Source organism: Hibiscus syriacus, unplaced genomic scaffold, assembly GCF_006381635.1.
Source record: "Hibiscus syriacus cultivar Baekdansim isolate YM2019G1 unplaced genomic scaffold, ASM638163v2 tig00113301_pilon, whole genome shotgun sequence".
NCBI lineage: Eukaryota > Viridiplantae > Streptophyta > Magnoliopsida > Malvales > Malvaceae > Hibiscus > Hibiscus syriacus.
Window position 1 is genome coordinate 68,036 of NW_024063453.1, and position 72,089 is coordinate 140,124.

Sequence of the window (72,089 nt, forward strand, 5' to 3'; positions counted from 1 at the left end):
TTTAATAAAAGTATCGACATTTATATTTTTCCTTGAATATCTATTTCTACTGCAATCGGTCCCAAATGCTTCCTTACTCCAAAACCCCAAACAACACATAAAAACCCTATCGCGATTACTGTAATAATAAAAAATTAGGGTTTCGACAACATACTTTTCGATTCGACTGCAGCAACAAACAAACAAACTTCGCTTTAGAAACGCCTTCTGAAATGCAGCAACAATTACTCTTCGATTTCAAAAACTCGTCCGTTCTATCTATTTTCAGAGGATATTTAGCTTATATTTTCATCGGATATGTTATTTATATTTAATCGATACAAATACAAAAGTGTCGATACTTTTATGTCAGGTGTCGATACTTTCGAAAGGATAATTACCTATTTCTTTGAAAGTGTCGATAATTTATTACACGTACTTACGAAAGTATCGACACTTTCAATATATCCGGTATCATTTTACCGTTTTTATCATTTTGATACCGGTTTTATCATATTTTTACCTGTTATATCGTTGTGGATCGATATTTTTTTTTAAAGTATCGACACATTATAGGCGCTATAACTGCTTCTCTTTTAAATTCACAAAGTGTCGATCCTTTTATAACGTATCGACACTTTTAAATTTACCGGTTTTATCATTTTGTTACCGGTTTTATCATATTTTTACCTGGTATATCGTTTGGATCGATATATTTTTTAAAAGTATCGACACTTTTTAGGATTTAAAACTGCTTTTAAAGTTATGTAATTTATGTTTCAATTTATTTAATAGTGTTTCATGTTTTCCACCTACAATATTAATTTAATAATTTAATTTACACAAAATTTTATTTGATTGTTTTGATATTTTATAAAATATTATTTAGCATTTAAATTTAACAATATTAACCAAATATAATAATAAATATGTTTTCAACAGTGAAATAAGTATGGACACTTTTATAAAAATGATATATACTTTTTTGAAAGTTATGTAATTTATGTTTCAAATTTTTTAATAGTGTTTCATGTTTTCCACCTACAATATTAATTTAATAATTTCATTTACACAAAAAATTATTTGATTGTTTTGATATTTTATAAAATATTATTTAGATTTTAAATTTAACAATATTAACTAAAGATAATAATAAATATATTTTCACAGTGAAATAAGTATGGACACTTTTATAAAAAGGATAGATAATTTACAATATAACAAGTAAAAATATGACAAAACCAGATTCATTATGACAAAACCGGTAAAATTTACTTGATATGTTAAACGTATGGACACTTTTATAAAAAGGATAGATACTTACCGATAACCAAAGTTTACCGGTTACCAAATTTTTTAATAGTTTTTCATATTTTCTACCTAAAACATTATTAGTTGTCAACATAATAGGTACCGCTAAACCGAATTTATTAAATACATTTTAATGTATCCGGTAATGCTGTATATTAACCGTATATTAACCCGCCTTTCCTGAGACATTCCCGTATATTCGTACCAAACTCTGCTGCCAGTTTCCCGAATCGAACCGAGAACTTTTAAATGAAGTTGTTTAGTCAAATATTAAAAAATAAACATAAAAATTAAAGTGAATATTTAGTCAAATTTTAAAAGCATTTTTTAATATTTTACCCATACTCTATATATGAATTATTTTATAAACTAAATAAGATAAACTATATAAAACATAATATAATCTAGAAATTGACATGGACATACGTGAATGTGTAAAAATTTAAAAATATTGTTAATATCTAAATTATTATAATAATTTAAACATAAAAAATAAACACCTCATTAACAATAAAACTTATATAAAAATAAACACACGTTCTGTTTATTTTAGGTACTTGAAATATATATATATATATATTGTTAAGAATTATCCGGCTAGCTCGATAACTTGACTCGATAATTACTAAGCCGAATACAAGTTTTTTTCTCGAGGTGAAAAAAATATAATTTGCAAACACAAATGTTTCGTATAGACCCCTGCATGGCACTCATTTAGAGTGCTCATATTTTCTATTTTCATATTCTGTTAAATACACAACAGGTTCAAGTGACAATCATTTACAAAGATTTAAGGTAAACCGAAACAAAATCTTCTGGTGCTGTTTAGGGATAAAGATAATACTACGGCAGCCTAAAAGCTCATCAAGTGTATTAACCATATACTGCCAATGCCTATATCGAACCCTAAAGTCGGACCGGTCAGTCTTACGCTCTGTGCAGGCTTGTTTTATGATCCATAAACCGCGCTGTTTACGGACGTTCGCACTTATTTTGTGGACTAACTCTTAATTTGACTACCCGGCTCAGACAAGTATTAGTTGAAATTTAATGCCATGGTAAAAGGTATGAAGCCTTACCATGGCTCAGAGTTATTGCCAAGAAAACTTCTGACATATGAGGATGAACGAGTCCAACCTTCCTCTGCTGCAATGAGATTGAGACGTACGATCAATTTCTCTACGGCGTCTTCTTCTCGGTTGCTAACTGAATCTGTTAAAGGATTTTGTGGGGAAGAACTCTGCGAATGATTTACTGAACATGTTTATCCCAATTCTTAAAAACTGAATTTGAAGTCATATACATCGTACCGTAAAACATACCTTTGTGTCTTGATACAATCTGAGATATTTCAGAGCCTGTTCATACAATCCACAATGGTAGAGAAGAACGCTGTAATCTCTTATTTCCTTAGGATCTGTTTCTAGAAGAATTAGACGTTCGCATGCTGCAACAAAAGAACAATTTCATCAATATAAAAGTATGTTAACCTTGATATTATGCCCGAACCGAATCTGGTCATGAGTTCATGGGCAAAAGAAACTACTAGAGTAAGAAAATGAAGAAACTTTTGCTTAAGGAAGGTTTGAGAAAAGAAATTGAAAAACGGAGAAAAAGGACAACGAATGCAATCAAATGCTAACACTGGAAATAGTGAAAATGATTTGCTAACCCTTTCCATCACAAGGAATGAGAAGGAGAGAAGGAAAGTTAAGCTTAAACTATCCTTACTTTATCAATCTCTGATAACAATCGGTACAAATGTTAAAGCTATCGTTTATATATTTATTAGGTAAAATAAAAGGAAATCTACTGATGCAACGCCATATTCTAATCATACCAGATAAAGCGCACCTCATTATCCCCAAAACGAACACCGGTCCAAACACCCCGATCTACCCTATCTTGAGAAGCCTTTGCAGATTCAAGCCAATAGCCACTATATGGAAAGAAATGTGAAATCATAACCTAGAATTCCCAAAGAACATCTAAATACAAATTGAATTGTAAATAAAGATCAAATACCTCTTCTCAAAGCCATTAAATTTATCTACACGGTTAACAGCATCTGCTGCCCTTAAAAATAAACTATCACCATCATCACGTTGAAATGGCCAGAAAGCATCCTTTAAATTTCTTAAAATCTGCAATCATAAAACTATATGAGAAGATAGCAAAACCATAGGTAAAAAGATTATAAAAGGAGCAGAAATGCAATATTCATAACAGAAAGAGAATTTTTTTTTTTTTGGGGGGCGGGGGAGGGGAGGCAAAGTTGAATATGTTGAAGATAAATTTCCCGCAAGTGCCCCCAAGATTAGATTATCCACATGAAGAATGTCATGTTGTAACACTTCATATAGATTAAAAACAAAGTTTAAACCAAACTAGCACACCGGTCAAGACATCAGTTAAATAAATGTTGTTAAAATCTCAGAATGCCACCTCAGCATCCCATGAAACATGGGAGGAGAGCCTTGAAAAAGAGAAAGGAGAATATTAATCAAGTAGTTTGCAAACATTTCACATTTTAGTTTCTTCGTTTATTCTGTAAAAAGCACATGCAGACAGTAGAAAGCTGAGAACCAAGTTCAGGTACATGTTTCTACTTACGTTCCACTTGCCCATGTCTGATTATCTAATAGCAATTAAGAAAAGCGATAAAGCACAACACAAAGATGCAATAAAACCTTAATGAAAAGGTAAGTAACTAGCACTTGTTTTGTTTTTCACTTTATCCTGGATTTAAAATTAGAAGTAAAAAAATATTCAACAGTATAGAAGTTACCTCCCCCAATAGCATTTGTACAGTCATTATGTGGGGCTGATCAGACTCTTTGCTCGTTTGCTTATCATAGGCCCTAGGAAGACCTTGAAGATCATGTGGAAAAAAAAAATCTCAACATCGAAGTCCAGAAGGCCCCACAACCGAAGCATTTTCAGGATCTCTGAATGTATCAGCGAAAGCATTACAGCAGAACCCGAACGATGTGCCAAAACCTGCTAAAACAAAAGATTAATTAACAAAACAAACACCAAAAATTGATAAAACTTTCAGAAAAGAAAAAAAAATCAAATTCTAGAAGGCAAATTTCATACCGAGTGAATATAAAGGGCCTGTGGTTCTGCTTGATTCTCGACCACAGACCTCCAGAAGGCCTTAGTAGAAATGAATGGATTGACCAATTAGGAAAAAAAAAAATGATCAAGTAATAAGAAACCAAGTTACTGAAGTTTAAATAATTAGATCAAGTAGTACCTAAATGAGACGGAATGTTTTATTTCATATATGCAACTAACGGAACACAGAAGGCTACACTGTTCATTGCAACACATTCTGTAGATATGGGATCTACTGAAGAAAAAAATGCATTCCCTAAATGTTGCATAATTCCTTGACCTCAATTGAGTTAAACTAGACAGTCAATGGAAACGAAAAGAACTTGGTTTGTTGAAGTCAAAAGATTTGAAAATGGCAATAATAACATTAGCAAAATTCTCATAGGTACCTTTTTGACATAAAGATATTTTTCTATGCTCTCCAAAAACATCTCCCGTGATGACCTACTTGATGAGTTATAATGAGAGCTAGGGGTGTAAACGAGCCGAGTTGAGCTCGAGTATTGTTGAGCTCGAGTATTGTTTAGCTCGACTCGAAAACTCGCGAGTTTAAAATTTTTTAACTCGACTCGAACTCGAAATCCTGAACTAAAGCTCGTGAGCAGCTCGAAAAGACTCGAAATGAAAAAAAATTCTTAAACTTAACTCGATTAAAGCCTCAAACTCAAACATGAACCTTAAATATATGAAATTTTACCGTATTTTTTTTAAAAAAAATCAATACATAAATATTAATATTATTAATAATTTTTTTTAATTTAATATATTATATTTTCGAGCTGCTCACAAGCTTTTTGAGTCGAATATTGAGTAGTTCGTTTCGACTCGTTAAGAACTCGAGTCGAGCTCTAGCTCGAGTACATTCGATCCGAGTCTTGATCGAGTCGATCTCGAGTAACTCGCGCGTCTCATTTACAGCCCTAATGAGAGCAGTAGCCCATGGAGAGATCATCCAATCTTTCGAGGAAAGCATCCACCGGAAGAGGATCCGAAGAGTGCGAAACGAGAGAGACATCCTCTGCTGCTACGTAAAGAGCGGTTCTCGCTAGATCAACACACCTATTTATGCAAATACTTGTTTCTCTCTCGATAACAGATAATTTCTGAATTTGTGAAACAAAATTCTTCCTAGCCTCCTGCGTCAAAATCAATTAACATAAAAAAAAAAACAATGTTAGATTAACATACCACTAAAACTCCCATCAAACTTAAGCTCTCAGTTTTTATATTATTGTTTGGCGGGTAATAAAATCTCATTGGACTCAAATATAAAACCGGGAAATAATTCCTAAATACCATCTTCCTTAGGAAACGAACTTAATTTGAATTGGAAGTTTCAAGTTCTAATTGTTGTAGTGTCCCTTTCAGACCAGTACTTAAAACCACTACAAACGTTCCACCACGATTTTGCTTCAATTTTGCAAGCCTCTTTCTAAATTGAATAAACCAAAACTTAAGAGATTGATTTCTAAACTAAGCATATTGAAGCAACCATGTTCAAAAATCGCCAAACTACATTAATTCCTCTTCCATGATTATTTATAATTATATATCAAACAATCCACAAAAAGATTAAATTCCCAGAATTGAATATTCTTCAATCGTACTAAGATGCTCAGTTCACATCAAAATCTTTCCAATTTTGAATCAGAGAACACAATTCGATTAACATTTATTAGTAGCAGATACAAGCTGGAATCATATCGTTCCTAACTGATATTTAAAATCAAAGTAATTTTGATATAATTAAACACTCTTTACCAATGAGATCAAGTCCACAAAAAGGAAATTCAGATTTTTTTTCCCTAAAACAGCTAATGAAAATCACAGATTATGTAAGAAAAGAGACAGTAGCAATACTCTGGCGTGAGACGTATCGAATTCAAAGAATTCGAGAGCATCATGCAAGGCGAATCTGAGATCGGTGGACGGCGGAGGCTGAGGTGATCCGCTACGGCACACCACACGGAAACACGGCGGCGGAGACGACGGATTAAAGGAAGGAATAGATCGGAATCCGGAGAACTTAAAAGGAGCGACAAACACTGAAGAAACTGAACTCATCGCTGATTCTTCAATTGAAAATATTCGCTGATTATTTACTCTATTTTTTAAAAAAATATTTCCTTTTTCAACTATGGATCAACGAGACCATGAGTTTGTTCTTCAGTGATACAATGAAAAGCTTTGATCCAATGGCGGAAATATCTAATGGATTGAATGAAAAGCTTTGATTTTGATCTACGAGATTAAATGGATTTTGATTTTGATCTACGGATTAAAATCATTTCCGATCATTTCCGAACTTAAAAGGAGCGACATTTGGATATTAAAAAGGAGCGACATTAGATATTAATGATCTACGGATTAAACGACGGAAATGATCCAATGGCCGAAATATCTAATGGATTGAATCAGACTTCGATTATGACATTTGGATATTAATGATTTGGTGGAAATGAAAAGCATTTATCACGACAACATAATATAAATGGTAAAATTTATACATTTTTTAATTAATTTATTCTAATCTAGTTTGTTGCAATCAATTATTTGAATCTTAATTGTCTATTTATTATTTATTTTAGAGTAGAAGCATTTTTTTAAATTAATTATTACTTATTTCTTATTTACATTTGGCTTAAACTAGAAAAAAAACACTTAAACTATGCTATTCTTTTGATTTTGGTACCTAAACTATTTTTTTGTCAAACTAAGTATTATATTAATCGCTTTAAGTACCTTAACTATTTTTTTGTCAAAATAAGTTCCTAAACTATACCATTTTTTCTTTAATCCCCTAAAATATTTTTTTGATAAAAAAATACTTAATTTTGTATGATGTGTCAACATCTTATTGGTCAAAAAATAATTTTCTAACTGAAAAAAATGGCGATTTTCCCGATATATCACCGGTGACCGGTAATATTACCGATCTAACACCGGTCAGATTATATTTCTCGATCTAACACCCTTAGCAGTAAAGCGCGCCCCCTGCACCGCGCTATACGATGATTTGGCGCCACGTGAGGTATAACGCGCCTCCTGTACCGCGCTATACGGTGAGCTGGCGCCACGTGGGTATAGCGCGGCCCCTGCAGCGCGCTATACCTATATATCTGACATGTGGGGTATAGCGCTGTGCAGGGGGCGTGCTATACCCCTAACTACCGACCCCTCCTCCCTATAAATACCCCCATTCTCAATCAATTTTATCACACCAAATTCTCTTAAATTCTCTAAATTTCTCTCAAATACTCTCTTTTTAAGGTATATTTTATAATATTTTTACTATTATATTTTTACTTTATTTAATATTTTACTAATATAATTCTTTTGCAGATATATAATGGAAGGCAGTATACTTCGCTCGGATGAAAATCATATATCTCTACACTTTGCTGATACGGTAACATTTTAACGTTTTAATTTAATTTAAATTATTAGTAATATTTAGTTATTTAATTAATGCATGATTATTATATTAATAATTAAATATCTCGACACTTTGCTGATACGGTAACATTTTAACGTTTTAATTTAATTTAAATTATTATTAATAATTAGTTGATTCATTTAATGCATGATTATTAGATTAAGAATTAATTTTTGTAATTATTTATTTTTAGGAGAAGGACCGTGTATTAGATCCTTTTATTAGGAATCTTAAGTTAGTGATACTCAGTCGTGTCTTGCCGTATTTAGTAGAGGCTGGATTCAGTTACATAGGTAGATATCAGGGTCACTGTAAGATAGAGCCATACTTGATTTCTGCCTTAGTAGAGCGGTGGAGGCCGGAGACCCACACATTCCATCTTCCGTGCGGAGAGTGCACGATCACGCTTGAGGATGTTTCTATGCACCTGGGGCTTCCGGTGAATGGAGATGTGATATCGGGGATAGTTTCCAGTTCTTGGACTGGTTTGTGTCGGGATAGTCTAGGACGTGTCCCGGAAAATTTTATCGGAGGTAGGATACCGTTAAATTGGTTAGATGCCAATTTTTGGGAGTTGAGCGCAGACGCCTCTAAGGATGAGGTTAAGGTGTATGCACGGGCATGCATACTGCAGCTGATAGGAGGGTTGTTGATGCCGGACAAATCGCACAACCTAGTTCACTGCATGTGGTTGCGACATCTTAGCGACTTTCGTCTCGTCGGATCATTCAGTTGGGGCTCGGCAGTTTTGGCTTTGTTGTACAGAAAGATGTGTGGAGCCACTGACTACAGGTGTAATGCTATCGGCGGATGTCTCCTGCTGCTGCAGTCTTGGGCATGGTATCGATTGCCCTTTTTATGTCCCGTTGTGAAGAACCCATTCGTATTTCCACTACTTCTGAGGTAATTATAAAAATGATTTTGTATATTAATAATTTTCTACAGCGTATAACAAATTTTGTTTCCTTGAATAGGTGGTCTACTGATAGGAAAAATCATCAGGAGCTACCTGATAATTTAGAAAAGATTAGGGTGCTAATCGATCAGAAGGCTGGCACACAGGTATGAATTTTAATGTTTAAAAATCGATTTTAGATTATAGTTATATAATTAGATTATTATTTTGATAAAAATTATATATTATTTGTTTTAGTTTGAATGGGTGCCATATTTTACTGATGATGTGAGGGCGGTGATCCCACCTGAGTTGAGGGGTTCATTAGATGTTTGGATGGCGATGGTCCCTCTGATCTGTTATGCGACCGTCGAGTGGCACTCCACTGATCGCATGCTCCGGCAGTTTGGTTGTTCTCAACCAATTCCGGAAGCACCTCGCAATATGGATGAGTTGCATAGCTTAGATAGACGCGGCAAGACAGATACAGATTGGCTGGTGAGGCATCATGAGTGGTCGTGTTGTGGGAGGATCGACATCGGCGCCTTCCACGTAGAGAGCCCATTTTTACTGACTTCTTGATGTATCCTGAGGATTATTATGAGTGGTTCAACAGTAACGGGAAACCGTTTCTACTTCCCGAGTATGCACGAGGGCAGACATTTTCACGATGTCGACAGAGACGTTCACCGACACAGCACCATCGTCCCCCGACTCGTGGACGGAGAGTAGGTGCTTCCGGTTCATCCTCAGCTGCACCAGCAGGACCTTCCCAGCAGCCACCGCAGCTATATATGATGCCCCAGCCATATATGATGCCGCCATCACCTTTCCATTATCAGATGTCACCGCCTTCACCCGGTTTTATGACCCCACCACCGCCACCGTCACAGATGACCCCTCCTGGAGGCTATTATGGATCTATGTTTGCAGACTCGACTTGGGGTTCATATGCTGGATATTTGGCGGGTTCAGCCTCATTACCCATGGCCGCAGCACAGACACCGCCTCCTGTACAGTTTTCACACTCAGCGATGTCTGGGTTTTATGACTTTTCCCAGTTTTTGCAGGCCGGTGGGATAGTCAGTCATACACCTCCAGGGTCCTTATTCTACGGAGGTACTTCATCGTCATCAGCTCCTCATGTACCTGTGTAAGAAGACGACGACGACGACGATGACGACGACGACGACGACGATGATGACAATGGTGATGATGATGACAGCGAGGAGTCAGAACCAGTGATACGAACAAATCCTCCTCGAGACCGACAGCCACCGCCCTGCGGGACACATTCGCGTCGCAGGCATCGATAGATTTTGTTTTTTATTATATTTGTATTTATTTTATTTTGTTAAATTGTAATTTTTTTATTATTTCTCATTTAATACTTACTTTATTTTGTTTTTTAATGTATTTCAGTTCGTTTTTTTTATTACCATTTAATATCAGTTATTGTAATTTGGTTATCATTTACCATTTAATACTTATTGTTATTAGTTTGTTAAAATTTAATGATTGTGTTTGTTTTTTTAATCTTCATCGGTGATTATCAAATGACATTAACTTGAAGTAAATGCAAATTAAATTAGAAGAATTATTATTTGATAATAAAATACATCATTTCCTCATCAATTGTTACTTGATGACAACAAAAATGGACATGTTTTTCTAGTGTGTCATGGGTTTCTACAATGCCCACATCTTCTGTCTTGTCTATATCTTTCTCTAATATCCATATCGCAATGAATTCGATTGGATTTTGGACGACCACGCTCCCTCAATAAACTCAGATTTGGTACAATCGGAAGCCAATCTTGAACCTCATAAGGGTCTTTGTCATTACCTATGGGGGGGGAACTCAAATTCGTATACTTTAAAAACTTCAGATAGTAGGTATACGGGATCCACAAAATGGTTATAGTCTTGACGTGTATGCGAGCAAGCTGCTATCACATGAGAGCATGAATACTTCAGAGCTTGAAAAAACCCGCAGTCGCACGTTTTGTCCCTTAGATTTACTCTTAACGACACAGCTTCAATCCCTTGAAGAGGTCGCGGTAACTCTGTGACACGAAACATTTCATGCCTTCTAGAGAAGCTTGTTACAGACATTCCATTTGATGTAACAATTTTTTTCTGTAGATCTGCAACTAATCTAGGGTGATAGACATGACCGCCTTGCATCCAGGTTTGAGCTTGTCCCCTGAGTTTCGCAAAAAGCACCCCTAAACAAAAATATGTAGTCTTTACCAAAGCCGCTACAGGTAAGTGACGTAGACCCTTTAAGGTTGAATTGATTACCTCTGCCAAGTTGGTCGTCATGTGTCCATATCGATATCCACCTTCATATGCGTTCGTTCACATTTCTTTATCGATGAGGCTGATGTAATCATATCCTTCCTCGTTCTTCGCCTGCAACTCTTGAAACATTGATTCAAATGTTCGAGGAAGTAGTTCGTAACCTGATCAAAAAATATATAACTTACTAACTTGTTGTCTTTGCAAAATTAAAACGATCGAAAGATAACAAACTTGCTAAGTTTCACTTACCCATGCGTACAATTAATTGACGCTCATCATTCTTCTTGTACCTTCCATGGTAGTTCGCAGCAATGTGTCGAAGATAATACCTATGTTGGACAAAGGGTGGTTGCCACATTGGACCCAAAGACTCCATTGCTGCTTTGATCCCAGCTCTGCGATCTGAAATGACATATATATTTTCCCTTGTGATAACATGTGCACGTAAATTTCGGAGAAAAAAAGCCCAAGAAGTTGTATCTTCTCCTTCGACAAGAGCAAAAGCAACTGGAAGAATGTTGCGATTGTCATCTTGGACAACTGTCAATAATAAAACTTGCTTGTATTTTCCATACAAGAAAGTCCCGTCGATCTGGACCACAGGCTTGCAAAATTTGACAGCATTAACGCACTGTGGGTAACTCCAAAAAACCCGGTAGAATTGGCATCGATCGCGAAGAACTCGATCATTATGGTATGCATAGGAGGTTTTGAAGTCCACAATTGTCCCAGGATTCAACGTTCGCACCAACTTAAACCAACCTGGAAGTTCGTTGTAAGATGCATCCCATTCGCCATGAAGTTTGACAATGGTATTTTGTTTTGCCAACCAAGATTTTTTATAGGAGACAGTGTACCCATACTGCGATTTTATAGCTGAAATCAACACTGCAACAGCTATATGAGAGCTTGCTTTGACCATGGGCATGATGGCTTGGCATATCACTTCAGAGTCCAAGTTGGGATGATCTTGGTTGACCCCTCCAACACAACATGTGTGAGGACCGTTGTATACTGTTAGTTCCCATCTGTTGTTTTTCCTATTCCTCTTCGATACGCGAACCATCCAATTACATCCGTTTTCGCGCTGGGCACAGTAGCATACATATTTTTCGGTCGTGGAGCGGTCTACTCTGGACTGAACAGAATTACGAATATTGTAATTTTTGATAGCCATCATCGCTTCTTCTTTGCTTGAAAACTCCATGCCTAAAGATAACTCACCATTATTTATTGATGAGTAATACCCATAGTCACCGAAATGAGCCATATCCGCAAATTCTGGCCCGTACATTGCACCATAATCAGCTTCATACATGTGTGCAGGAGGGTCAGTTTGTGCCACATTTCCTGGAACTTCATCATCATCGGAGTTGAATTGCGGTGATTCTGGGTCAATGAACAGTCCAGTCTCAGCACCATCCACACCAGGCTCACGAAGCGGTTCTTCTGGTGGAGATGATGGTTCCTCCATGCTCTCCATATTTAGGTCAAAGAACCTACTACTTGCACGCCTTCCCCTTGAACTGTAATGCATATCGACATTGAGATCGAAAAAGCTCGCAGTCGAATGCCTCCCCCTAGAGCTTGAAGCCATCGCGTCAAATGGAAACTGCACAAATGGTTGCGTCGATGGCATCTCCATATTAAGGTCAAAGGGATTTGCAGATGAATGCCTTCCCCTTGAACTGGACGCGATGTTGCCATACGGATTGTTCGTCGACCTACCTTGGTACATATCGTAAGGAGTTGCGGATGAATGTCTCCACATTATGGCATTAAAATCATTACACATTACTGTCGTCGGGCTGTCAACTTGATCAACTTGTTCAGTCAGCCCATAGTGGGAGCTTAATGATTGACCCCGAACAACACGCAATTAAACAAAATGTGCATACATCTCAATAGCGGCATCTGAATAATTACTTTGAGCTTCAACCATCATTTCAACATCATCATTATTCGAAAGTTCGAACGCTGTATAAGTTAATGGAAACAATGATGTTGGAAATCTATACTACAACGACGACACTCTTCTACTACTTCTAACATGAATCTTCCTCGAAATCTTCGTTATAAGCTCCTCAAGAGTTATATTTCTCTTGAATGATATTTTAACACGCTCATTTGATACGAAAACAACGCCGGTTTCATCTTCTCGAATTTCACCATCATAATAAACAATAGCTGAAAGTCGCGCCATTATTTGAGTTTAAAAGTGCGGCACTATTATATCTGGAAAAAATGAAACAAACCTGATTTAATAAATTATATATGAACGAACATATAACACAATAAAATTTTTACACATCAACGTAAATAAATTAAATAATATAATTTAATATTATTACCTGCACCGCAAAACTATTTCGACGTATGCTCCCGCTTTCCAATTTTACAAACACAAAAATTAATTGAAAATAATTAGTATAATATTTTTTTCAAATAATCATAATAAACAATAAATAAAAAAATTATAACAAAATTACCTTATAACGAAAAATCGCACGAATTTCTAAATAAAATATGAGAAGATTGCCAGAATTATTGACTCGTTGACGGAATTGTATTAATTTATAAGTTGAGAGGAGAGATGTGAGAAATTAACCGGCGGAGAATGGTATTTATAGAGAGGAAAGTTATAGAAAACGCGGTACCTCCCCCGCGCTATATAAAATTATGTCAGGAGTAAAGGTATGTCGCGGTACCTGCCCCGCGCTATATAAAATTATTAGGAGTAAAGGTATAACATGGTACCTGATCCGCGCTATACCCCTATGTGGCGTATAGCGCGATGCAGGGGCCGCGCTATACCCACATGGCGCCAGCTCACCATATAGCGCGGTGCAGGGGGACGCTATACCCCACGTGGTGCCAAATCATCGTATAGCGCAGTGCAGGGGGCGCACTTTACTGCTAAGGGTGTTAGATCGGAAAATATAGTCTGACTGGTGTTAGATCGGTAATATTACCGGTCACCGGTGATATATCGGGAAAATCGCCGAAAAAAATTAGGACTTAAAATAATTAAATATACTAATTTAAGTACTTAATTTGACTAAAAAAATAGTTTAAATACCTAAAGCAAAAAAGAGCATAATTAGGTACTTACTTTTAATTTAAGCTTTTATTTTTAATCATTGTCTTTAAATTTTTAAACATTGAGAATACAATACTCTCTCTCTCTCTCTTTTAAGAAAGATGGTTAGATTTTCTTAAGAAAGTCATCAAAGATAACTAGCGTCTCCTTTAGAAAGTACTCTAGATAAACCCAAGGATGCAAGAACAACATCACGTACTATTGGGAAATCTCAGAAAATATATATTTTTGTCAGTCTTATTTTCTCTTTCTATCATGACCTTTAGAATTTTACCTTTATCAGTGTGCTTAACCCTTTTGCCTTTAGAGTAATTAGCGAAATTTGATTTCCCTTTTAAATTTGGTACATGTTTGTGTCACATAGACGTTTGACAACACCATCAAATATCTTCACTTAGGTTGTTCTTATCCTTGCGGTTCTTCACAAGACATTATAATGTTAGTAATGCTATAGAAAATCAAAAGGCATTTATCCTATATTGGGAAGGGATGTACTTTTGGTAAGGTATGTAAAAGACTGCCTTTTCCCTCTCACATTAAATAGGAAAAGATAACTCTCTCCTATACGCTCGTCACTATCGGTTCAATTCGATTCAGTTCGTGGTCATGATCATGGTCGTGGTAATTACGTGTCTTTCTTCTTGCAAAAATTATAAGTTTTACTTTGATTTGAAGATTTTGACATGACCTTGATTTTACGTCCATAATTGTGTTATGCTTTTCTTTCATGGTTGTTACTGGTCGATGCATACACTACGAGACCTTCTACTTGAGACTTTGATCTAACTGCAAAATCCTTCATTTTATCCTAAGAGTGCATTTTATCATACACTTTTCCAAGAGTAAATCGACTATACATGATAATGTCTCTAAAGGTTGAGAAAGAAAGATGCATTGAACATAGGAGTTTATGTATTATTGGTCGTACTTCACACTCGTGGTCTCCAGGTCAGAGATGATCTTGAATGTAGTCAGATGATTTTCAAGTAACGAATCTACTACCAACTTCTGTGAGTAGACATTATTTCAAGTACAACTTATTGGTATAACACCACAAATTCTAGGTAGTAGTTTTGAGTTTATCCGAGAGGCATGTGGAGTTGCAATTAAAGTCATTGGGTCAAGTTTGGGCTTAATTAAGTTGGAATTGAGTCCAAAAAGTTATAAAAAGAGGATTTTTGAATATAAGGAAAAATACGAATGACCAAAAGTGTAATTTCCCATTTGTGAAAAAATGAGAGCTTTATATCTTCCATCTTCTTCTCTTCCTTTCATTCTTTCTTATTTTTTCTCCTCCTTTCCTCTCTAAGTGCCATAGCTAAATGTGAGTCCTTTGAGCCATTTCAGGCCGCGTTTGATGAAAGGAAGATATGAAGACATTGATTCACCTTATAGAACAAGGCCAGGTTGTTTGATCAGCACTGGGAATTGAATTATATATTTTCTCGGGAAAATTTCCTGTGAATTTTCTTTTTTTACTTTCATTACAAATACAATTTATACGAGTTTAATTTCATTCGGAAGAAGAAGAGAGTTGTATATTTCCTTTGTAAATCATTAGCAGTAAAGATATAACTCGATTTTGTTGGTTTATTAACCTCATATTTTCCATGTCTGAGTTATTTATTATTTTTCTCTTAAACAACAACAACAACAACAACAAAATCCTATTCCCATATGCAAATGGGTAAGGGGGAGGTAGGGTAGTAGGCTGCCCCCAATACCAGGTTGAGAGCAACTTCCGTGGAAGACCTCCAGCAGTTAGAAAAATTAAAAGTAAAGATAGAAATGCCATGCATGTATAAATAAATAAATAGTTGAGTAGTCTTCATATGCAGTCTACATATGTGCGTCTGAAATGTGAAGTAATCCCTGCAAATAAATCCCTGCATAAAAATCTCTGCATATAGACAGAAACGTAAGACTCGACTAATAATTAAAAAAGATCAAAACTTGAAGTAAAGGATACACAAAATTCAACGATAGCAAGCAACGAGAAAGAATAAAGTCAAATGTGTTAAAACCTAAACTAAAGCAACACTACTCCACTACCGTAGTTCTAAGCCTTCATAAATTCCAATGACAGAAACGTATAAAAAGAAGAAGTCATGGAAATTACTACAAATGCATAAAAAGAAGACATATATGATATACCATATGGATGTGATATGTACTACTCAATTACCCTGATCTTAAGTCTTCATACTTTCCTATCAGAGGTCATGTCCTCAGTAAGGGCTAAATCCTTTAAATCAAATCTCAAGCAGTCTTCCCATTTCCGTCTTGGTCATCCTCTTCTTCTGGCACCGTCGACTGTAATCGACTCCACCCTCCTGACCGCATCTGATGGTTGTCGCCTAAGGACATGCCCAAACCACCGTAGTATTCCCTCCCTCAATTTTTCGGGTATAGGCACCACCCCCAAGGACATCCTAATAGCAGAGTTTGGTGTCATGTCCCACAGAGTCCTACCACATGCCCATCGAAGCATTCTCATTTCTGCGGCCTCCATCCTCCTTACGTGATCCTTCTTGATTGCCCAACATTCTGATCCATACAGCAACGCTGGTCTTATTGCCATTCTATAAAATTTTCTCTTAAGTTTTAGAGGCACCTTCTTGTCACACAAAACTCCGGTAGTAGCCCTCCACTTTAGCCATCCCGCCTTTATACGGTGTGTAACGTCATCATCCACACCCCCATCTTTATGTATCATAGACCCTAGGTACTTGAAACAATCCTTTGAGGGGAGAACGTGTCCTTCTATGCATACTTCTACATCTTCATCGTTTTGGTTCCCACTAAAGTTTGAACATAAATACTCAGTCTTTTCAATATTGATCACTAAACCTTTTTCTTCCAAAGTAGTCTTCCAGGTAGCCAGTCTACTATTCAGCTCAGTCCTTGTTTCAGCAACTAGAACAATGTCGTCAGCGAAAAGCATACACCATGGGACACCGTCTGGTGTCGCACAGTACATGTCGTCCATAATCAAGGCGAAGATGTAAGGGCTAAGAGCCGACCCCTGGTGGAGTCCGATTTCCACCGAGAATGGCGCGGTGTCGCCAACTGTAGTCCTGACGTATGAAGTAGTTCTACAGTACATATCACGAATCGCCCGGATATAAGCAGTTGGGATCCGTCTCGTTTCCAATGTCTTCCAGATCGTATCGTGGGGAGCGCTATCATACGCCTTCTCAAGGTCAATGAATGCCATGTGAAGATCTCTATTTTTTTCCCCATTTGACATTTTGGTAGTCTCTAAAATAATATTAAAGATATTGATTAACCACTTAACTCCCTCTCCTCCTAGGGCCAACCATACAGTGATAGGAATTTGATCTGGACCGACAGCTTTGTCATTCCCTATCTTTCTAAAAGCCATTTTGACTTTAATAAATTATAGTTGGGAGTTTGAATTCAATAAATTATATATGAATAAAGAATTATAGTTGGGAGTTTGAATTAAATAAATTATATTAAAAAATTAGTTTTTTAATATATAGTGTATAATACTATTATTTCGGAAGATATCAACTCCATGGTGGTACTGTAAGCTCTGGCATATTTGTCTCGTTCCATATCTAGAGAGCATTTTGTGATTTTTTAGGTGAAATATATTCAAATTTTAATATATTTGTCGTTATTCCGCATGTATTAAGGTAGAATATATTCATCCTAGATTTAATAAAAAGAATTAATAAATTATTTTCCTTAAAAACAAAAATCAATTTCTAGAAGACGAAAGGATAAAGTGTAAAAATGATCCCCTAATTATAAGATGTTATTTTGTTGAGTCCCCGAATATTGAAAGTAACAAAATAGTTCATCGATTATATGGTGATGTTTTGTTGAGTCATTCAATTATTAGAAGTTACAAAATGATCACTTGATTATTCATATGTTGCAAGCTTGTCCTTTTTCGTTAAAAATATTGACAACAGTTTGAGCTGGATGTTAACCTGCTAGTTTAACATATGATAAAATCTGATCCTAGAACCATTTGAGTTGTATTTTATGGATTGATTCTCTGTTTTCATTATGTCATCAAGCCAGTACTTGAAATATTATTTTATCAAACCAATGCTTGAAAGCAATGGTGTCAGTGCACATCATTAAAATATGATTTTATCATATCACAATCAACATGTTAACATCTAACTCAGACTGTTATTAATTTTTTTAGGGAAAATGATGAATTTAAAACATATGAATAGTTGAGTGACCATTTTTTTCACTTTTAATAATTGAAAGACTCAACAAAAATATTGTCCTATATTCGAAAGACTAATTTATAAATTTTAATAGTCGAACAACTCAACAAAGTATCTTTTTATAGTGGGGAACATTTGTATACTTTACCACCCAAAAAAAACTACTTTCCATCAAATAAAAACTTAAAAGAAACTTAAATGAAATTATTTTATCATAAGTAAACAGATACCAGGAGTATGAACGTTTAAAAATAACAATCATTCCTGTAACCATTAAGGTAGTTTAATTCGTGCATAGATTATCTTATATTTTTTAAATATCAAAATATTGATTTATCAATCAATGAAACTATATACACATTGATTTAGTTTAGTTAAGTTGATATCGTTATCACTATATTATTCAAAAAAATATATACAATTGATCATTTTTAAATATTTAATATTCTCCAATTTTTGAACGAGGAAAGGCCTAAATAATACAAAATATTATATAAAAAACAAATCTTTTAAATCCCAGATTCTAACACTAAAAATGTCAAGGATATATACGTTCAATATCAAATGACCGAAAGTAATTACAAACATATACTATTTATTTCATATTAATAAATAAAATAAAATATTATCGAAACCAAAACTGATCAAACTGAACCGTATAAAACAATAAAATCGTTTTAGTTGGTGTAACCGAATATTGCTAACCCTACTAAAAGTCTTACCTGTAATTATCTTCTTCCTCTTTCGTACTGTTTCTCAGTAACCAAACAATCATTGAGAATCAAAATGCACAACCATGTGCAAATATAAAGCAAAACCAGAAGATTCAAAGGGAAATTTCTCAACAAAAAATAAACGGTAAATTAGCATTGATTATAATGAAAACAAAAGTCAATTCAAAACTAGGCACATTCCACTCATCAAAACTTACTGATACGATTTTCAAAAAACAAAAAAAAATACCGATACGAAGGAACTAAAATATTCAATTTCGACCTAGTTCATCTTACTAATCAGGTCATTGATTTCATCTTCACGGTTTCCGGTATCTCCGCCTTCTTTGTATGGCTGTTTCTTCCCTTTGATCAACTCATCTTCTGTCTTGCTCAGCATCAGAGGTCCCATGAAATGAACAACCTCCTTGAAATGTGGACCGACATTCGAGATTTCGTGTACAATATCTTCTATGCATATAATTCCATACTTCTCCAAAGTCTGAAAAAGGAGTTTTAGTTGCAAGCATTAAGAACCATGGGGTTTAGGAAAAAGTAAAAGCCAAAACTTCTTACTGGACTCGGTTATGACAACTAATATACCTGTTCGATGATGTTGTTATCCGTCAGAGGTACTGCTTTCTTGTCAATCCTTGCATATCCCTTCTTGTAAATCAGTTCCTTGACGTTCTTAAGATTAGGATATCTGCATAAAACAATCCTTGGTAATTAAAACCGAAGCTCGTCTATAAATGGCAACTTAAAAAGAAACAAAAATAAAAGAACTGAGCTTTTTAGATGATCCCAGAACTGCGAAACAATGGAAAACTAACAGAATCCTTGTAAGTTGCTTTAGATTATAGCTAATGAAGGTTCAGCCATATGCCTACAACCCTTCTAAAACCTCTAAAAATCCCTAAAGGAAAGCTTGTCCAATACATGACAGTCACTAATTTCAAAAATGCCAAATAACTTGAGGATCATTTGCATGAACTACAAAAATACGGAGGATAATTTGACAAATTCGTCAAGCATAAGCAACGGTTACACATGCCCTATAAGAAGTTGAAGGCAATTAAAGTAGGCACTAATAAAAGAAAATAAGCATATACCAGAGGAAGAAAGTCATCAACACACATAGAGAAGCACATTAAAATTTATATAAGTTCTTACAAAATTAGATTCACCACAATACATTTACCCGTAAAAAGAAAAAGGGGAACTTGAAAGAAAGAAAAGTTGCCTCCATACCCGTATGTGACATACGGCTCCACCTTCTGCAGCATCTCCATCACACCCTCAGTTGCCTTCACAAAGACACCACTGAAAACTTTCCTCAATCTCAGCCTGTACAAGATGTTCCTAGTTTTTGGATGCATATCATTTTTGCTGCAACAAAGGGGAAAAAATCAGACTGAATTTTGGAAGCAAAAATATTGAACAAGAACAAGATGCAAAAGGTCACCAACCCTTGTATACGGATGATGAAAAGTAACTTTGACCTCAGTTTTGGTATCATCGACTTTGGCCTCTTTGCCCTCTGTTTCATTCTGATCAGATCCAACTCCTAAAACCCAAAAATAGATTTAGATTACCATTACCTTAATTAGCTATCTTACTAAGTGAAGAATCAGCAAGGTGTCGGATACAGATAATTCAAGCAAAATGAAGAGTCTGAGAAACATTAGAAAGTAAAACTACAAGGTTCAAGGAGCTGAGCTGATACAGAGCAAAGCTAAGCTCAAATGAGCCTTTTACATTTCATCCTCGAGCTCAGCTTAAAAAACCAGTCAAGCTAAACACAACTTGATTAGGATTAACATTACTCAAGTAGGGAATTTGAAACATAAGTCGAGCTTGAGTTTGGAAACAGATAAAATGAACCAAATCATATGAATACATCCATATCGAATAAAATAATAAAAATCCAAAATCCATGTTAGGAAAAAAAATCCTTGAAACTTGACTCAATTGATTACTCTTACCACCCAGAATTTTGCTCGAGCCCAGTTAGAAAAAAAATCAAGATATAAAAGACTTAAGTAGAATTATCATTACCCAAAAGCAGAACTTGAAACTTGACTCTAAAAAGAGTTAAAACACACAACTTTGAAAACAAGTAAATAAAATCAAAATCCTTGTTGGGCTCGTGAGTTGCTCAATTCATGTATTAAAGATATTCAAACACGACTCAATTTGATCTCTAGATACTCCGATTTAACTTGAACTGCACCTCAAATTCGGAGAAGTGGTGTTTGAGTACTCAACAAGTACTTTCATTCATATGCAGTTACAGACTTACAGTCAATACTAGAATGGATACCATTACAGTTAACAGAATAAATAAAGCAGTAAAGCTTTGAATACAATAATACATAGAATCAAATCAACAGCCGATTAAGGAAACAGGAAGCGTAATCGACATGCTAAAGAGACATAAATTATAGCAACAATTACCTTGTCTCTGAACTCTTTTATGAACTGTTCGGGTCTTTTGATGTCAGAAACATCAGATTGCTTCTTGCTTTTCTTCGCTCCATTTTTACCCAGCTCCAACTGGGTCCTCCTCGTAACAGCTAACTCATCTCTAATTTTCCTTTTCTTCAACACTATCTCCGATACATAAGGTAATGGCTGTCCCTCCTCTCCCGTCATCATCTTCCTGTTTTTCATATAATTCTTTTAGAAAACGGAAATTTTATACATCGGGAAACAAAGAATCAGATGTAAAACAGGGACAACAAGAATCTTACTCAGAAAACGGCGTTAAAATTGGTGGCGCAGCTGAGGAACAACGGCGGCGGCAGCAAATGGGCAGAGTATATACAGGTGGTAGGGGAATTGAAAAGGGGCATAAAAGAATAAAGAAACACATTGTAAACATTTTAGGGCTTTTTCGTTTTTCGGGTCGTGTGGGTGCGTTTGTGTTGGCTGCCCCGACCCGGTTCTCCTTTTGGGAAAATTCTGTGGAGACCCAATATATTATTCATTTCATCGACCTAGTCCTTTGGGCCCAATACCGAGCCCGATATGATTAAATGCATAGCTTATCAATTTTGATTCGAATCCAAACTTAATCTGACACGATTTAATAATAAAAAAATATTAAACATTTTAACTAAAACTAAAAATATAAGAAAATCTAGAATCCACGTTGCTTAAGAAGACATAAGGTTTCATTTGGTTCTAGAAAATATTTTCTATTTTTATTTTTTTGTTTTTGTTTTAAAAAAGTAATTTTCATTTTAAATTTTTTGAAATTAAAAATATGTTTGATTAATATAAATGAAAATTTGAATTCAAAATTAAAATGGTAAAAATTCATGTGGTATCTAAACTTCTAAAATAAAAATAAACAAATAGTTATTAAATAATTAAACTAAACTATAATTATTAAAAAAATTTATTACATAAATTTAACATGTGAGTTATATAAATATATTGTTTCATAATACAAAATTTATTTTAATTTATAATAAAAATATAATGTTAATGTATCTTGGACATCAATTAAATTTAAAAAATTACACAAAATTTTACGGTAAGCAATAGCACAAAAAAGTGTAATTAACATAAAAAAAATATGTTTAGTGGTAATTGAGACCCTCAAACTTTTGGGGAAAATAATTACTATAGTCTCTGAACATTTTTTGCACCAAATATGATCCTTAAACTTAGAAAAAAAATTAACCTAACCCTTTAAATAGAGAAATCAAATGTTGACAGTCACGGCGTTTACATGAGAGTTCATAAACTTACATAGCAATCTACAATTTTTACGTGACAGTTCACAATTCTATTGTAGTAGTACTCGGTGGACGATGATGTGGTAGATGAACTTAATTGATTATTGAAATTTCGAGGACTTATCTAATTAAAAAATATTTTGATTGAAAATATAAAATGTAAACAATTATTAAGATATTCAATACATTAAATATAAAAAATTCTAAAAAATTATATTATTAAAAAAAATTAATTTAAGGACAACATAGAGTGTACAAAAAATTTAGAGACCATATTAATTTTTTTATAAAAGTTTGAGGGTTTCAAATATCATTAAATCAAAATATTATTGTTAGAATGAATTAAACTCGTATAAGTTAAATTAAAAATCGATATCATGTTTTCTTATTTTTCAAATTTTCAAAACAATTTTAATGAAAATACTAAAAACATATTTTTTTATATTTTCATATTTTCACTTATTTTTGTTTTCATTTTTCAAAAATTATTTTATAATTTCACAACCAAAAACGTTTTTTTTTTAACATTTCCTATTTTCTAAGAAAGTGAAAATGAAAATAGCCTACGTTTTTTTTTCTAAAACCAAACAGACTTTAAGATTTTGATTTTAAAATGTATCAAGTTAAATGCTTATACGTTTATTTGATTATTTAATTTTTTTCTATTATTTAATTTTAGAGAAGTGAAAGATGTTAAATATATTTTAAGATCTGCTTAAAGTATGGGGATTGTAAGAATAATTTATGTGTTGTAACAATTTTCACATAATAATTTCTTTGGTTGCTTTTGATAATGAACAATGAGTTTTGTTCTATTTAAAGAGTTTTCATGTAATATTTATATGTTTCATTTATTATATAACACATACATAATTGGGTGCCCAAAGGTCACACTCACAACAATCAATGCCACATCACGGCAACTAAGGTAACTCAGTTACTCACTAGCATAGTTCATCACAATTAAGTGAGGTCATCTCCTCACTCGCTACTATTTCGCTTGTTCTTTCATCTAGAATGTTCTGAAAGGATTTATTAATATGTTTTATTTATTAGTTCATCAAATCACTATATTCTGATTATCAAACATTTAAGGGTATTTTAGTCATTTTTGTCACTATAAAAGCCTCTTAGCGTTTTATGATTTTACGACAAATATTGTTATCGCTACACACTTGGTGTATTATTCACTAACCCAATACTCGACTCAAGTTCACTATTCGATAGCAACTCTCTAGTCGCTCTCGATACACTTTCCCTCAATTTACCCTTGAATTGGAGGAATGACGTATGCATTATGTTTTATCGATGTTCATGTAGTACACGATTCCTCTATCGGACTATTCATGTGGTTCATCATCTCGCTTGCAAGCATATTCTTCGTAGTGATCTATTATTCTCGATTACTCGATACATGTTCAATCTAAGGGTACAAAGGAGTATTCCACTCACTAAGGTTATTTCGGACATAAACCACTCCTAAGAGTGTTTCTGACTACTTTTGACCCTTTAAGACTCTCTCATGCTAAATCTCACTATTATGGGTCATCCCTCATTTTCATGAGCCTTAATGAAGTCAAAATTAATCGTCCAAAACAGGTAGTATTGATACCCTACATGTAGTATCGAATACTCATTAGTCAAGTATCAATACTCCCTTGAGTATCGGTGCCAAAAATAATCTCAGTCCATCCTTAATACTCCCATGCAACATACATGCATATATGGGTTTAAGTATCGATTCTTATGTGTTTCCCCTATAGTGTTGATACTCCCCTTATAAAATGCTCAAAAATCATCTCAGTTTATCCAGTGTCGATACTCAAACCTAGAAATGTCTTATTTAAGCTCAAGAAACACTTAAGAATTCTTTCAAACAGTCTAGTTTTATCCTGAATCAACTTCTAAAACTTAGGGAAGTTATTTAAGGTCATTTAACACTATAAAAACACTATATTTATACAAAAAAAACATTATTTAAGCATGAATCAAACAAAAACTCCAAATATGCTCCATACCCAAATTCCCATTAAACATCATAATTATGGAAGTCATAACAACACAAAAGATTAGAAATACACTACATTAGTTAGAGAATATCAAAATGAAGCTCCTTCCTTAGTCACACTCACTTCCTCTATGATGTGATACTAAACCCACATTTTCTCGACCGAAGACCAATGATTTCCTTAGCATAAAGACTGTTGTAGAAGGGATTAGGGAAGAATTTGAAGGTTAAAATAAATATAAAATAGCACAATGGACTCATGTTTAGCTACAACACTTGGAAAGGATAATAGAGAAAAAAAGATGAAGAAAAAACCAACACCTTAAGAATATGACTCTGATGCCAGACAAGTCATTCCCACGTCACTTTTTTTCTCTCTTAATCTCAAATCATTCCAAATCCCATGAGTAGAGGAAAAAGCAGCCCCTAACAACCCTTGGATCAACACAGCTTTAGGTCAAAGTTGCAAAAAGTCTTCTAGGTCCAAAGGTACGTTTGGGGACAAGATAATAGGAAAAAATATTATTTATAATGAACGCATGAATCCAAGCTACATAAATATAACTATTTTTGAGTAGTAGCTTCATAACCAAGCTAATCATACACGCTTGTTTCCAAGTCTTTAGGTTCTTGAGACCAAGCCCCCTAATATTTTGGCGAACAAATCTGCAATCAGCTAACTTTTGCACATTTTACAAACTTGTATTCACCCTTCCAAAAGAACCTAGAATAGAGTTGGTTGATCCGTTTTATGATCTTATTTGAAAACATCACTTGGTTGTTATAGTAATCCTCAATGTTATATATGAAAACACGAATAAGATGATGTCTTCCAGCATACGAAAGTAGATTAGCTTGCCACCTTTGTAGCCTAGCAACAATCTTCTCAACCAAAGTAATACATTAAAGCAACAAGTTGTCAATAAAGCAAAGGTTGGTGAGTTTAACCCTAGGACACTTCAGGTGATACTGGATAACCCCATACTCAGTCGCTTTATCTAGTAAGTTCGATAAACATTCATAATGACCACAAAGAGATAGGGGACAAGAGATCCCCATGTCTAACCCCTTTTGCATCTTTTAAGAAACCAACAAGGACACCGTTCATGGAGATAGAAAATAAAATAGTGGCAACATACTCTCTAATCTAAGAAATCATCACATCAGGTATCTCAAGCGCTTCCAAAACAAGCAAAAATCTTCAATACATCGAATCAAAAGCTTTTACAAATCCAAGTTCAAAAACGTACCTTGGAGATAAAGATGAGCAATTATAAACCTTCAGTAGCTCTTGAGTCATAAGGGTGTTATCTATGATACTTCGACTTGGAATAAAGGAACTTTGGCTCCCAAAAATAACTTCAGGCAGAAACTTCTTTAGCCTAGCTATCATATTATAGCACAAGATAGGTTTGAAAATCTTGCATATGACTGGGATTAATCTTCTTAAAAATGAGCACAAGCGTGGTCGCATTAAAAGCACGCAACATTTTTAAGTGTTAAAAAGCGGGAAAACTACTGAAATGACCATCCAACTATGGGGTTGGTATCAAAATGACCACTATTTTTAAAATTACTTCAATATGACCACTGAACTATTTAATTGGGTTCAATGTAGCCACCCGATGTTAGTATTTAATGAAAATTCTTACACGACAATTAACAAATTTGATATAATTACATATTTGATATGTAGACACTCATTTTCGCCTGGAGTTATATATATATATATATATATATGCATATAGTAATATAGTTTGTGAAAATGTTTTGACAAAATATAATATATAATTTTCAGAAAACGATTTTCGAAAATTTATATATTATATAGTTTTTGAAAATATTTTTAAAATATAATATATAGTTTTGAAAATATTTTGAAAACATTTATATATTGTATAGTTTTTAAAACATTTTGAAAACTTATATAGTATATAGTTTTTAAAACATTTTAAAAATAAAATATATAGTTTTAAATTTTTTTTGAACAATTATATAATGTATAGTTCAAAAAAATATTTTTTTTGAAAAATTATATAATATATAGTTGTAAAAACATTTTTGAAAATTATATAATATATATAGTTTTAAAAACATTTTTTAAAAAACTTATATAATATTTTTAAAAACATTTTGAAAACTATATAACATATAGTTTTGAAAACTTTTAAAAAAATATAATATATAATTTAAAAACATATTTTGAAATATATGTTATATAAATTATATTTAGTATGTTATTATTATTTTTATTTTATTTATTCATTTTATTTATTTTAATTTATTTCATTTTTTCCAAGTCCAATGTCTTGGTCCGGTTCAAAGTGGTCCAGCAAAAGTCCAATAGTCCACAGAACGGGCCTGAACCAGCCCAATAAGGAAATAGGGTTTCCATCATCCCAGTCAGGCGCCGCAGGATGAGAACAAGAAGATTGAGAGCCAATCAAGGGATGTCACAACGGCGCGAGATTTTTGGCCTGGGAAATCGGGACTGACCCATCCCGAAATCCCCAGTCAACGGCAAGCACGTTACCATGGTAATCGGAGATAGCAAAACGGCCGTCGGTGGTGGGTATAAATACCCCACCACCACAGTGACCAGGAAAAAAGAGAGGAAACCCATCGGGGTACCCACGGTGAACACAGAAATCACCAACGACCACAGTATCAACGGCTAGAACAGGAAACCACACAGGAACAATAAACCAAAGCCACACAAAGGAAAACCCATCAGCCAATAACAGAACCCACATACGGCCAACAAACGAAACCAAACAGTACCATCAACACAAATAACATCAACCAAACGCCACTAAGTCAAACCACAAACAAAAAGAAACACAAAGCAAAAAACCGTAAAAAAGAACAGAAGAGAACCAAGAGGAGCCAAGCCTCACAACCGGAGAATCGCTGGAAGTCGAAAAGGTCGACGCATCAAAGGTAAAGGCCGAGACTTTCGGCTTAGATCTACACCGGTAGGGGTAAGTTTTGGTGTTTTGGGTCTCGAATTTGGGTGTACGGGGTTAAGGGGAGTATTTTGCTAAGGTTTCAGTTTTTCGATCTCCGTGAGCGGCGGCTTGCGGTGGCTGTGGACGGCGACGGTGGGTGGCCAGCTTTTCATCGGCGGGGATGACTCTAGAGAGAAGCCAGAGCATGTTCTCTCTTAGAGAAAGAGTAAAATGGGAGAAAATGAGAGTGTGGGTTGAATTTGGCCTTGGTTTGGGAGTTATATAGTCCCCATGAAACGACGTAGTTTCGATGGGGATTGGCTCGTAATTTTGCTTAGCGGTTTATTCCATCACGAGTCCCTCATCCCTTCTAATGTTGTTTTCTAGCTATCGATTGAACTTTTAATTTATTTTGTTTTGAGCATTAAATTGTCATCACTTACATTTTAACCCCGTTTTTTTTATGTTTCATATTTTTGTGTTAATATTCGAATTTTGTTTTATATTTGTATATTTTCTGTTTTGGTCACTTATTAACTTCTTTTTTTATTTGTTTTTATTTTTTTATTTGCTTTGATTTAATATTTTATTATTCTATTATTTTAATTAATTAATTTATTTAATATTTAATTATTATTTTACAATCTAACATTTTTGACATTTTTAGTGGTAATGTCAATCAATCAAAGGTAAGTAATCTGAATCGAAAATTTTAAATTTTAATTTTAATTTCAATTTTTGCAATTAAAGACAACCGTTAAATTAATTGGTACCGAAAGGGCAGTTCAATGGTGCTAATCCTTCCTTGACCGTAACCGACTCCCGGACCCGATACATTTCTGGTACAACGCAGATCATGTAAGATGGTGTCCGACCCACCTAAATTTGTTTTAAAAAGGTCGGTGGCGACTCCAACCAAAATCAAATCAATTCAAGTCGAAGCCCAATTCCGGGACCCAACCCGAAAGACGGTTGCGACATGATCCTTAATACATGTACATTTAATTAATTTGGTCATAATTTTAATTTTATTTAATAAATTAACCATTTAATCATGTGGTGACACATGTCTTTAGATTAAATAATATTTTTTAATTTAAATTTATTTAATTTGGTTATTTATTTTCCAATCTTGTAAAGAAAGGCATTATTGATTGTATTTGTAACACACTAATCCATTTCGACCCGAAGATCCATGGATTATAATGTTACGTGGGACTACTGAAATAGTGACCCAAAAATTTTTCTTTAAAAACTGTTTATAATCACTGAAAATAATCCATCTATAGAAATGAAAATAAAACATGATAATCTGAGTTTACAAATAATGGGGATATCTAAAAATAATACAATACCAAATACAAATCAAAGTTACGACTGAATAATACCCGTCTAGCCATTCTGAGATACCCTTGGGTATCTAAGGTGAGATGTGGATCTGCATCGGAACATACACCTACCAACTTACTCCATCGAGTCTTGGGGCATCTACGCCTAGCCAACTACTGAAGTGTCTTGGCACTAACTTGGATATCCACTGACTGTTGCACTTTTATTATAGGGGAACTTGGGTGTATTAACTATTTCCCGAGCGTCGAACAAGGCTAGTTTTATGAAATTCGTAGTTATTATTTGTTTATACTGTTATGATATTAATTATTGTACTCACTTGAGGTCTTATTCGGTGTTATACTGAAGTGTTTGGGCCACCTCGGGTCTAATCCTTCAAATTATGGGTTATTTACCCAAAACTGACTATTGGTATCGATACTGGCCCTTCAGTATCGATACCTCTGGCTTGGTCTCGATACCCTATGAGAGTATCGATATTAGAAAAGCCTACTGGAAAATGGGTCTCGAGACAATGACCTCGATTTCGATACCCCTGACTTGGTATCGATACCATTGCTCAGAAAACATGAAATTTAGACCAGACTTAAGAACAATCTCGATATTGAGCTTCCAGCATCGAGACCCAAGCATAGAGTGCAATGTTTTAGAACGAAAAATCCTATTTTTCTATCACAAAACCCCTAAAGAGATCCCCAAATGATATTTAAATGTTATGTATGATAAAATAAGTCATAAAGAGTCAATTAACAATGTTGGAAACATATAAACACCAAATCTACCATGAATATGCTCAAACTCATACAACCTATCATATTTCATTTAAATAATCTATACATGGTATAGATGAGTTAGGAGTGCGTTACCTGAGTATCTAAGATGTTGGAAATGTCAATGGCTCAACCCAAGGTAAGCTTCTCATTCCCTCTATCTTGAGAACTCTCTCTAACCTCTCTCACTAAGCAAGAATCAAAGAACATATTACTAACTAAATTTAGAGGTTATGAAGAATTTAGAATCACTTCCTAAAGCTAGAAATCACTGAAAACAGGTTAAACCCTGAAATCTCTTAAACTCCACAAAACTCATTTTTTGTCCCCATGGTGAAATAGTGAAGTTAAGGGCTCAAATGAAAGCTCTGGAGATATTGAAATTATTTCTTACTTTGATGTTGTTGAACTAGGGTTGTAAGGCTACCAAGTTGCATCCTATAATAATGAAACTTGAAGAAAGAATAAAGAGAGCAAAAAATTAAAGCTTGGAAGAATAAAAAGGAAGAGAATAAAAAGAGGGAACTTGTTCAGATGGTGATATCACGAATTTTTAATGAAATCAACTTTAATTTTGAACCAAGGTAAAATCGCTTCTTTGGTCCCTCTAATTCTGATTGCAAACTAAAAGTATCCTTTTTTTTTCTTCTTGTTGGGCTTGAACCAAGTCCAAATTTTCTTATACTTATGCCAAGGCTTTCTAAAAGCTAAAGGATTAATCCAAGGCCCATCTCGGGTTAGCCCAAAACTCCTAACCCGGGGTCCAGGGCGTTACAATATTGGTGGGATTTGAATTTATGACTAAGGGAATCAAGCACACACACATTACCACTTAGCCAACCCTTACTACCGTGATATATTTTACAACATAATATATATATTTTATAAAGAAGTTAATGCTAGAAGAAAAAAAGAAATAAAAATACTTATGAAGGGATTTAAACCTAGGCCATGAATAACTTGAAAAGACCAAACTATATATTTATATAATAGTTTGGTAGATTTTTATATAAATTTAACACTAGTTTATACACTACTAAAAGAAAATTAAATTTAAAATTTATATATTTTTAAAATAAATTTATATTTTCTTCTTTTTTTACATTTATAATGCAATGATTATATATAATTTTAAATTGAGTCTTTTTAACTAACATGGAGTTGGTTCAAGTGGTAAGTAGCTTGATATTGCTTAAGCAAGGTCTCGAGTTTGAGTCCTTGTGTATCAGAAAATCCATGCTGAGAGACTCACCCACCAAAAATCAGGTGTGCAATGCAGGTCTGTCTGGATGGATTAGTTTAAGGCAAGGGCTTGAAACCGGGAGGACAACCAAAAAAATGAGTCTTTTTAATTTTCTTAATCATTTTATTTTTATTAAAATTGTGTAATTTAAATTATAAAAAAATTAATGACTTTAAATTATACATTTTAAACTACACAATCTAATAAAAAATTAACTAAAATAATATAAATAACTCATACACTTTATTTTTTAATAAAAATAAAATCATTAATTAAATTAGAAAGACTTAATTAAGATTATATATAATCATTAAATTATAAATGTGAAAAAAAAATATTAAATTTATTTTAAAAATATATAAATTTTAAATTTATTTTTCTTTTAATATTGCATAAATTAGTATAAAATGTATATATAAAATCTATCAAATTATTATTTAAATATAAGATTCGGTTTAGTGGTTTAGTGCTTTTAGGTTTTTCTGATTGTTTATGTTAAAATCCCTTTACGCCCCATTTGATTCACGGTATATTTTATTCTTGGGAGGAATGTTGTTTTCCTGGATGAATATACCCATGTTTGGATGAGCTATATTACCAGGTGCCAGTAAAAAATTAATACCAACAATGATTTTTTTACTGCTTTCTCGAGAATGTCTATCCCCTTCTCCCTTAGTATTTACTTATTTCCGTCTCCGTTGTCTAAAATAGCATTCTCCCCCACTTCGTTTTGTTGAAATATTCTTCTTCTTCGATTTGGCTTAAATATTTGCTTCTGGCGTTCATATTTCAGTTTTTATTTTCAACATATTTCTTGGTTATGGGTTTGTGTTCTAAAAATTGAAATCCCTAAATCGTAAAACGTTCATTCCTTCCTCACGCTCCACCGCTCTAGCCTCCAGCTGTGCGCTCTCGGTTCGCAGTTGTCAACGGTTGTCTGGTCATCGGAGCGGAAGGAAGACAGGAAGAAGAATTTAGCTCTCGCTCCCTTTGCAAAGCCACTCGCTGGCAAAAAAGCTATGTAAGAAAACCAAGCTCGTCTACAAAGGTATCTTTTTTTTCCAATTTGTTCTTTTAATCAAAATCATTATATGCAAATTTTAGCCGTGAACATAGTTTCTTCCTTTGTTAGAAATTGTTTGTCGGTGACCACCATTGACTAATAAGGTTCCCACAACTGTGTTGTTTTTACTACATTTGATTCTTCCCAAACAATATCCATTCCATCATTGTCATGTCTCGTTTTAATGTATCTGATATCTTTTTTTTTTAGAAAAAAAAAACTAAATATTTCAAGTTGTTAGAGTTTATGATCCGAATTCTGTAACAATTCTGCACCTGACAACAAATTACATGTATGCATCAAACATTAACGTTAGTTTTTCAAAAGATAGCAAGATGAACAAAATCCAAAGAATCCAATTGCGAAAGCTAACCTATCCAAAAGACAGATAAAATGATTCTAAAACATAGTGATTAAAGCTTAACCAACTCTGATTAAACTATAAAATGTCGACCGGTGCATGCTATAATAGAAGGTTTTGTTCACTGGTCGGGGGTCATTAGGTTGAAACATAGATGTTCTGTAAGGAATCCAGAGCAAGAACAAATGGCAAAAGAGATGTCATTGTTTTGTTTTAATGGAAGGGATTTGAAGTGTTATCCAGAAATGGTTGAGCATTTACTTTTCTTTCTTTTGGTTTGTTTAAGTGGTCCTTCAGGAAAAGGTGTGGGAGTTGTTCCTTGAATTTGACAAGCTTGATTATTATTATGAGTGTAAACCATTCGAGTTAAGCTTAAATTAGGCTCCTTTTGCAACTCAAGCTTAAGCATTAATCAACAATAGTTAAAACCCGAACAACTTGTCGGTATACATATCTATGTACCTTTATTCCCTGTAAAAGGAAAAAGGTTGTTTTTCTGTAATCTGTTCTTAGTAAATTCATTTTTGTTGTGCTCTACAAGTCTGCCATTTTTTCTTTTACTGCAATTGATGGTTTGACAATTGGCATTGATGAAATTCTTAAAAGACACATCTCTTGTGATTTCACTTGAAGTGATACAGTAATTTGGTGATTGCTTGTAGTACTGCGAAGAAATGAAGCGTATTGGAGTTCCAGTTACAAAGCATATTTTTATGGCACAAATAAATGCATATGCAGCTTGTGGGCAAATTGAGAAGGCAAAACAGGTACGTATGCATTTAGCACTTAGCAGCTATAGAAGTCGTATACTTCTTATATGTTAAATAAGCATGTCAAACTAATGAATGTAACTCAAGTACATAAAGAAATCCTTTGTGAGTACCTAATTATATGGAACATATTTCAAGTACAATTTATGCATTAAACCCATTTTGATGTCTCTTATGGTCTTAAAGTATCTATTTTATATTTTAGGTAGTCTTGGACAAAATGATACATGTTTGCAGCATAACTGAAATCAAGAGTGTGCTCGTGTCAGCTCTTGCGTTGAATGGGATGATGCCTAATGCATTAAACCTTTACAAGGAAATCAAGAAAAATGGGGGGACTTTGGAACCTAAAGCTGCTATCGCTCTCATTGTAAGTTTACGACAGAACCTTTGTTTTCTTTTTTCCTATAACTACAATAATCTTAATTATCATCTTTACTATCTCTTGGGAGCATTTTACATCCGAGGGAGAGTTGAGTATATTACTTCAAGTATGGGAGGAAATACAGGATCCAGACTATTGGTTTGATGGATGTTGCATACTAGTCTTATATTATGTTAGAAATAAGAACTTAAGGTTGGATAACACAATAATTTTCATTTTCTGGGGAATTTATCTACTTTACCTAGTTTTCTCATTGATCAAACTCTTTATATAGTAATCTTTTATCTTCATTTTGTTAATTGATTGTTTGATCTTAGATCGGCTATTGATTTGCTCAAGTAGCTTAATGATAAGCTTCATACCGATGATTTGGCTATGGAAGCTGTTTTCGACGAGGTTTTTTCCTATTCTCTTTCTTGATTTTGTGTATACATCTTGCTTGTAATGCCCTTACCCATCTTAGTATGGTTGAAACTCGAAAAAGAAGCTTGAACTCTTGGTAGTTGCTCTCAGTCATTAGAAGACAACAAGGGGGGCTTTCTATCTCCAAATGTATGCGAGTTTTTACAAATGCTAGTTGGCAAGTATTTTATGGCTTTTGCTTTTCTGTACCTCTCATTAATATGTTATCTCGTGTGTTTATCTGAATGCATTTGCCTTACATGGTTCCATCTCTTGATTGAATAGATATTTTGTGTAATTGCTGAGAAACAGCCTAATGATTTAAGGCTTGCCATGGCTTTGTTTCAAGCCATAAAGGATGAATTTGGCCTTACCTCTTCTCATAAAATTCTCGACTTTCTCCTTACTTCTTGCGTAAACGCAAAAGATTTACAGAACTCTCTTTTAATTTGGAGTGAATATCAGGCAGCTAGCCTTCGTTTCAATGTTTTAACATTCTTAAGGTTGGTAATCCTCCCTCAGTCTTCTTTTCTCGGCTTTGTTGCTTTGTTTTTAAAGTCTATGTCTAACCATTTCATCAACCAGTTGTCTCCTTGGATGGATTGAATTGTTGTGTTCTCTTGCAGGATGCATCAAGCCCTTTTGGCTTCAGGAGATCCCAAGTCTGCGAAGAGTTTGCTAACTAAGATTCCGATGGACGACCCGCACGTTCGATGCATTATCAAGGCATGTCAAAAGACTTATGTTCAGTCATCGAGCATGACAAAGACAAAGAAGCAGAAGATGAAGAATAAAACATGAAAAATACAATCATCCATGAAATAGTTAACATGAAGGAAAGCTAGAGGAATCTATGTGTCTTGATTAAAATGTGTAAATGACATTGATCAAGGGCATTGCACCCTAACGAAATCCTTAATTAATGTCGTGGACATGGATGATCATTTATGAAAGTTTTTGCAATAAATTGAAGCAGTGAAATTTAACTTGTCAAATTTGAATCCAAACATGAAAATGATTCGAACAAATATACTTATTTGTTATATCGAAATATCAAAATATTTTCAACAATATTATCGATGAATTTTTATATAAATAATTTTTATTTAAATATTTAGAATTTCACTTGTTAAAAAAAATATAGAACAAGGACAATTTGATAAAATATACATTCCAGTAATCTTTTATTCCTTCAACCAAACACTGTAATCTTACATTCATGCTAAACAAACTAAACACAGTAATGTAACATTCCCAGTAATCCTATTGCTTGGTAATCTTTTATTCACACTGATAATCTTATATTTCGTGAACCAAACTACTCTTATAGGCATTTTGATTTTTTTAGCATTAACTAAAAATAATATATATATATATATATATATATATTATTTTGTAAAACATTATACGGATACGAAGGTTGGTTTAGTGGCGATGCGCAAGTGGTTCCTTCCCTAGTTCAAATCCCTCCAACTCTATTGTTTTGTTCCTTACTTTTAAATTTAAATTTCCTCTAATCAAATGGTGACACACGTCACCATCTATTGAATGGTTAATTTGTTAAATAAAATTAAAATTATGACTAAATTAATGGATCAAATTAATTGAATGCACAAGTGTTGATGATCAAATATGTAATTATATCAATTTTATTAATTGTCATGTTAATTGAATGCACAATGTTGACGATCAAATATGTAATTATTTCAATTTTATTAATTATCATGTAAACACTTCTGTTAAATATTAACGTCTAATGAACTATATTGAACCCAATTAAATAGTTCAATGGTCATGTTGACGCAATTTTGAAAATGATGGTCATTTTGATAAGCACCACATAGTTGAGTGGTCATTTTAATACCAATCCTATAATTGAGTGATCATTCAAATAGTTTACCCAAAAAGAATGAGGACGGATGATTAGGAAGTAGATTAGACAATTCTACGTGATTACTTAACTATATTTGTGATCTTCTGTATTTGTTATATTTTACTTTTGGATTGTTAATGTGATTTTGCTCGTACAGGTGCTGTATATGGGACTTATGAGGCTATTAGGTACAAGGTAATGTTGGGCATTTTACTTTCTATATCTAGAGATGAAACAATGTCAATTATGTGCTTACATTTTCATATTTGCGGATATCCCACCGCACGAATTGCAGTAGTGTTCCATGGATATATGATCTATGAACCACAAAAACAGTATGCTGTGTCTTTTCTGTTTTATCTGTTCCATGTGATTGCATGAGATCGCTTTGTGCATATCGAGATTCATGTTATTGGGTTGTGCAGGTACCACGACTGCTCGAGATTCGATATATCGGGCAAACCACATTGGGTAGTGCAGCGATATTTGGACTGTTCTTGGGCGCAGGAAGCCTAATCCATTGTGGAAAGTCCTATTAAACCAATTCATTGCTCGTCTTAAAGGCCTCTCGGGATGGTGTGGCTTGTCTTTATTTATTTACAACTGAACGTTTTTAAGCCTCGATTTTGTTCATCGAGTTATTTGTATTGGATTCTGTGGGTGAATGAAAATATGAGAATATATTTCGACTTCAATGTTACATGAATATTCCTTCTTTGCCCTTCTTGTTTTCTGCCTCTTTTTCTGTCAAACTATGATAATTGACCACGTCTGTTGGATTTTGTTGAAGGGAGAAATGTGATTGTGGTGATGCTCGGCGGTTCACTCTTTTCGCCCAATCCAGAAGGAATGAACGGTCAAATACCACCACAATATCATCTCTCCATTAACAAATTTCAAGTTTGAATATCAGTGAGAGATTTCAGCCCAGCTTTCTCTTGTAGGAATCTATTCTATACTATTTTAAGTCATACTCATTTTATTAGCTTTATTTATATTAAAACGAATAAATAATATTTACGGTAAGTTACGTGTCTAGTACTTAATTTATCAATTTAGAACCTAAACTTTCAATTTTTCAATACCATATCTAGTGTTTAGATTTTGTTTCATTTTAATAACCGTTAAAAACTTAACGTTAAGTTTTTAAAAATAAAATAAAAGTATGTACAAAAACTAATAGTTTAAGTGTTGAAAGCGTTAAATTTTTAACGACGGGTACTAAAATGAAACAAAAATAAAATATTAAGTATGATTTTAAAAAAATGAAAAATTTATGTACTAAAACAAACCAAAACTATAATAATTTATGTACTAAAACAAATTAAAACTAATAATTTAAGTATGAAACGCGTAATTTATCCTAATATTTGAGGATACGAAAAAACAAACTGTCGACACGCTGACCAAATGAAGAAGTGATTCATCTTTTGTATAAAACTCGAATTTAATTTGATCACTGTCGAGGCAAATTCAATCTTCAAACTTCAACGTCTTATAATTTAAATTCAATCAAGTCTTAATCCACTTGTTTAGTTATAAATAAATTAAATAAATCAAAGTTGAGAAACAAAAGCCAAATGAGGATTAGTTTTTCAAACATTCCAATTTCCATACACTAAAATACAGCACAAGTAAACAATTTGCTAACTGATGCCAATTGTTGCAATAATTCAGGTCCAACGAAAGCGAGTCTTAAGAAAGAGCCCCGAAACAGTACAAATACTCTACAATCATAGGTCTTACTGTGGCGTCTGGCCATGAGGTGGGGGACCTGTTGGAGGCTGAGACGGAATACTGGACTGACCACCAGACTGCAACAAGTGGAAGCAATAACAAGTGAGTTTCGTATGAACTTCGAGTATTTTTATACGAATGCAATTGCCTCGAAGAGACTGCATGATATGCAGGCGTGTTCTGTTATACCATTAAAAATGGGGATCTGGATCTGAGTCAAGAAAGACGGATATACCCAGTTAAGTGATTCTGATTGACGTTCTATCACTTATTTCGGTCGTGAATCCAGTCACTGACATAAAATGTAGGTACACAGACAGAATAAGATCAAGGACAGTATGACATCATTTACCTGATAAGGATTGTACCCAGGCCTCATTGGCATCTGACCACCCTGCGCACGATTGAATGCACCACCCTGCATATACATTTGGCCGCCGCCCATATTTGGTGCCCCCTGCATATTTTGCATACTATTTGGAAAACCTCCAACTGAAGGGCCACCACCACTAGTGGGAAAGGATCCCGTGTGCCTAGGAGTCGCACCTATAAAATGGCCTTGTGGTAATGGTGGAGGCATCTGATTCATAGTACCTTGCATACCCTAAAATTATGAAATACGTTTGATCAAGCTTTTTAAATTTGTCCAACCCATGTCCAAAAATCGTATGCATGCCGTCCAAGTATGCAGCAAGTTAGGCAAATGAACCATAGAGAACAAAACATGTGCCATCTTTGGAAACAAATTAACTACAACTCACGGGAGAATATAATTTGAAAATGAAAACCGTTGTTGCAACCATATGCAGTAGAGCTATTTACAAGGTCATACCATTGGACCAGGCATCGATGAAGTTGGATTGAAAGATCCTGGCATTGAGGACGGGACTGGCGAAGGCATACCATGGGGAGGCATTTGGGGGGTAGGGCGTTGTAAATGAGGATGCGGATGCAGGGGCATATGAGAATGAGATGGAGGTTGTAGCTGTTGCATATTTGGAGGTGCCATTTGCTGTTGCATTGTCCGTTGTTGAATTTGTTGAGGGTTTTGTTGAAATCCATGCTGCTGATTGGCTAGAAGAGATGGATGTGGTCCAGGAGGAAGAGGAGGAGCTCCAAAAGGCATGGGACCTGGATGAATCTGCTTTTGGTCCCCCTGAGAAGATGCATCAAGAGATGGAACCGATAATGGCGTAGGAACTCCGATACCAGGAATTGTTCCATCATTTCGAGGTGCAAATGGTCCTGGGGTAGTTGGGCCTTCGGGTGCTGCAAAATTGCCAGGCATGCGGCCAGCTAATGCAGGATTTTGCTCACCATAACCTACATCCAGTTCATAGTGCTATTAAGTATAAACCAAAGTAAAAATACTCCAACATATTTACAAAGTTTTGCAATAAATACAATGACTTGTGCGACTGAATTATTCAGATAAAGTGTACAATAAATAACAGCTGTAACACCTTTTTCTTTTTGCCTATTCCATTTCCAGATGGGGAAGATGTAAAACTGTAAAAAAACAGAGGCAATAAGTAGAAACCTTGATTCTGACCAATGTTAAATTTATCGCGAACAGTATCTCCAGGCCTATTTCTGCACCAAAACTTTGTTGTGTGATCATTGCTACCACTGCATGATTATATAAACAAGTTAAACAACTGATGATGGGCTTGACATAATTTACAGACTGATGAGACTTGATGCTTATCAGTACAGGGATATAGCCTGGAATAAATACCAGTAGAATGGAAAACAGAAAACAAAATAAAATCAGACATGTTCTTGAAATTTTGTTGTATTTAAACCATACACTGCATTTACAATGTTCACTGATGTCCACAAATCAATTTCGTTCGGTCTCTATCTCAAAAAGTCAAGTATCAAATATAGCCAACATTAGCGTGAAGTCAAACAGTGTACGCATATCGAAAAATACAAGCATAGGCATGCATACAGCTATTTTAATTTTCAAATGAAATGCATAAACTACTAGGAAATTTTAAAGGTAGAAGATGAGAAGTAAACTTTCATTATGTGTTATGAAAGGAAGAAAACATACATACATACATGTACTTAAACACTTAAACAAGTAACACACCCATACTTTACTCATAATATTCCCCGACATTCACCATATACAGCCCATAGTATTTTATTAACCCATAATATTCTCCAACAGAAATCAACAAGAAGCATGCAGGACAATTATAAGTTCTAGAATGGGTTTACCTGCATAGAAGATATCCAATAGGATGCCAGGCAATATCCCACACACTATTATCATGTGCACTGGGAAGGTCAACCTGTGGAGTTTCATGCCTGTACATCAGAATAATGTTTAGCAATCGTAAGTATAAAAGATCACCCATCATTAATGCTAAAGATCCTAAATCCCCCTTAATTTTTCACTTTTTCAAAGTAAGCATTTATGCTTTTATTGTACCCAAATAAGTCTTTAACCCTCAATTTGCATCCAAATACACCCTTATTCCACACAAAAATATTTATTCTTTGAACTTTTTTATTTAGGTCAGATTAAAGTTTAGAGGACCATTTGGTTATAAAGGTTAAAGGCTTATTGAGGCATCATGAATTTAGTACATGAATGTGAAAAGGCATCATTATGAATCTAGTACGTGTATATAGTAAACAAATGAGCACGCTTATAGATAAACATCATAAAATGAATTTTAATGTGAAAAATAATTTAACATAAATACTAAAAAAAGACAGAAAAAAGGATACTTTTAAGTAAAAACTCTATTTCCCTCACGGTACTATCAGCCTATATGACTCTGACTGTGTGTTTTAACATCATCCAGATCTATACTGTTTTAACATGTTTTGAGGTCTCTCATAATTGACATTGTCACACGCCAACTTAATAATTCACCCTAAATATAAATTCCAAGAGACAAATAACCAAGGTAATAGTCAAACAAAAAATATCATACAAACTTGGTGACCTGGAGCATAAAGGACAGGACAAAACTAGGGAATTCAGTAATGCAGCCAGTACTTTGAATCAGAAGACTTACCCAACAAGCCAATGGAAAATGGAGCCATCATAACTCCCACTGACAAAGTATTCTTCATGGAATGGGTGCCAAGACAACGCTGGAAAAATCAAAGGTCAATACGTTACAGAATTCTTTATTCAAATCATGCAAGAAGAGAATTAAATGATCAAGCACGATAATAACTATAAGCCACAATCAACCCAGTCTTTTTAAGAGCTCTATCACAACATATTGGTGAACAAAAAACTGCAGTCAATCATATGATAAATGATCAGGCGCTTTAAGTAGTATCCATATGCAAGGGTTCCACTTAGAACAAGTCTGACTAACCAGTCACGTCCTTCCTATGGCCTCGGAAAGATTCAAGTTCCTTCATTGCTCTAATGTCATAAAGCTGAAAAGGACAAAATAAATAAGGGGAAAAAAGGAAGAAAAAAAACATATATAGTTATACATATACTCCTATCAATCAAATAGCATCTTTGCAGTGATAAAGAAGATGCTGACCTTGATGATTTGATCCTTTCCAGCAGTCAACACCCAATTCCCATTTTGGTTCCATTTGACACAAAGAACCGTGTTTTTATGGCCATGACTGCAAAAGACTTGTATTACTAACAAAAAAAAAGGTCAAAATCATTAGCTATTATATGTGTTTCACCAAGATAGTTACTCACAATGAGCAAAGCTCTCTCCCTGTCTTAGCATCCCAAAGTTTCACAAGGTTATCTTTTCCACCTAAAGAGTGGCAAGCATAGCATTACAATGACAACTTGTAAAGAGATCATGAAAGAGTGGCTTGGAAAATGAACTTGATACACACCTGAAACCAGTAAGGATTTTGTAGGATGCCAATCAACACTTTTGACATCCCACCCATGGCCTGCCTGAGTTCAAAACAGGTATGAAACTCCTAGGTTAATTCAAGCATACAAGAAATCTATATAGGGAAGATACTAATGAGGCAAAAAATACCATCAAGAAAAGATGAAACATACTAATCCATATAGTTAATACTTTACAAGCCAAGAAACATTACCGGTTAATGAACGCTCTTCTTGGCACCTGGCAAAGTCCCACACTTTTACAGTAGTATCATCAGAACAGGAACAAAATTTTAAATCTGTCCTACAAAAACTGTTAAAAGAGTATATCTTAAATTCTATATTAGATAAAACTCTTATCTGAAAAAGGAATGTCAAAAAAGGCACCTTAAGTCACGAACAGATTCTTTGTGAGCAGACTTATTGACCTTAACATTATTCATGTTGTTCTGCCAATACCTGATAGGTAAATTCACAAGTACACTTACATCAGTAAAAAAATATGACTAAGCCAAATAAGAATTCACAAGCATGAAAGCAGTAACATTAAATCACACAAAAGAATATGAAGAATACATACTTTATTGCACCTCCATCATCACCAGAAACCATCCAGTTGTCATTGTGACTCCATACCATAGACCTGATGGCTTGATCGTGGGCCTAAGTATTTTAAGGGGAATAAAAGGTCCAAAAGCCATCAATTTAGATTCTCTAATGAATAATTCTAACTAAATAAGATAAATATGTCAGTTAATAGAAGTATACCTGAAGAATCATTTCAAAATTGAATGATTGTCCATTCCATAAAGTAAATTCTCCACTCTGAGAACCTGTGATGAGACGTCTCCCCGTAGGAGTCCACTAAAGGGGGAAAAAACTCAGTATAACTGCTCTAATTTCGTAACTTCAAACAAAAATCTTTTTCTCCCTTTGGGAAGTGTGTGTGTTTGGGAGAGGTTAAATTGGTAGAAAGCAAAGAAAAAACAACAGTAAAACCAAATCCCTTACCACACAAAGTCATAAACAATTGCAAAAAAGGAAGCATCATCAATAAAAAACAATAACAAGTTAAGCTTTTTCCAATGGCATCAACTGTCATTACGCATAAAAATATCAAGAGATAAGTCATGTAAACATGCAAGTATAAAAAGGAAGTTGCTTCTATTAGGTATCACTAAACTGTACCTAATAGTAAACCGAGGATAAAAAATAATTAAGATGAATTGGATGGTTTTTATCTATCTGATATCCTGTTGTTGATTGAGATAGCCTTCGTTGGGTAAACAAGATATCCCAAACTTTTAGAAGTTAATTTAATTTGATGGGTATGTGATCACATTAAACACATTAAGGCAGCATGAGTTATCATTTCTTGAAAGAAAATGGAGCCTTTCAACATTTTAAAAAAATATCAATCCCAAAGTCAGATGCCAAACAATTCTGGGTCCCATTGCTTCCTAGTTCCTACTAATCAAGCAAGACTGGAGCATTTAATCACAGAATCACTAGAACATAATTGCATGAGATTGATTTTAATCTAACTCCTTGAGGAAACATAGCTGTACCAAAAAAAAATCATTTTAATCTAACTCACCAAAACGCAATTTATTGAACACCGGTTTTTGTTTAAAGATGTATGAACGAATTTAGCAGCGAAGCCTGTGGATGGGTTATCTAAATAGGCAGCTGCAGGCAACATCTGCATGAAAGATCAACAGAAGTACAAGTTAAATCTTAAAATTCATAATCCAAGAAACAAAAGAATAAAGAAAAAGAAAGTTTAGTAACATCGATAGCAGCTGCTGGTGTAGGCTGCAATGTTGTCCTGTCCCTTGAATCCCACTGTGCCATTCGAACCTGCAGAATCATAGCTATTATTAGATTATAAGTATGTCACCCTCATTTGAGATTCAAAAGGAAACAAAAAATCGAGTTTGCTATCTTATATAGGAGAGCATGCCCCTCAAATAAAATAAACACAGATATAACAACAACTATGATTCATGTAATCTGGCACTATTTTTCCTATGAAATATGAACATAAACCAATACTCCTAATCATGAAAGATGATTATGGGTGTAATGGTAGGATCTAGTCATGAATCATGAACTGATTATGATACACGCAATAGACTGATATTGTTCAAAAAGTAATTAAGAAGAGCTACTATGACCAACTACAACATAAAAAGCATTTCTGGACATCAACTTAATATTGTCCCTGTGAAACATAAAAACATACAGCTTAACACCATACAGGATTGAATACAACAGTCAAGCAACATCAAAGCCATGTAACAAAAAGTACAAAAAGCTATATAAGGAAAAAGGCAGTCAGTCAAGCAGATTGAATAATAAGCATGGCAAAAAGCTACAGAGGGAAAAGGCAGGAGGATTCCCAAGGTAGAGAAATCAATGACCATTTTGATATAAGAGCAGGCTATCAACCACAAAAATTATAGAAGCAACATCAAAGCCATGTAACGAAAAACTTAAACACCCACGATAAAAAGAATCACCATTCTGACCATGCAACCACTTACAGAAAGATATATAAAAATACATATGAAAGCGGTCAAACAAGAAAATATCACCTGCATATATCGCACAACAGTGCTACTATAATCAACAGCCCTCCTTTGGGTCATCTTTCTCATTCTTTTTGCAGCAAAATTATCACCATGAGCTGAAAGAAGTATTTAATAGAAAAACAAAAGAATTAGTTAGCTAATTTCTCAAGTGAATTGCAACTCACATCTAAACAGTAAACATGCAGTTGAGATTAGCCTTAACTTTAGACATAGAAGTGTTACCATAACATAAGGCTCATGGTGCAAAATGAACCTAAAAGTATAAATATATGATGCCTACAACCAATAGAATTTTAGTATGCAGTCACCTAAAGTTTGAATTTCAAGAACCAGGTAACTATTTTTTGATAGAATTCTTACAATGTCCACTAATTTGAACTAAAACAAATACAAAACTGTAAGCAAAAGAATCTGAGGAATTATTATTCTACCGTCATAAGGAAGATTCTGAGGAGGAGCATGGTGGTGATACTCTGAGTTAAGAGTAGTGGAAGATGCCGAGGGCTGCCGCGTCATATGAGGAGGCGGAGGACCTCTCTGAAACTCCCCACCTTGCGGGTGCGACTGGTTCTTCTGCTGCTGTGGATCACCGTACATCATTATGAAAACCCCGGATAAACTAAATCAGACGACGGTGAAGAACTGGAGTGAGTGTACTTGCAAAAGCACTTAATAAAACCCTAAACCCTAAATTCTGTTCAGGAATTGGGGGCGGGATTTTTTGGTAAAGGAAAATGAAAATCAATCGGGGTTTATATGGTCTTTTACTTATTGATGAAAATGGATTCGGAACGGTTTCCGTTTAATTAAAAGGGTAAACATATATTTTAGTATCTGAACTCTGTTTCAGTATTCAATTTGGTACCTAAAGTTCTTTATCTAACCTAAATGAACTTGATTTTTTTATTTAAATCAATACTCGAACTTTATTTTTTATTTAATATATTTTAATCTAATTAATACCAAATTAAACTTTTTAGTTTAAACCATTACTTGAATTTGATTTGATTCCATTTCAATTTAGGTAATAAGATTAAATATTAATCAGTTTTATTTTTTTATGTAAAATAATTTTTTTCAAAAGAGAAATTATGAAAAAGTATTTTAAATGTAATAAAATTAGATAATATGATAAATTCGGGTTTTCTTAAATAATATGTTGAAATAAAGAAAAAAATAAAAAACAAATTTTGAATAGGTGGTGTTGATTTTAAATTGAGAAAAATTAGATCGAGTTGATTTGATTTTAAAAAAACTAATCGTTTTAACATAAATTTTTTGGATTTGAATTATTCTATGTTTTGATCGATTCCAGATTTAAATTATTTGAGTTAAATAAATAAGCTTTGAAACTCAAATTTTTCAAACTGAATCATCATAAACTCAAATATTTTTGAAGTTTTGAATCATTTTTATATATTTTTTAATTATTTAGGTTCACCTTTTTATGTTAAACCCAATTTAAAATTAGATAATATTTATTTATAATTAAATTGATATGTATTCAAGATTGATTGGGCTACGCATGAATCAATTGACCTCAATGTTTAAGAAATTGTTGTTATTCTTTGAGGTTCCAGATTCAAGCACCACATATGTAGGGAGTGTATGAGTGTTCAATTTCAAATAGTTGAGAGTCTTTGAACGTAATATTAGGATGATTTAAAAAAAACTTAACTGACCAAAACAGAATCAAAGGGATAGTTGGGTGACTAAATATGTAGTTTACCCTTTTATTAAAAAACTGTGAACAAAGCCCACATATATATTTTATTTTAGCTTTGATAGTACTTTCTAAAGCCCAAAAATCCTACATTTTTCTACCGTTTTCTCAACGGCCACCTCCGTCGATTCTAACACAAATTAGATATCAGTATCAATATTGAATCACTTCAAAATCGGTGTGCAGTCAGAAACGCTGGTTCCGATCATTGGAGCTTTTTAGGTACTCCATACACAAGTTATCTAGGAGTTCCATTTTACATTGTTTCCACTTTTTGCTCTGTCAGTTTTAAGGTATAGGTTAAATTGTTCGAAGAATCTTTATGTCTTCAATACATTTGTAGTTTATGTTAACCACACTGAAATCCATAAACTTGACTTTAGTTGTTCCTTTCAATGTATTGATTAGGGAATTGAGATAGTAAACAACAACAACAAAACCCTATTCCCGTATACAATAGGGTAAGGGGGAGGTAGGGTAGTAGGCTGCCCCCAACGCCAGGTTGAGAGCAGCTTCCGTGACATACCTTCAGCAGTCAAAAAATTAAAAATGAAGATAAAATGCAATGCATGTATAAATAAATAAATAAATAAATAAATACATAGTTGAACAATCTTTATATGCAGTCTTCATATGCGCATCTTTAATGGGAAGTAATCTCTGCAGATAAATCCCTGCATAAAAATCTCTGCATATAGATAGAAACGTAAGACCCAACTAAATTTAAAAAGAGGACACATGAAGAGAAGGATACATAAAAGTCAACGATATTGATAACTCCGTAAAAGGCTATATTTTAAGACCTTTTAACTTAAGTTATTGAATGCCTAAAGGCTCATTTAGGACCATATAGATACACTTAGAAGCATTTAGTTGCATGTGGTGGATATCGGTTTGTCGCGACATTTTATTTTTAGAGCGGTGATGCCTTATGGGAAGGGTGTTTTGTTTAATGATGTGCAGGAATTGAAAACAATGAGAAGAGGAAATAAAATGTCGTGACATAAGGAGATTGCTGAGCAAAATGAATTTGCCAAGTTCAATCGGCATTTCGAAAGTGCTTAAAGTGCGAGAAGATATTTTGGAAGCTAGCTGTATCCAACTGTCCGAGAGCTCTGCCCGAGAAATCCACCTCGAAGATCCGCCTGGAGGGACCGACACTGCAACCGCCAATTCTGCTGATGACGCCACCTGACCCTACAGATTTTGTTTGTCCTTAGGGGCCTGCAACGGGATTATGTTGGTCACTCATGCCAGCTACCCAGGCTGTATCATAACCTGTCTTGCCCGACTCCCAAGCAATTTAACCATGGTTTGGGAAAGTCAACTCTTGGTTCAAGGGTTAATTTTCCCCTATAAATAGAGGATGAAGCCATATGGAAGAAGACTTTAGTTCCACCCACATTTGAGCTTAAAAAGTTAGAGAGAGAATGTCTCATCTTTCTCCGTCAATCCTACTTACCGTGACATTTCTCTGTGACAAGCCTGAGGGAGTGGCGTTCTAGGCATCCGAGAGGAGCTAGTTCGCTGGGGGCAGTTTGTGGTGGCCGAGGGAAGCTTCGGTAGTGCACGTCGAAGGTTTTTTATCATTCCCTTAGTTCTTGTTTTTATATTTTGTTGTTGGGTTATAAGGAACGAATGAAACTTGCTTCGTGCTTGTTTATTTTGAATCTCATCATGAACTAATCCTATTTGGTGGGAGTTCGCTTGGATGTTTAAGTTTTATTTCAATAAATGATTGTTCTTATATGCTTTAATCTGTTTTGTTTATGAAACTTAATGCCTTAAGATTGTAGGAGCTACGAGAGTATCCTTTCCTTAAGAGGTTCTTAGGGTTCGAGAGAATGCCTTGGCAAAATATCCTTAGTCTTCAAGAGAAACTAGGGAGGAACTATATAAACAAGGGGTTCTAGGTAGTAACTAGGCCTAATCCACCTTAGAGATAAGGCTAGGATTTCATTCGACTAAAAGGAGATGTTTAAAAATGATAGGTTAGATGTTAATGCTACCGCAAAAAGGTATTGCCAAGATATATCATGTTATATGGACCAATAGGATCACTGTAGGGGTTTACGCCAATCGGATTTGATAGGGCATCTTTAATCTGTCGAGTCCTTTACTAGAGATAGCATAGGGCACCTCTGTAAACTCTGTCGGGCAGGCTAGGCATAGAAGAAATACCATTCAGAGAAATAGACTTAGATTTTCTTAGTGACTCCTACCACTCATTCCCACAACAGCTTGTCGTGTGAGAAAGCTAAAGTCATACATATTAAATCTAGTATTTACATTTCAGTTTGCCTTGACATTACCATTTGTTTGCGTTCATTACAATTTAATTTGCCACAACATAATCAATTGTTACCACACTGCCATCATTCCATTTCCACTTCAGTCATTCCATATTGCCACAATATTCTCATTTGTATATACCATCACTAACTTCACTTAGGTTACAAAGTAAAGTGCCTTGACAAATCTATTTGATTTCTCCAATTCCCTGTGGAGACGATACTTAACTTATCACTTTATTACTTGTTCGATTGTGTATACTTGCACACATATCCACACTCATTTATTGTACTCATACCGAGCGGACAAGTTTTTGGCGCCGTTGCCGGGGAATTGGCAACTGGAAGTTAAATTGATTTGTCATAGCATTTTTATTTTACTTGTTCGTATTTTCTTTTCAGTTAGCTTTACTTTTTACTTTCCTTAATTTTTTTTCATTTGTTTCTCTAAGTACATGACCATAAGCAACCCTAAAGAGCCATTAGAATCGATTGATCCTGAAATCAAGAGGCTTTTTAGGAAAAGAAGACGTGCTCAATGTGTAAACATGTACCAACTCGAAAATCAAGGCATTGGTCATGAGGAGGATCAGAATGTCGGGGCAAATTTAAATGCTGGGAATGCACCCATACCTCGTGCCATTCGTGATCACTTAAACTCGATTTTAGACGACTTAAATCCTGGAATTATGGCACCAGAGATTCAGGCAGCCCGCTTCGAGCTCAAACCAGTCATGTTCAATATGCTGAACTCCATAGGACAGTTTGGGGGCATACCAAATGAAGATGCCAGACAACATATTCGTAATTTCGTGGAGGTGTGTGATTCTTTTCGTTAACAAGGGGTGCATGAAGATGTCCTGAAATTAAAGCTATTTCCATATTCTCTACGTGATCGAGCAAGGGCATGGTTGAGTGGCATTCCAGAGGGTTCAATGGAGTCGTGGACAGATCTGTGCAAAAAAAATTTACTGCGGTATAATTCTCCGAATATGAACACCCAACTAAGGAACAACATTGCTTCATTTCGTCAGGCTGATGACGAGTCGATGTATGAATATTGGGATCGATACAAGGCATTGCTTCACAAGTGCTCAAATCATGGTTTTCAAGATTGGACACAAGTGGTGATGTTCTATAATGGAGTAAACGCACCCACAAGGATGATGCTAGATGCCTCGGTAAATGGGACGTTACTTGAAAAATCACCAGCAGAGGCATTTGACATTCTAGATAAGATTGCCACTAATGATTATCAATTTTCATCCACAAGGCTTGGAGTTAGGAGAAAGTCTCATAGAACTTTCGAACTAGATTCTAAAGATTCAGTGTCCGCCCAACTTGCTGCTATCACCAACATACTGAAGAATTTGCAAAGGCCAAGTGAGGTGAGAGAAGTGAAGGCAACCCATTCAGCTTGTTTATTATACCACAACAATCACAATGAGAGTGATTGCCCGACCAATCAAGAGTCCATCAACTTCGTAGCCAACTTTAATCGAGGCAACAACAACCCCTATTCCAACACGTATAATCCTGGATGGCATCAGCATCCAAACTTTTCATGGGGAAATCAAGGATTCAGTAATAACCATCAACCAGCTTGCAGTAGAATTACAATGACTCCTAGAATTATCAATCGAATATGCCATGACATAATTCTAACAAGGGAGGGTCATCTTCATCAAACACAAGTTCTTTGGAAGCCACAATATAATAATTTATTGCAACAACAAAGACAATGCTGCAAGACCATACGACCTCCATAAAAAATCAAGGAGCCATACTTCAAAGCCATAGTTCGTCATTAAGGGCGTTGGAGAGTCTGGTAGGTCAAATTATCGCGGCATTACAAGAACGCAGACCATGACATTTGCCGAGTGACACTGAAGTCACCAAACCTCATGGCAAGGAAAACTGTAATGTGTTAACTCTTCGAAGTGGTACACAAATTAATGTTGAATACAAGTTTGGGGAAAACCGAAGGATGATTCACCCCCTACAACTGTGCAAGCTGAGCCAGAAGTGCAAGAAAAAGCACAAATAGAAGAGGATAATGATGAGGGTTCATCGAGTAAAGCGTCTGAGGGGGCAAATAAAAATGCCAAGGCAACTTCACATTACACCTCATCAGTTCAAGAAGTCAGACCCCCACATTCTTTTCCGCAAAGAATGAAGAAGCATAACGAAGATATCTAGTTTAAGAAGTTCGTTGACATTCTGAGTCAACTTCAAATCAATATTACTTTTTTGGAGGCCATGGAACAAATGCTTACATATGCTAAATTCCTCAAGGAAATTATTACTAAGAAGAGAAAGGTTGAGCAGTACGATACAATTGCCACGACAAAAGAATTTTGCTCTTCCTTAAGCAAGCTGCCACCAAAGAGACATGATCCGGGCAGTTTTATCATCCCATGTTTGATAGGAGACAAATATGTTGGGAAGACTATGTGACCTTGGCTTGAGTGTAAACTTGATGCCTAAGTCAACATTCGTAAAGCTTGGGATAGGAAATGCGAGACCCACATCTGTCATTTTACAATTAACCGATCGTTCACATGTGCGTCTTGAAGGGAGAATTGAAGATGTCATCGTGCAGGTTGACAAATTTATTTTTCCTGTCGATTTTCTGATTCTGGATTGTGAGGTTGACGCCACAGCACCCATCATCTTAGGGAGACCTTTCCTAGCTATCGGTCGTATTCTCATCGACTGTGAGAGGGGCAAGCTGGCCATACGAGTGGCCGATCAACAAATCACTATGAATGTCTTTTGATCCCTCAAGTACATGGATGATTCTAAAGAATGCCAGAAAATTTTAGAAGTGGATACAATAATAACGAAATAAACAGATCAATTTTGACAGGATAATTTCATTCAACTGGACCTGATGAAGGGCTAGTGGAAGACTTAAAGGCCGGAGAGCCTAATGACTTTTCATCCGAGAAACAGCAGGCTAGCTTCCTTAAAGTTAACCCAGGTACACATTTTGAACCTTTAAAGTTTGATGAATTTGTTCCTCCTAAGCCCTCATTACAACATGCTCCTACCCTAGAACTTAAGAATTTGCCACAACAACTTAAATATGCTTATCTGGGTATTAATGAAACTTTACCTATGATTATTTCCTCTGCCCTCACTCCTAACTAATAATCAAGTTTGTTAAGTGTTTTGTCACAACATAAGAAAGTGTTAGGCTGGACGATGGCAGATCTCAAGGTAATAAGTCCAACGATCTGCATGCACAAAATCCTGCTGGAAGAATGCCACGGCAAATCCATAGAGCCACATCGAAGACTGAACCCAATCATGAAACAAGTTATGATGAAAGAGATTCTCAAATGGCTCGATGCTGGAGTAATTTACCCCATCTCGGATAGTTCGTGGGTGAGTCCAGTTCAATGTGTGCCAAAGAAATGAGGTATGACCGTGGTGACGAGTGAAGACAACGAGTTGATACCTACTGGCACGGTCACCGGGTGGCGAATCTGTATGGATTACTGCAAGCTCAACAAGGCCACCAAGAAGGATCATTTCCCTTTGCCTTTCATCGATCAAATGCTGGATCGACTTACTGGAAAGGCATATTATTATTTCTTGGATGGTTACTCGGGGTATAACCAGATTTTCATCGCACCAGAGGACCAAGAGAAGACCACATTCACGTGTCCCTATGGCACGCATACTTTCCGAAGAATGCCTTTTGGACTCAGTAATACCCCGATAACTTTTCAGCGCTGTATGCAAGCTATATTCTCTGACATGGTTGAGGATTTTCTGGAAATTTTCATGGATGATTTTTCTATTTCTGGGGACGACTTTCACAAATGCCTCGGTAATTTGGAAAAAGTACTGAAGCGATGCAAAGAGGCTGTTCTCATGCTGAACTGGGAGAAATGCCACTTCCTGGTAACAAAAGGCATTGTTCTAGGCCACAAGATTTCTGCAAAAGGGAATTGAGGTAGACAAGGCCAAGATCGAGGTGATCGAGAAGCTACCCCTGCCAAACTCTGTCAAGGGCATTCAGAGTTTCCTTGGACATGCTGGATTTTATAGACAATTCATTAAGGACTTCTCCACAATATTCAAGCCCTTGTGCACTCTGCTGCAACAAAACCAACTATTTGTATTCGATCAAAAATGCCATGGTGCATTTAAAGAGCTGAAGCAAAGGCTTATCTCTACACCAATCGTAGTTCCCTCAGATTGGAAGGCACCGTTCAAATTAATGTGCGACACAAGTGATTTTACTGTGGGAGTTGTGCTTGGGTAACGTAGAGGTAAAAATTTTCATGTGATTTATTATGCTAGTCATACCTTGAATGAGGCACAAATGAATTACACTACCACTGAGAAAGAATTACTTGCCATGGTATTTGCATTTGACAAGTTTAGGCCATACTTGATAGGCACAAAGGTCATAGTTCACACCGATCATTCAGCTATAAAATACTTAGTGAACAAGAAAGATACCAAGCCTAGACTGATTAGGTGGATATTACTCTTGCAAGAATTTGACTTAGAGGTCATTGATAGGAAAGGTACTGAAAATCAAGTTGCAGACCATTTATCTAGGCTAGAAAACATTTCAGAATGCCATGACATTTTTGATATTAAAGAAGAATTCCCTGACGAGAAAATTTTATTTGCCACGACAATTCCGTGGTACGCTGACCTTGTTAATTTTCTTGTTAGTGGTGTTTTTCCTTATGAACTAAACAACCAGGGCAAGAAGAAGTTTTTGCATGATGCCAAGTTCTATTTTTGGGATGATTCATACTTGTTCAAGGAATGTGCCGATCAAATGATTCGACGGTGTGTCCCCGAAGAGGAGCAACACGATATCTTATACCATTACCACACTGCGACCTGTGGAGGGCATTTTGGAGGTGAGAGGACTGCTGCAAAGGTCCTCCAATCAGGCTCCTATTGGCCATCGCTATTTAAAGATGCCCACAAATTTTGCAAAGCGTGCGACAGATGCCAGCGCACTGGAAACATTTCCAGACGACACGAAATGTCGCTATAAAATATTTTGGAGATAGAGCTCTTTGACGTTTGGGGCATTGATTTTATAGGACCATTCCCATATTCCTTTGGAGATTTATACATATTGCTTGCGGTGGACTATGTGTCTAAGTGGGTTGAAGCAATTACCACGCCGAGAAATGACTCGAAAACAGTGCTCAAGTTCGTTCACAAGAACATATTCACTCGATTTGGAGTACCAAGGGCCATAATCAGTGACGAGGGAACCCATTTTGACGACAGGTTAATTACCAATGCATTACAGAAATACATAGTGCAACATAAGATTGCCACGACATATCACCCACAGACGAATGGGCAAGCTGAAGTTTTCAACCGAGAAGTCAAGCAAATCCTTGAAAAGGTGGTGAACCCTCGAAGGAATGGCTGGTCCCCAAAACTCAATAAAGCTCTCTGGGCCTATAGGACGACATTCAAAACACCACTGGGAATGTCGCCTTTCAAGATGGTATATGGAAAAGCTTGCCACCTCCCAGTTGAACTAGAACACAAGGCATACTGTCAATTAAGAAACTAAACTTCAACGCACAACTTGCTGGGGAGAAATGATTGCTCGATTTGAATGAAATGGAGGAGTTTCGAGCGCAAGCCTATGAAAATGCCAAGCTCTTCAAGGAAAAGACTAAGAAGCGGCATGACAAAAAACTTTTGCCATAACATTTTCATGAGGGCCAGAAAGTACTACTGTTTAACTCTAGACTCAAACTCTTAAAGTCACGGTGGTCGGGACCATTTGAAGTCCACCATGTTTACCCGTACGACGCTGTTGATATCAAGAACATGGACGATGGGTCCATTTTTAAAGTCAATGGCCAGCGCCTGAAGGCTTACCAGGGAATCCCACCACTACGTGACAAGTCGGCGCTTCTCTTGCATGACGTCGATACAGGTCGGGCATCTTAAGGATGCCATGACATTCTAAATTTACTCTTATGCATAAATAAATTTTACTTTACCATTATTTTAGTCTTTCTTATTTTTAATTAATTGTGTTTATCTTATTTTTGCAAGGGTCTTCCCACATGACTAGCACATGAAGAGTATGGAGGAAGCTTATAAAAATTTGGGCGGCAAACTTTAATAGTAAAAGGAGGGAAACTTTTTCACTTTTACTTAGGATTAAAATTTTTTACGTTTGCTTTTTGTTTCCTTCCCACCTAGACCCTACCATTTCCCTTTTTATCCCCCACAAAATCTTCTTTTTATTCTTATCCTCTCGTTTTTCTTCTCTTTAGCTTTTTCTTCTTTCTCTTTCATCTTCTTATTCCCTCATTTACCGAAACCACCATTACCGCCGTATGCTCCAAGCTTTTTCAACTCTTATTTGTTTTCATCGTGAACAATGGTCCGTTCTCGCCCTCCTGCACCATCTTCGCCACCACGATTTATGGATGATTTCGCCCGCGAATGATTCCAAATAATCAAAAACTGCCGTATCTTTTTTAAGTTGGGGTTTGTCTTCTCTGAGGAAGAAGATGCTACCTTAGGGAGTGAGGTTATCGACGTTGTCAACAAACTTAAGTGGCAGAAATTTGCCAAGCATCCAGTCGCAGTCAACACCACCTTAGTAAAGGAGTTTTACTCAAACATCACCAAGCCAAACCAGCATGCCGTGACGGTTCGCGGTATTCCTATTTGTTTTACTCATTCTGTCATTAATCGCTACTTTAAACTGCAGGGTACTGAAGACCACCATACTTCTTTTGCGCAAGAAGTTGACAACGAAACATACCAAGGCATCCTGGAAGACCTTTGTCTTCCCGAAACTCAATGGAACGGTCAGCAAATGAGCCGCAAGACCGTGGACTGGGAGAGGCTACTCCCGCAGGTGAAGTTATGGAACCATTTTATGAAGCACAAGCTCTTGCCCACTTCCCACAACATTATTATATCCTGTCAGCGGATGCTTTTATTGTATTCAATCATATTCGGGCGAGCCATTAATGTAGGGAAAATTATCGTGGAACAGGCTCATTTGTGCCTAAAGCGACCTGCGAGTGCCTTGGTATTTCTGAATCTCATCACTGCCCTATGCCGAAATAAAAAGGTTCCTGAAGAAGTGTTTGATGAGATTTTACCGGGTGTTGTTGGAATTACCAAAGTAAAAATCCCTATGTTGTTGGGTTTGAATGAAGTAAAAGGGAAGGAAAAAGAGGGTGTCACATCTCGTGTTTCACAATCTCCACATGCCAAGGCAATTTCAGATGCCCTGGAGCAGGCAGTCCAGCGCACTCAAGAGCATGTCGGGCAGCTGTCCGGCAAACTGATGACATATTTTGCCTATGCCAAACATCGAGATGAATTTCTTACCATCGCTTTGATGGAGTTTCTTCCGCACATAAACTTTACCATTCCTGCCTTCCCTGACATACTCGCGCCAGCGAATGAGGATGTCGAGGCATCTGCATAAATACCTTATCCTGCCAATGCTGATGCCCCTCAATCACACGGTATGGATAGTCCCCAGCCCACTGAAGCTGCATAGCCCGCTAAACCTGAAGAGCCTGCTAAAGCTGAAGAGCCCGATGACCCTGATCCCATCCATGTTGTGTCGCCTGATGCAGACCAAGAAGCCAACATCTAACTCGCTCATTGCCCGGAATCTCCCCAACATGTTAAACCTTTGGTGGCAGAACATCCTGATATACTGCCCCCTACCGTGCCAATGAAAGCAGAGCAGCCAGAAGTACCGCAGGCCACCGAGTCACCCGATGAGCCATAATCCGAGATGCCACGGCAAGCTCCTTTGCGTAGGAGCCGACGCCGCCTTAGGAAAGCATCTCGGCGTGAGGAGCCCTAGCTACTAGCAGTCCTAGAGGGACCTAGCACCCTTCCAGCAGTACCGGCTTCTGGCTCAGAACACTCCAGCCCCGCTAAGCTTAGAAAGCGCACCCGCCGCGCGACTGTTGGACCACCACCAGTTTAAAGACAAGGTACCTTGCATTACATTGCATTCATAGCATGTAGTTACATTTTCATGAGTTTTAGTAAGCATTGAGGACAATGCTTCTCTTAAGTTTGGGGAAAGTAGGGTTCTCGCATCACTGCATGATATCAGTAGTAAAATAAATATGCCATGACATTAGTAAATATTTGAATAGTTTTCTGGAATTAGTTAAGGATGCTCGATGATGATGATGATTTTGATGGCTATGATAGAATGTATATGACTGGTTGAGAATGATATAACCAACTTTAGGACTTATTTCTTTAAAATCTTTGAACACGATTGTATGTTCTCCATGCTTGAGAAACTTAAGAATTTTTTATAAGAGAATTCTTAAATGTCGTGACATAAAACATTTAATGATGAAAGCTTTTAAAAAATTGATGAATGAAATGAAGTTGAGAATAAATACCTAGGCATATCTGTAGAGGGATACTCCACTATGCCATGGCATATGAGTGAATGAAAGTAGTCATGGGATGACTCTATCTGACTAGCTCGGGGGTGGAAGGTATGCTCCCTTTCACCTAGAGTGTGGGATGGTAGAGTGATGGGAGTAGATTTTGCAAATATCATGGCAAATTAAGAAAACTTGCTTAGAAAATTTTTAGGTTTGTTAAGTATGGATTGGATACAAGCACACACACACCCACACAAAAAATCTTGTTCTAGGGGGCAGTAGTTGAATTCTCACACCTAGTCTAGCATGTTGAAGCCATATGTGCTTTGGGCTGAAATTGTATCCGATATAACTATTATGCTTCTGAACTTGTCATGGTATTTTTGTTTTGCTTATTACTATCCATTGCTTAAGGACAAACAATAGCTTAAGTTTTGGGGTGTGATAACTCCGTAAAAGTCTACATTTTGGGACCTTTTAACTTAAGTTATTGAATGTCTAAAGGCTCATTTAGGACCATATAGACATTTAGAAGAATTTAGTTGCATGTGGTGGATATCGTTTTGCCGCAACATTTTATTTTTAAAGCGGTGCTACCTTATGGAAAGGGTGTTTTGTTTAATGATGTGCAGGAATTGAAAGCAAGGAGAAGAGGAAAGAAAATGTCGTGACATAAGGGGATTGTTGAGCAAAATGAATTTGCCAAGTTCAACCGGCATTTCAAAAGTGCTTAAAGTACGAGAAGATATTATGGAAGCCAGCTATATCTAACTGTCCGAGAGCTCTGTCCGAGAAATCCACCTCGAAGATCCGCCTGGAAGGACTGACACTGCAACCGCCGATTCTGCTGATGACGCCACTTGACCCTACAAATTATGTCTATCCTTGGGCGCTTGCAACGGGATTATGTCGGTCACTCATGCCAGCTACCCAGACTGTATCATAACATGTCTTGCCCGACTCCCAAGCAATTTAACCATGTTTTGGGAAAGTCAACTCTTAGTTCAAGGGTTAATTTTTCCCTATAAATAGAGGATGAAGCCATATTGAAGAAGACTTTAGTTCCGCCCACATTTGAGCTTAAAAGTTAGAAAGAGAAGGTCTTATCTTTTTCTGTCAATCCTACATACCGTGACATTTCTCCGTGACAAGCCTGAGGGAGTGGCGTTCTAGGCATCCGAGAGGAGCTAGTTCGCTGGGGGCAGTTCGTGGTGGTCGAGGGAAGCTTTGGCAGTGCACGTCGAAGGTTTTTTTCTCATTCCCTTAGTTCTTACTTTCATATTTTGTTGTTGGGTTGTAAGGAACAAATGAAACTTGCTTTGTGCTTGTTTATTTCGAACCCCACCATGAACTAATACTATTTAGTGGGAGTTCACTTGGATGTTTAAGTTTTATTTCTATAAATGGTTGTTCTTATGTGCTTTAATATGTTTTGTTTATGAAACTTAGTGCCTTAAGGTTGTAGGAGCTATGAGAGTAGCCTTTCCTTAAGAGGTTCTTAGGGTTCGAGAGAATGCCTTGGCAAAATATCCTTAGTCTTTGAGAGAAACTAGGGAGGAACTACATAAATAAGGGGTTCTATGTAGTAACTAGGCCTAATCCACCTTAGCGATAAGGGTAGGATTTTATTCGACTAAAAGGAGCTGTACAAAAATGATAGGTTAGATGTTAATGTTGTCGTAAAAAGGTATTGTTGAGACATATCATGTTATCTGGACCAATAGGATCATTGCAGGGTTTACGCCAATCGGATTTGCTAGGGCATCTTTAATCTGTCGAGTCCCTTACTAGAGATAGCATATGGCACCTCTGTAGAGTCTGTCGGGCAAGCTAGGCATAGAAGAAATATCATTTAGAGAAATAGACTTAGATTTTCTTAGTGACTCCTACCACTCATTCCTATAGCAGCTTGTCGTGTGAGAAAGCTAAAGTCCTACATATTAAATCTAGTATTTAAATTTCAGTTTGCCTTGACATTACCATTTGTTTGCGTTCATTAAAATTTAATTTACCACAACATAATCAATTGTTACCACACTGCCATCATTCCATTTCCACTTCAGTTATTCTATATTGCTACAACATTCTCATTTGTATATACCATCACTAACTTTACTTAGGTGACAAAGTAAAGTGCCTTGACAAATCTATTTGATTTCTTCAATTCACTGTGGAGACGATACTCAACTTATCACTTTATTACTTGTTCAATTGTGTATACTTGCATACATATCCACACTGAAATCCATAAACTTGACTTTAGTTGTTCATTTTAATGTATTGATTAGGGAATTGAGATAGTAAACAACAACAAAACCCTATTCCCATATATAATGGGGTAAGGATGAGGTAGGGTAGTAGGCTACCCCCAACGCCAGGTTGAGAGCAGCTTCCGTGGCAAACCTCCGTGGCAAACCTCCGAAAGTCAAAAAATTAAAATTAAAAATAAAAATAAAATGCAATGCATGTATGAATAATTAAATAAATACATAGTTTAACAATCTTCATATGCAGTCTTCACATGCGCATCTTTAATGGAAAGTTATCTCTGTAAATAAATCCCTACATAAAAATCTCTGCATATAGACAGAAACGTAAGACCCGGCTAAATTTAAAAGATGACACATTAAGAGAATGATACATAGAAATCAATGATATCAAACTACGAGAATAATACACAGAATTCAACGATATCAAGCTACGAGAATGAATAAAGTCAAATGGGTTTAAAACCTAAACTAAGGCAACACTACTCCGCTACCCTAGTTATAAGCCTTCATAAATTCTAATGTCAAAAACGTATAAAAAGTAGAAGTCATGGAAATTACTACAAAGGCATTAAAAGAAGATAGAGATGATGCACCTTTTGTACTGTACCTGCATTACTCGGCTACCCTAGTCTTTAGTCTCCATACTTTACTATCTGAGGTCATGTCCTCGGTAAGGGCTAAATCCTTCAAATCATATCTCAAGCAGTCTTCCCACTTCCACCTTGGTCGTCCTCTCCTTCTGGGACCGTCGACTGTAATCGACTCTACCCTCCTGACCGTATCCGACAGTTGTCGCCTAAATACATGCCCAAACCATCGTAGTCTTTCATCCCTCAATTTTTTGGATACATGCACCACCCCCAAATACATCATAATAGCAGAGTTTGGTGTCATATCCCACAGAGTCCTACCACATGCCCATCGAAGCATTCTCATTTCTGCGGCCTCCATCCTCCTTACGTGATCCTTCTCGATTACCCAACATTCTGATCCATACAACAATATTGATCTTATTGCCATTCTATAAAATTTTCCCTTAAGTTTTAGAGGCACCTTCTTGTCACACAAAACTCCAGTAGCAACCCTCCACTTTAGCCATCCCACCTTTATACGGTGTGTAACGTCATCATCTACACCCCCATCTTTATGCATCGTGTTTTAGGTATTTATGCATGTTACGTTAAGAGAATTAGGATTTCTGCACATTTTTACCTCATGAGATTTCTAGTTGTTTGCTTTTCTGCCATTAGAGTAGAGTTGACTTGTGGTCTTGTTTCTCATTCGAATGCATCCTTAACAGTTATAGAATATGAACTTTAATGGGTATATGTGGCTTTAATTTGGAACTAATATTGGATGTTTTTGTGTGTGTGTGTGTATGTATGTATGTATGTATGTATGTATGTATGTATGTATGTATGTATGTATGTATGTATGTATGTATGTATGTATGTATGTATGTATGTATGTATGTATGTATGTATGTATGTATGTATGTATGTATGTATGTATGTATGTATGTATGTATGTATGTATGTATGTATGTATGTATGTATGTATGTATGTATGTATGTATGTATGTATGTATGTATGTATGTATGTATGTATGTATGTATGTATGTATGTATGTATGTATGTATGTATGTAGTATGTATGTATGTATGTATGTATGTATGTATGTATGTATGTATGTATGTATGTATGTATGTATGTATGTATGTATGTATGTATGTATGTATGTATGTATGTATGTATGTATGTATGTATGTATGTATGTATGTATGTATGTATGTATGTGTATGTATGTATGTATGTATGTATGTATGTATGTATGTATGTATGTATGTATGTATGTATGTATGTATGTATGTATGTATGTATGTATGTATGTATGTATGTATGTATGTATGTATGTATGTATGTATGTATGTATGTATGTATGTATGTATGTATGTATGTATGTATGTATGTATGTATGTATGTATGTATGTATGTATGTATGTATGTATGTATGTATGTATGTATGTATGTATGTATGTATGTATGTATGTATGTATGTATGTATGTATGTATGTATGTATGTATGTATGTATGTATGTATGTATGTATGTATGTATGTATGTATGTATGTATGTATGTATGTATGTATGTATGTATGTATGTATGTATGTATGTATGTATGTATGTATGTATGTATGTATGTATGTATATGTATGTATGTATGTATGTATGTATGTATGTATGTATGTATGTATGTATGTATGTATGTATGTATGTATGTATGTATGTATGTATGTATGTATGTATGTATGTATGTATGTATGTATGTATGTATGTATGTATGTATGTATGTATGTATGTATGTATGTATGTATGTATGTATGTATGTATGTATGTATGTATGTATGTATGTATGTATGTATGTATGTATGTGTATGTATGTATGTATGTATGTATGTATGTATGTATGTATGTATGTATGTATGTATGTATGTATGTATGTATGTATGTATGTATGTATGTATGTATGTATGTATGTATGTATGTATGTATGTATGTATGTATGTATGTATGTATGTATGTATGTATGTATGTATGTATGTATGTATGTATGTATGTATGTATGTATGTATGTATGTATGTATGTATGTATGTATGTATGTATGTATGTATGTATGTATGTATGTATGTATGTATGTATGTATGTATGTATGTATGTATGTATGTATGTATGTATGTTATTTTAAATGCTACATTGCTATGAATCTTTATTTTGTTGAATTATCCTTGTTGGACACTCATATCCAATCTATATCAAGAAATAATAATGGGAATATGATCCTTTGAGAACCCTAATGTCATAACCGTCCTTCGGGTGGTCTCGAAATTGGGTTTTGACTTGAATTATTGTGATGAAGCCGCCACCAATCATTTTAAATTAGGTTGATCTGACACCTTAACCTACCATTCATCTGATCTACGATTTACCATAAATTAATCGAATTCAGGAGTCGATTACATTCAAGAAAGGATTAACACCCTTGCACTACCCTTTCGGTACCAATTTGATTTTTCAATTGTCTTAATTATGAAAATTAAAATTAAAATTAAAATTTAAAAATTTGATCCGAATTACTTACCTTTGACCAATTTAAAATTGCCTAAAAAGAAGTGAAATTAATGTTAAACAAATAAAATAAAATAAAAGATCGGGAAACAATACAAATATTAAAGATTAAATTGAAAAGAATTAAACAATCGGGGGTCAAATTGATGCTAAATGAAAGCTGTAAGGAAAAATAAAAAGGTTAGGGGGCCAATTTGCAAAATGTAAGAAATATAAACAGGGATTAAATTGAATTAATTCAAAATTCAAGGGCAAAATTATAACAGGTGACCAAAATGAATTACGCATCAAAACTTGAAGGACTACGAAAATAATTTAAAAATATACTAATTGCATTCCAGTCCTTCCTATAAATACCCCTAAAATCACATATTTCATTTATTTTTACATTTCTTCTCAAAATAAACCCCTCATTTTCTCTCAACTCTCTTTCTTAACTCCCTTCCGAACCGGCCATGTGCCGGCCAAAAATGATCACGCCCCGTCGCTCGAACTACCGCTACGGCTGCCGAGGCAAATGAAAAATTTGCTGAAGATAAAACAAATGTAGAGTTCGAGGATTATTCATTGGATGGGAGAAGAAAAGCTTATTTCAAGCTAGACCAGGTATGAGATTCAACCCCTTGACTTTAATGAATTTATTCCTCCAAAACTTTCGTTGCAGCATGCACCTACCTTATAACATAAACCTTTGTCATCACATTTGAAATATGTTTATCTAGATAGTGATGATACTTTACCAATTATAATTTTTGCTACTCTAACTCCCAAGCAAAATGGTATTTTTGTTAAATGTTTTGTCACAACACAAAAAAGTTCTCAGGTGGACTATGACAGACTTGAAGTGAATCAGTTCTACCATATGCATGGACAAGATCCAACTAGACGAGTTTCATAGCAATTCTGTGGAACCGTAAAAGAAACTTAATCCTATAATAAAAAAGTGGTGATGAAGGAAGTCATAAAATGGCTCGATGCTGGGGTGATCTATCTTATATCCGATAGCTCTAAAAAAGTTCTCAGGTGGACTATGACAGACTTGAAGTGAATCAGTTCTACCATATGCATGGACAAGATCCAACTAGACGAGTTTCATAGCAATTATGTGGAACTGTAAAAGAAACTTAATCCTATAATAAAAAAAAGTGGTGATGAAGGAAGTCATAAAATGGCTCGATGCTGGGGTGATATATCTTATATCCGATAGCTCTAGGGTTAGTTCTGTTCAATGCGTGCTGAAAAAGAGTGGCGTGCCCGTGGTAAAGAATGAGAATGATGAGCTTTTGACTACATGAACTGTCATATGCTGGCAATTTTGAATGGATTATAAAAAGTTCAACAGGGCGACAAAGAAATACCACTTCCCCCTTCCTTTCAACGATCAGATGCTTGATTGGTTATCAGGCAAGGCATTTTATTGTTTCCTTCATAGATATTCTAGGCATAATCAGATTGCCATAACACTTGAATATCAGGAGAAGATCACCTTAACCTGCCTATATGACACTTATGCCTTTAGGAGGATGTCGTTTGGACTATGTAATGCCCTGGCAACTTTTCAGATGTGCATGGTATCCATTTTTTCAGACATGGTGGAGGACTTCTTGAAAATATCTATGGATGATTTTTTCGTCTCGGGCGATGACTTTAACCGATGCCTAGGTAATTTATCTAAAGTGTTGAAGCAATGTGAGAAGTCCAACATTGTGCTAAAGTGGGGGGGAAATGTCACTTTATGGTAACAAAAGGAATTGTGTTAGGATACAAAATTTCTCCCTAAGGCATCAAGGTTGATAAAGCCAAGGTGAAAGTAATGGAGAATCTGCCTCTACCCACCACTGTGAAGGGCATAAAAAGTTTCCTAGGGCACGCAAGATTCTACAGCCATTTCATCAAGGATTTTTCAAAGATTTCAAAGCTTTTATGTCTTTTGCTGCAACAAAATCATTCGTTCGTGTTCAATGAGGAATGTCAAGGCGCATTCATGGGCCTGAAGAAAAAAACTTACATCAGCACCAATTATTGTTTCACCTAACTAGGACGCCCCGTTCGAGTTGATGTGTGATGCAAGTGACTACGCTGTAGGGGTAGTGCTAGGGAAAAGGAAAGGTTAAATCTTCCATGTCATCTATTATGCTAGTTGTACCCTTAATGATATACAACTTAATTATATCACCACTGAAAAAGAATTGCTTGTCGTAGTATTCATTTTTGATAAGTTTAGGGCTTACCTGATTGGAACTAAGGTCATTGTACAAACTCATCACTATGCCATTAAGTACCTAGTAAATAAAAATGATGCAAAGCCTAGGCTTATTAGATGGATACTCTTGCTGCAAGAATTTGATCTAGAGGTGAAGGATAGGAAAGGTACTGAAAATCAAGTAGCAGATCACTTGTCTAGGTTAGAGAACAAAAATACTTGCCATGAAATGAAGAATATTCAGGAATATTTTCCTTATGAGAAATTTTTATTTGCTTGGTACGCTGACATAATTAACTTTCTTGTTAGTGGTATTAGACCTCCAGATTTATTTAGCTAGGGCATAAAAAAGTTCAGATATGATGTACGCAACTATTATTGGGATAAACCCTTCCTATTCAAACAATGTGGCAACCAAATAATCCGGAGGTGCATCCCCGAAGAACACAAAAAGATCATTTTTCATTCTCATACATCCCCGTGTGGATGTCACTTTGGTAGAATGAGGATTGCTGCAAAGGTCCTCCAATCTGGCTTCTATTGGCCCACCTTATTCAAGGATGCGCATGACTTCTATAAGTCATGTTACCGTTGTAATATCCCAAAAGTCGGGTTAGTGACCAAAATAGAATTTTTGGAAATTTTAAGGTATAAATTAAAAGATTAAAAAGTTTGGGGACTTATATTGTAAATTTAATGTAGGATTAAATCTCAAAGAAGAAAAAATGGAAGGGCAATATGATAATTTGACAGCAAGATAATTTTAAGTGGGGTTATATACATGTTACACGTGGGAGATGAAGGAGTAAAATGAAGCTTTCTAGAGTTCCCTTCTTCATCTTCTTCCAGATGTGAACTCAAGCTTGAGAAGGTGAGTTCTCTTATTAGTTATCTATTCATTGATTTTAAGTTGGGTTTATGATTCTTAAGTGTTAATTAAGCCTAAGGAAGGCTTAAGTTAACATTAAAACAACGAATAAAGGAGTTAAGAGAAATTAAAGTTAAGGAACTTTTAAATGAAATCTTGAATAATAGTTGATAAGTTAAATTGGAAGCTAAATTTGACTTGTCAATGGATGAATTAAGAAGATAGAAGTAATAGAAAAGAATTATAATCATGTTGGGAAATTGGTATGATTCTTGAATTTTATATGAAATATAGGATTTTTGAGGTTAAAGATGCGATTTATGAGTAGAAATGAGTTTAAGTATGTGTAGATAAGTTATGAATATGTTAAGGGATAAAACATGAAGTGTTTGTGAGTAATTGAGTGAATTTTCGTGTTTAAAATTGAGTTCTTGGCAAGGGTGTATTGGTACCCATTCAACAGGGTACCGATACCTCAAGAGTAAAATTCATGAATATGTTCAATGGGTATTGATACCTTAAGGAGTATATCGATACCCCTTGAAATGAAATCTTTTGAATGTAATTTGGGTATCGATACACAGGCCGTATACCGATACCCCAATGAGGGATGTATCGATACCCTATAGAGTGTATCGATACATACTTTAAATAAGAAATGAAAGTAGCCTTTTCTTTAGTTAAGAAATGAAGGATTAGAATCTTGATATTGAGAATATTGATATGTATATAATACATATGATTGTGTAGATATCGATCGAGAGCAATGTCCGGACAAGTCGATAAGCAATAGTCATCGATAAAGAGATTGGTATTGACTAGTGAGGCCAGGTGAGTGCATATTAGTTATTATATGATGATGAATGGAAATAAGACTTACAATAAGTCTATTTCATATATTAGAATGCATAAATCCATGACTATAAGCATGTGTTTGATATGCGTATATGTGATGTATGCTATTGTGTATGTTATATAATTATTGTGAATACATGTGTGGATATGATATAAATCATGTGATATTGAAATATGTGACTATGTATGCATGATATAAGTTATATGATTTTTAGGTATGTGAATACATGTTTAGTAGACAAATTATGTAATAATAGGAGAATATGATAAATGTGAGTTCATGAGAATTAATATGAATTAGGTAAACAAATGTAAAAGTTATATAAATAATAGGAACTGGAGTTGGACAAGTACATAGTTGTGCGATCATTTATGTAAATTAGTATAATAGAAGTGTATGAGTAAATTAAAAGTGAGATCGGCTAAACAAGATTGACCTATAGAAGGATAGGAGAATAATATTTTAATTAGGAGACTTGAACATAAATGATGATACAAACTTATAAGATAAGTTATAAAGGGGAAAATCATGAGCCTAAATAAAATTATGACATATGGGTTATATGAAATTGAACTAAGTAAATAGATTAGATTAATATATAAATGAAATAATAGAAATGATATGTGTCTATAAGTATGACATAGGTTACATGATATAGGTAAATATAAGATAATGAAGCTTAAGCTATATGAGATTATATAAGTTATTATATACATATATGAAATGTGTCATTAAATATGGCATATGTAATTATGAGAAGAGGAACATAAACCATGTGAATACAAGTATAGGTAAAATGATTTGTGCATATATATAAGATTATGAGTTAGAAGAATGTTATATGATTTATACCAGGATAAGTTTTGAGACTATATGTGAAATCAAATGAGTACATATTTATGTGATGAAATGGTGAACTATAGGAACATGTGAATATATGTCTATGAGAAGACATAAGAATAAGATATAAGAAATGTGAAATGGCGTGAAAAGTTGATATAATTGTGTAAAGTGATATACGTGATTATATGTATATGTGATCCAATTTATATGACATAAGACACGTGAAATGTGAAAGTGAATTATGTGTCTATGTGAATATATATAAAATGATATAAATTATAATGCCCATGTTATGTATCATGAGAGCTAGGGGTATAGTTGGCATGCCAAGAGTTAAGAGTTCTACGTGGTCCTTCGGGACATATATGTAATTCTGTGGAGCATATATGTGGTACTTCGGTGCACTTATTTGGTCCATTGTATTATGTATATGGTTCTTCAGGAGTGGTTCTTTGGGACATAGTGGTCATTTGGGATAAATATTCAGTGCCCTTAGTGGGAATTATACGAGCTGTGGTGATAGCATAGTGCACAACCTCTATGTACTCACATACATGTAGTTCTCAGAAGTGTATATGGGCTAAATAAAGAAATATTGTATGATGTTATATGCTTTGTTTATGAAAAGTATAGTATGAAGTGCTTGAAAGATTAATATCAAATTATATGTTTAAATTGATTGATGATAGTAATAATGACAATAATGTGAATAGAATAATGATTATATGTGTACATGTTTATAATTGGTTATATGAATTGATATATGATGTTTGTATTATACTTTTATATGAATTATGAAATGTTCCTACATTAATGATTGTAGAGAGTTTAGATTAACGTGTTTTATACCTCACTAAGTCATCGACTTAGCCTGCGAGTGTTTCACACGTAGGTGCTGGAAAGCGAGAAGATAAGCGAAAAAGAGCAAGACAGGCTAGACTCTCATTTCCACATATCAAATCAGAATTGTTTTTGAATGTAGGTATTTGGTTGTATATAGTGTGTTGGCATGTAACAAAATTGTGAATTACTAATGCTCTTATTGATTTTGTATTATTTTGGTCTAACTTGTGTAAATTAACAATGTTTATTTTAATTAAATTTTAAATTTTCCATGATTTTCTTTAAGAAAGTTTGAAAGGTCAATGTGACACTTCGGACTCAGATCCGGGTTGGATACGGGTTGGGGTGTTACATTTAATGGTATCAGAGCTAAAGTTTAGCGGGTTCTAGGCTTAAACCGAGGTTAAATAAGTTTTAAAAAGTGTACATGCCAACTAAAAGTGAAAATTTTTGATCTGATAGTGTAAGGAGTATGCTGCCTTGCTAATAGAATAAGATTAGTATAAGATAATTACGAAATGGTCAAAGTGAATCGAGAGGTGATAAACCTGATGGTGGTAGTAATTCACCTGCCCTGTCCAGACATGATGAATAGCGAACACCTCAGGAAGTGCCTCATAAGATCAAAGGTTAATTTCAGAAAGTTGAAATCATATCAAAATAGTGATAGAAGGTCTTCACTATTTTAATCAGAAAAGTGATATGGAGTAGTTTTGTTATTACGTGGATAAAATAGAATATGGTGAACAAGTGTCACCATAAGAACGTTAAAGAGTCTCCATTGTTTTGAAGTGAAGAAGTTAGATGAAGTAGTTTAGTTATTATGTGAATGAGTTGAAGTATAGTTGACAGATGTTATCATGAGAATGATTGAAGATTCAATAATGTGGATGTTAATTTCGAAGAGTTGAATAATAAGAATCTCGATGATAAGTTTATGAGATATATAAAACTAAAGCTTATGAGCTTGAAACAAGGGGAATCATATTGTGTATGGATAAGAGTACAATTTAATAAGTTGAGTGAATATTTGCTAGGCTGATTTAAACGAAAAGATGTATGCAAGCAGTTGGTGGAGGATGTACACTCAGATTAAAAGAATGTTATTGGTGTTGAAATCGTTCCTTTTTCTGGAAGTATTTATTTGTGCTAAAGTTCTAGAGAAAACTCAGAATGATTAAGAGAACTGGTATTTATAAAGATTAGTATTATCAAAGAGAGACAAAAATTATGGGTTTTTAAACCTTGGTTAGAATCAGATGTATCTTCGCCTTGATTATGGACGATATCTATTGTGCGACACCAGACGGTGTTCCATGGTGTATGCTTTTCACTAACAACATTATCCTAGTTGCTGAAAAAAAACTGAGTTGAATAATAGACTGGCTACCTGGAAGACTGCATTGGAAGAAAAAGGTCTAAGGATCAATATTGAAAAGACAGAGTATTTATGTTCAAACTTTAGTGGGAACCAAAACGATGAAGATGTAGAAGTTTGCATAGAAGGACACGTTCTCCCATCAAATGGTTGTTTCAAGTACCTAGGGTCTATGATACATAAAGATGGGGGTGTAGATGATGACGTTACACATCGTATAAAGGCGAGATGGCTAAAGTGGATGGCTGCTACTGGAGTTTTGTGTGACAAGAAGGTGCCTCTAAAACTTAAGGGAAAATTTTATAGAATGGAAATAAGACCAACGCTGATGTATGGATCAGAATGTTGGGCAATCAAGAAGGATCACGTAAGGAGGATAGAGGCCGCAGAAATGAGAATGCTTCGATGGGCATGTGGTAGGAAACTATGGGACATGACACCAAACTCTGCTATTAGGATGTTCTTGGGGGTGGTGCCTGTATCCGAAAAATTGAGGGAGGGAAGACTACGGTGGTTTGGGCATGTCCTTAGGCGAAAACCGTCGGATGCGGTCAGGAGGGTTGAGTCAATTACAGTCGATGGTGCCAGAAGGAGAGGACGACCGAGGCGGAAATGGAAAGACTGCTTGAGATCTGATTTGAAGGATTTAGCCCTTACCGAGGACATGACATCTGATAGGAAATTATGGAGACTTAAGACCAGAGTAGTCGAGTAGTGCGGGTCACCCATAGCGTGTATCATCTCTGTCTTCTTTTAATTCCTTTGTAATAATTTCCATGACTTATACTTTTTATTCGTTTCTGTCATTGGAATTTATGAAGGCTTTGAACTAGGGTAGAGGAGTAGTGTTGCATTAGTTTAAGGTTTTAAACCCATTTGACTTTATTCTTCCTAGTAACTTACTATCGTTGACTTATGTGTATCATTCTCTTCATGTTTTCTCTTTTTAAATTTAGTTGGGTCTTATATTTTCTGTCTATATGCAAAACATTTTACACAGGGAGTTCAACTATTTATTTATTTATTTATTTATTTATACATGCATTGCATTTTATCTTTATTTTTAATTGTCTGACTGCCGGAGATCTTCCACGGAAGATGCTCTCAACTTGGCGTTGGGGGCAGCCTACTACCCCACCTCCCCCTTACCCCATTACATATGGGAATATGGTTTTGTTGTTGTTGTTGTTGTTAGAATCAGATGTATTTCATGTTGAAATATCAAATTCGATGAAAGTCAGACCCATCTAAGTAGTAGAGTTTGGTACTAAAAGATTAAATAAGAAATTAAAAGATATATATGAAGTTAAGTTTTGATGTGAAAATGGTGAATTTGATCGAAAGTTATGTTGGGAATTATATATATAAATTGAAGAAGAAGAAGAAGTATCTAAACTGGATCAAGTGATGTAGATATTGTTTTGAAGAGTTTAAGAATGGATACATCAGTGATATGTTATAAGATAAAGGAAGTTGTAATGCTTGAGTTTGAACTTAGGAGATTGCATTTTGTATGAGTAAGAATACAGATTGGATAAGTTAAGTAAATTATTGATAGGTTAATTCTGAAGGGAATGAATGTATATGAATGGTTCGATAAAAGTTTACGCTCTATATTGGAAGTACTGGCGTTGTCTAGAAAAAAAATTATATGATCGTAAGTGTATTAGATTTATAGGATTAGAAGATGATGATAAATTAAGCTAATTAAGTATGTAGTGAATTTGAATATAGTTATGAATTATGATTATATAGATATGATATAATCAAAGAAATGAGGATTTGCATGTTTAAAGGGAGCTTTAAGAAAGTAGAACAAATATTTTAAGTAAAGAATGAGATTCTGTAAAAGAAAAGTTAAATGTCAAAGTCATGAAGTTGCGATAAAGAATCGATAATCAAATATGAGTATAAAAGAGTCTGGGAATATGAAGGAAAAAGATACGACCTATGCTATAAGGAGACTTTGATTTATGTTATAAGGAAATGAAAATGATGAAGTTTACAGGAGCATATATGACAAAAGTTATTTTAAGGCATGGATTATAAGTTTGGTACAGAAATAAGAAAAGTAGGTCGGGTTGTACAAAGAGATTGTTGGACTTTGTAAAGCGTATTTTTAATCATATATGAGGAAGGAAATCAGTTGATTTATGATCTTGAGTACCAAGAATGAGTGTAATTGTTTATATGATAAGTGGCATGAGATGGATTTTCAACGGTAAAAAAATATGTAAAGAAGGAAACATGAGAACATTAGAAGATATGTTCTTATTTGTACGTGTAGTGAAAATTCGAGGACGAATTTTCTTAAAAGGAGAGGAGATTTGTAATATCCCAAAAGTCGAGTTAGTGACCAAAATAGAAATTTTAGAAATTTTAAGATATAAATTAAAATATTGAAAAGTTTGGGGACTTATATTATAAATTTGGTGTAGGATTAAATCTCAAAGAAGGAAAAAAATAGAAGGGCAAAATGGTAATTTGATAGCAAGATAATTTTGAGTGGGGTTATATATATGTTACACGTGGGAGATGAAGGAGTAAAAGGAAGCTTTCTAGAGTTCTCTTCTTCATCTTCTTCCAGCCGTGAACTCAAGCTTGAGAAGGTGAGTTCTCTGATTAGTTATTTATTCATTGATTTTAAGTTGGGTTTATGATTCTTAAGTGTTAATTAAGCCTAAGGAAGGCTTAAGTTAACATTAAAACAAAGAATAAAGGAGTTAGGAAAAATTAAAGTTAAGGAACTTTTAAATGAAATCTTGAATAAGAGTTGATAAGTTAAATTGAAAGCTAAATTTGACTTGTCAATGGATGAATTAAGAAGATAGAAATAATATAAAAAGAATTATAATCATGTTGGGAAATTGGTATAATTCTTGAATTTCATATGGAATATAGGATTTTGTGGTTAAAGATATGATTTATTAATAGAAATGGGTTTAAGTATATGTAGATAAGTTATGAATATGTTAAGGGATGAAACATGAAGTGTTTATGAGTAATTGAGTGAATTTTCATGCTTAAAATTGAGTTCTGGGCAAGGGTGTATCGGTACCCATTCAATAGGTACCGATACCTCAAGAGTAAAATTCACGAATATGTTCAAAGGGTACCGATAC

At 35.0% G+C, this 72,089-nt stretch overlaps 5 protein-coding genes across 5 annotated transcripts; 2 read left to right on the forward strand and 3 right to left on the reverse strand.

The window, feature by feature from the left end:
* Positions 1-5,315: 5,315 nt before the first annotated feature.
* On the reverse strand, positions 5,316-6,530 carry LOC120186139. Its single transcript, XM_039190160.1, has 2 exons — positions 6,271-6,530; positions 5,316-5,546 (listed from the first exon to the last, which is right to left on the reverse strand). The coding sequence occupies exons 1-2, from the start codon at positions 6,472-6,474 to the stop codon at positions 5,331-5,333; spliced, it is 420 nt and encodes a 139-aa protein (XP_039046091.1). The 5' UTR covers positions 6,475-6,530; the 3' UTR covers positions 5,316-5,330.
* Positions 6,531-19,201: 12,671 nt separating this feature from the next.
* On the reverse strand, positions 19,202-21,933 carry LOC120186141 (60S ribosomal protein L7-1-like). Its single transcript, XM_039190161.1, has 6 exons — positions 21,826-21,933; positions 21,530-21,734; positions 20,542-20,639; positions 20,324-20,461; positions 19,676-19,778; positions 19,202-19,574 (listed from the first exon to the last, which is right to left on the reverse strand). Exons 2-6 carry the CDS (start codon positions 21,728-21,730, stop codon positions 19,356-19,358), a joined length of 759 nt encoding a protein of 252 aa, XP_039046092.1. The 5' UTR covers positions 21,731-21,734; positions 21,826-21,933; the 3' UTR covers positions 19,202-19,355.
* Positions 21,934-33,176: 11,243 nt separating this feature from the next.
* On the forward strand, positions 33,177-33,860 carry LOC120186145 (pentatricopeptide repeat-containing protein At4g21880, mitochondrial-like). Its single transcript, XM_039190166.1, has 2 exons — positions 33,177-33,328; positions 33,537-33,860. Exons 1-2 carry the CDS (start codon positions 33,236-33,238, stop codon positions 33,858-33,860), a joined length of 417 nt encoding a protein of 138 aa, XP_039046097.1. The 5' UTR covers positions 33,177-33,235.
* A 582-nt stretch (positions 33,861-34,442) lies between these two features.
* On the forward strand, positions 34,443-34,960 carry LOC120186143 (pentatricopeptide repeat-containing protein At4g04790, mitochondrial-like). The gene is made up of 2 exons (XM_039190163.1): positions 34,443-34,621; positions 34,745-34,960. The coding sequence occupies exons 1-2, from the start codon at positions 34,452-34,454 to the stop codon at positions 34,917-34,919; spliced, it is 345 nt and encodes a 114-aa protein (XP_039046094.1). The 5' UTR covers positions 34,443-34,451; the 3' UTR covers positions 34,920-34,960.
* A 2,571-nt stretch (positions 34,961-37,531) lies between these two features.
* Positions 37,532-44,879, reverse strand: LOC120186132 (flowering time control protein FY-like). Its single transcript, XM_039190156.1, has 18 exons — positions 44,598-44,879; positions 44,170-44,261; positions 43,364-43,432; positions 43,170-43,274; positions 42,341-42,436; positions 42,153-42,235; positions 41,960-42,031; positions 41,788-41,885; positions 41,572-41,631; positions 41,426-41,486; positions 41,256-41,343; positions 41,079-41,142; positions 40,767-40,845; positions 39,958-40,047; positions 39,269-39,357; positions 38,561-39,051; positions 38,081-38,332; positions 37,532-37,805 (listed from the first exon to the last, which is right to left on the reverse strand). Exons 1-18 carry the CDS (start codon positions 44,764-44,766, stop codon positions 37,734-37,736), a joined length of 2,130 nt encoding a protein of 709 aa, XP_039046087.1. The 5' UTR covers positions 44,767-44,879; the 3' UTR covers positions 37,532-37,733.
* Between the last annotated feature and the right edge of the window lie 27,210 nt (positions 44,880-72,089).

Excerpts from the sequence above, each read along its gene's own strand:
- LOC120186139 (XM_039190160.1), bottom strand. The coding sequence starts at position 6,474 with ATGAGTTCAGTTTCTTCAGTGTTTGTCGCTCCTTTTAAGTTCTCCGGA. Across the intron at positions 5,547-6,270 it reads TCGATACGTCTCACGCCAGA|GAGGCTAGGAAGAATTTTGT; the intron begins GTATTGCTACTG and ends ATTTTGACGCAG.
- LOC120186141 (XM_039190161.1), bottom strand. The coding sequence starts at position 21,730 with ATGATGACGGGAGAGGAGGGACAGCCATTACCTTATGTATCGGAGATA. Across the intron at positions 20,462-20,541 it reads TTCATCATCCGTATACAAGG|CAAAAATGATATGCATCCAA; the intron begins GTTGGTGACCTT and ends CCTTTGTTGCAG. Across the intron at positions 19,779-20,323 it reads GAGCCGTATGTCACATACGG|ATATCCTAATCTTAAGAACG; the intron begins GTATGGAGGCAA and ends TGTTTTATGCAG.
- LOC120186145 (XM_039190166.1), top strand. The coding sequence starts at position 33,236 with ATGAAGCGTATTGGAGTTCCAGTTACAAAGCATATTTTTATGGCACAA. Across the intron at positions 33,329-33,536 it reads AAATTGAGAAGGCAAAACAG|GTAGTCTTGGACAAAATGAT; the intron begins GTACGTATGCAT and ends TTTATATTTTAG.
- LOC120186143 (XM_039190163.1), top strand. The coding sequence starts at position 34,452 with ATGGCTTTGTTTCAAGCCATAAAGGATGAATTTGGCCTTACCTCTTCT. Across the intron at positions 34,622-34,744 it reads AATGTTTTAACATTCTTAAG|GATGCATCAAGCCCTTTTGG; the intron begins GTTGGTAATCCT and ends GTTCTCTTGCAG.
- LOC120186132 (XM_039190156.1), bottom strand. The coding sequence starts at position 44,766 with ATGATGTACGGTGATCCACAGCAGCAGAAGAACCAGTCGCACCCGCAA. Across the intron at positions 42,236-42,340 it reads ATTTTGAAATGATTCTTCAG|GCCCACGATCAAGCCATCAG; the intron begins GTATACTTCTAT and ends TAAAATACTTAG. Across the intron at positions 39,052-39,268 it reads TAACATTGGTCAGAATCAAG|GTTATGGTGAGCAAAATCCT; the intron begins GTTTCTACTTAT and ends AACTGGATGTAG.